This window comes from Ambystoma mexicanum, chromosome 1p (genome assembly GCF_040938575.1).
Source record: "Ambystoma mexicanum isolate Mex_15411 chromosome 1p, UKY_AmexF1_1, whole genome shotgun sequence".
NCBI classification, from domain to species: domain Eukaryota; kingdom Metazoa; phylum Chordata; class Amphibia; order Caudata; family Ambystomatidae; genus Ambystoma; species Ambystoma mexicanum.
Window position 1 is genome coordinate 765,971,403 of NC_090921.1, and position 72,089 is coordinate 766,043,491.

General features: G+C 45.1%; 1 protein-coding gene across 1 annotated transcript; it reads right to left on the reverse strand.

Moving 5' to 3' along the window:
• Nucleotides 1-36,726: 36,726 nt before the first annotated feature.
• On the reverse strand, nucleotides 36,727-42,808 carry LOC138580439 (protein S100-G-like). Its single transcript, XM_069650987.1, has 3 exons — nucleotides 42,647-42,808; nucleotides 38,741-38,889; nucleotides 36,727-36,932 (listed from the first exon to the last, which is right to left on the reverse strand). Exons 2-3 carry the CDS (start codon nucleotides 38,870-38,872, stop codon nucleotides 36,780-36,782), a joined length of 285 nt encoding a protein of 94 aa, XP_069507088.1. The 5' UTR covers nucleotides 38,873-38,889; nucleotides 42,647-42,808; the 3' UTR covers nucleotides 36,727-36,779.
• Nucleotides 42,809-72,089: the final 29,281 nt, after the last annotated feature.

Below are 72,089 nucleotides of genomic sequence, written 5' to 3' on the forward strand. Positions count from 1 at the left end.
CTGGGGTTTGTTTCTCATACATGCTGCTAACGAGCCGAAAAGTCCAAGGTTGGGTGAGAATGCCAACCAATCAGAGGGTCTATGGGGCAACTTGCTATACAATGTTGCATAGACCAGTCTGCTGCCATTTTCTCTGCTATAATCAGTATTATACGAATTTAGAGGTAGTTTGAGGCAGGCCATACAGATAAGAGGCAGCCAATGATGAACTGACCCTTACCGATAATATATGTACACATGTTCGCCTAACCAATCCATCCCCGCAATAGGTTTTTAAAATTTTCCACGTATAATGACATCATAGATGATGAATATTGGGGTATAAAACCCTTGTATAATCAACTTTGTGTGTGAGTGTGCAAGCATCAGTCCGATGTCTATCAGTTTTCCCCTACTTTTTAAAACTAAGAATAAAGTAGTATTTGCCATATTCTTTGAGTCTGTCTGGTTATTTGGTATGAGAACTTTGTTGGTAATTCCATCTAGAACAAGAGATGCTTGAAGGTGCTAGAGCACAAGCATGTTAAAAATGCAGTCTCTAATCTCAGTTTTAGATCACATTACACATATTATGTCTTGAACAGCAGCCTTCAAGTATTCACTTTTCTTTTTGATTGCACATCTATATGTGTTTATGGTTTTACAGACCTTTGCAATAGTCAGGATTGTTAGATAATGACTTAAGAATGGGTAATTATCCCATGCCCCCTCCATCAATGTAGAAGGCTTAATTAATGGCCCGGCCCGTAGAGACAGTGAAAACCTGGAGCATTTTTGAGATGAGAACAAATTCTCACAGTGCCCACCAGCAAAAGCATACTTTTCACTTCTTCCAAATGCAATCCACTATCCTCAATGTGAAACAAAGGCAAGCATTGGGCTTTGGTGATACTGCCAGATGCATATTTGAGCCAGAAGCCTTTGAGTTATAATCGTGATGAGATTTCTTGTCTAGCAATCTGGGGCAGAGGTGAATCTTGTTTTGTTAAGTGACACAATAGCAGTATGAATGCAAAAGAACATTTTGAAGGCCAATACAACTTGTAAAGATGGCAGTCTGCTGCCACAATTACCTACCATCATGCCTTTTTTTTCTCATAACTATGCAGAAATGGAGCTGATGTTTGTCTAATCTAGGTTTGAGATGGTCTACTGGTCGTGTTCATTTGGGTTACATCACGTTTAAGCACTATTGAATATCTTTTTTCCTTTATAAATGCATAACTAAAGGTAGCAGATTTGTAGGGTGGTATGGGCCCAGTGCCCATTGCTGGTGTAGTATTTCACACGTATGCAAAACTGAAGGATGATGGGTAGGTTTCCAATTAATAATAACCATTGGCATTCCTCTGGGCAACTCTCCACTCCATCACCTTTCAGCTCTCCAGGCCATTACAAAAGGGGAATGACCATATCCAAATCAGACTTAGTCCCACACCAAAAGAGGCTGTCCATTCCAAACTACTATTTTGAAGAAAATGTTGGATTGCCAAAACCACCTTCCAAGACTTAGCAGTAGATTTCAAGATAGGTTTGGAATAATTCTTGATATTCTGGATTTGTGTGTGCATTCCACATTATTGATTCCTTCTCAGGTATCATTTCCTTCCTCATTTAGTGTCAAAATGTCTTATAAGTTCAAAAAGAAATGTCAATTTATTATATAAACCTCTACATGTGTTTCGCCACTTGTTTCAAGTAGCTCGTCAGGAGGATTCACTTAAAGTATCAATTGTGCAGATTGTTCTGTGTCAAATAGAGACATACATCTCTTGTTTAGGAGAGCAAAACTAGATATGACAGTCCAGATTTTATTGAAAACGCCATGTCGATCTGCAAGGGTTTGGCGTCTCAAAATGGCTGCCAGTTATATTTGTTCATGGCGTCATCACGTGCAGGTGATAGTATGTTCCCCAGGCTTAGTTCAGCCATATTGACATATGTGTAGAGATGACACTTAACCCTTTGCCACTATCATCACTAGATCTTGCCTGAACAGTTAGGGAGTGTGGTGTTAATTTCACTCCCCTCCGATCTGGCTGGCCTTCAGATGTCTGTTTTAATGACCTGGGAACCCAGTCTATTGGCCAATAATGTTATGAGTTCTGCCATAGATAAATATCTGGGGACCCCCATTTTTATTGAGTATGAGATATGGGCTTGAGGTGTGATTGTGGTGATCTAATGTGGTGTCAAAGGTGCTAATTTACTTTTATTCATCCCACATATATCGTGATTTAAGACATCTTACCCACTAATAGATAAGTGGCACACCAGCGTCCACTAGGGATATTTTGGTTTGAGGCAGGGACAAATAGAATCTTCTTTGTCCCCTCTTTTGTGCTATGATGCTGACTGGTCTGAATGTGGGATGAACACCACCTGTGGGTGATTGAATTGTATCAGTCTGTTTGTTGCCCGAATTTAAGGTGTCTTTGCCCAATTTATGTTTTGAGATAATTAGAGCTGGGGCAGACCCTAGTTACCTCTTGTTTAAGGGCCCTCCTTTGATGTTTTTTTGCTTTTGATTCTTTCAATAGCCTGCGTGGGACATAAAACCACATGACAAGCCACCTCAAATGCCTGCATTGATGTGATCACATTTTGTCTGCTGTCTTTAATCACCATTAACGTTACTTTTCTGCAGTCACAGCTGTATGTGCATTTAATGGGTGTGAGGGGATGGATATAGTCCTTGGACATCCCTTAGGATTTACGAATGCTCTGTGAAGGGTAGTATGCATATATATGCATGTTGTGGGGGACAATGACTGAAAGTAATGGTGGTGGTTTATGATGCATTGTGTTTCCCTGTGTTTCTTTCAATCTTGATGGTACACTGTGTTGGGGGTGGAGTGGAGGAAAGGCAGGACTCAGGTATGGGCTTTGCATTGGGGGGAGGGAGAGTGAGGGTGGGTATGTGGGGTCATTTGGAAGTGTGGATGAGGGGACACAGAGGGGTACATAGTCCCATTACATTCTTTGTACACTTCAACACCTGTTCCTCCACATCCTCTTTAAATGTGTCCATGCCTATCATTGGGTGAATCCAGATTGGCAAGTTACCGACCTATTTCCTGCCACCAAAGATCCATGAATATGCCCCCTCCCCCCATCCCCTGCCCTGAGGTTTTGGACCGGGTCAGGTTTTGCAGGCTTTCTTTTCCTTTTTGCCATACACGAAGCCCATGCTCACCTCTTTGCCATCCGTAGGGCCATCCGCCAGCCTTCATCAACACCCCTGTGCCTCTCTCCCTGATCCAGCGCTGTTTCTTGTGCCCTCATTTCTGCCTCTTCTCCTGGAGCCCTTCCGCACCCCTGCACCGAGCCTAGAGATGTCTAGCATCTGGGACTGACCCAGGGTCTCTGGGTTTTTAAGCTTGTCTCTGTGTCTCCAGCGAAGAGAGGGAGAGCTCTGGGATATCAAGTGTACTGCTGCTGTGGTGAAAAAAGGATAAGGCTGGTAGTCACATACAATCCGGGGTTAGAAGCCCTACTCAAGACTGCTAAGGATCTCCAACCTTCCTGTAACCAGATGAACGTCTGGGAGACGTTTTCCCTGAGATGCCCCTCCTTGTTTTCAGACAACCAGCCAATCTGAAGTGAAAAATGGTCATACGTAATCTACACACAAATAGCACAGATTATGGAACTGTGCGTTGCAGAAACAAAAGATGCCTAACCTGCCCACATATCAATATTTTGGACACAATGAAGATACCGCACATGGGGCAGGACTACAATATCATGGGGAGTTTAACGTGCGCATCCAGCAATATTGTTCACTTGATTATATGCATGAAATGTCTCGGGCGTGGCTACTATGTTGGGGAAACTAGCCAACCTCTACATAAACGCATGAACCTCCATCTTCAGAGTGTCAAGCTATGTACAAAAGAGAGTGTAGTTGGTGAACATTTTTCAGAAGCTAATCATACCCTTGATGATCTCAAAATGTCTGTATTCCTTGTGGGGTAATTTCAGGAGTGAATAAGCCAGAAATACCTCTGAATTCAAATGCATGCACATGTCCAATACACTGGCAGGGGGCTTGAAAATACATTGTGGTTACATGAGTCACTATTCCAAATAACAGGCTTTCACGTTTCCCACCCACACAGATACAGGAATCACAACATTCAGACAACATTCCAATCAATTTTTCCAGAGCCATTCCGATGAATTGAGCTGACACTGTACCAGCCTCACTAAGGCAATGATACTTTGACAGACTCCCTCCAAGTCCCTCAAAATGCCCTAGCTGAAGCTTCCCAGAGACTTTTCAGGGCCCCTGTCTCTAGTCAAGCCTCACGTTTTCTTCATAATTTCCATGCAACACAATCCCAAGAATGTATTTGACAGAAAGTTACCACAGTGGGCTTCACGAGTCACAGGCCTAACCCATTATTATAACTTGTGTGCCCCATCTTTCAACCTTCTAGAGGCACAAGCCTGATATGTTGATGAGTGTGCTACCACGGATCCTATAAAGGGACTGGCCTGACATACCAAGTCTCAACTGGACTGCACCTACTATGAATGACACTAACCCATTCCATCCTGCCTTCATGTGAGTACTAACAGGGTGGACTGTTTCCTGCTCTTCAGTTACACTGACCCTTGCCCATCTTAACACAGTGTACCATTTAGACCATGAAGATTTCAATGTGAGGGGGAGTGCAACATCTAATACATGCCTCTCTGATCAAACCTACAAGGTACACAGACAGGCCTAGATAATGGGGTATTTCCACCAGGAGGGGCCATGTAAGCTGTAATGCTGTAATGCTTTTCAAAAGCTTCATCCCATCTCTGCTTGAGGAAGTGGAGGAATTCCATGAAAGCTTGCAAATAGTCAAAATAAATGATTTTGTTAGCCTAACTAAGGCAAACTGAAATATATATATGTGTGTGTGTGTATTACACGGCCCACGTTAGCGGCCGTGTAGTTATGGTTAAGTTGCTAAACCCATAGGAGGAGCACTTTTTGGGCAGCTTATAACTTCCCTCCCCCTGGAAGAATCCTCACTTTGCAAAGGAAGTGTATGGCCCACTCCGAATTCTTTTGCAAAGTTTGGTGAAGTTTGGTGAAGGGGGGACAAAGTTATAGGGGGGTCCCAACATTTCTTTTCTTCCCATAGGCATAATGGGAAAACATTTCTGTCATGCCTACAGCCCAAACCGCTGGATGGATTTTAACCAAATCTACGGCAGGAGCGGCGGCTTGGTCCCAAAAGTTTGCTTTTGTCAATTTGGTGTAAATCCGTCCAGTAGTTTTTTTTTAAATGACCAAAATGTAAGGCAAAACAATTAGTGATATCAATGTCTGCTCCACGCACACACTTCCCTGTTTGCTCCGCGGACAGGACACCGATTGGATGATCGGCTTGCGTCATGTACGCGGACACTCAACGTTTTCTCTGATTGGCTTGGATGAGGCGTGAGGTGCGTCAAATTGTTTCGATGCGCCCGCCATATTGGATGCGCGGACATGCGCTGGAAGTGAGCATAAATACAATTCTGGGGAGTGTGTTGGTGTGTATAGAGTGCTTGGAGAGGATGGGGGAGTAAGAGATGGGACAAATGCTGTATTTGTTTAGGTGGGAGAAGGGCGTGATGTGTTCGCAGTGTCCACGGTCACCGCGGTTGTCAGCGGACATACTAAACACTGGGCGCACTACTTAGAATGTTAATTGAAGTGCATAGTTTTGAGGTGGATGCATTATGTGTTTGGGTTGTGGCCATTTGGTAGGTGTTTGTTTCTATGGGTGTGTTATTCTGCGGAAGTTGTGGCCAGGGCCTAGAGTCTCGGGTGCATGGCCAAAGGCTGTAGGCCGTAGGCCATGCAGCCAAGACTCTAGGCCCTGGCCACGACCACTGCAGCACAACTCTACAATGCTACCAAACATTTTGATTGTGGTATGTGGGCTGCTTAGGGGAAATAAATGTTAAGGATTTGATGGGGTCGCCAGCTTATTACTCAGTAGGTGATTACTAAGTACTGGGTGATTCTGTGGTGCTTGGAGATGGGAGTGTCTGAAATAAAGTAAGGGTTGCAAGGAAGGATCTGGTGCTTGTGTTGCAGACTGAAGGGAAGGGGGAGGTGTTGTATGTCTATCTTTACAACACTGTACATAGTTGTAGATGATGCGATAGATATGAATGCACCTGTGCATAGTTGAATGATGTTGTGAAATCTGCAATGGAATGGGCAACCAGCTGGAATGAGAGAGCTGTGTAGATTGGAAGAACAGTTGTAGAGGCAGATGTGTTGTTTTAGCTGGGAGCCTTTCAAATGATATTGGCTATCTGTGTGCATAAATAAAGATGCATGTACTCATCTTGGCTGCGTGTCATTTTATAACACAGTAGAAAGATTTTTCCATAATTCTACTGTTATTTCTCACATCTTTTAACATGAAATGACACTCTGTTAGATAGCTGTGTGTGCTGTGTCTGATGACTATTATAATCATTCCTAAGGGATGTTCAAATTATAGATTGTATGTAAAATATCCAGAATGTATAGAAAGGAAATTGTGTGTACATCCAATGCACTATAATGCATTAAATGCTATCATGGCTCAAATGTGGATAAGTAGGTGGCAGTGGTTACACACATGACAGAATGAATGAAGAGAATCACAATTTCCACATTACAGTTAGTAATATGGGTAAACAAAAAGTTGGAGAGCAGACAGTTTTGCAAGTGACACTTGATCATAGCAGATGGGAGAAATGTCAGTAAGCTTTTTTATAGGTTATACAGGGTAAGTGGAAGTTACCCTGTTTATATGTATTTATACAAGAGCTGTACATGTACTGTGCAGAAAATATTCATAACTGTAGTTTGTGTTCATGCATGTGGATGTGAATGAATCTGCAAGCAGAAGTATTGGAGAGTTGTGTAGTAGTTGTTGCTGTAGGTGCTTTGCAATCACAACACAATTGTACTCAGATTGATCAACAGTACATCTAAAGCGCTGAACTGTGAAGATGGAGTTAGATGTAGAGTTGTTGGATGTGATTGGTGGATGGTTGTGTGACTGCTTAACAGTAGCCAATGAGGGAATGGTGCAGAGAGTGAAGTGGAAAGGGTAGAAGGGCTGCCCCAGCGTTAAGCACTCAGTGGACAGCGCGGCTGTTCGCAGACAGGACATGCCACATTCGGGGCTTCTCTGCATATATGGCATGGAAATAGGACTAGGGGAATTAGCCAATCAGGTGCTAAGGGTGTCATTCATAGGGAGAGAGGGTATTAATTTCATTGCTGTATGCTGTGAAGATTGCTGAGATAGACAGAGTTAGAGGGTCAATAGTGGGAGATCATTATATTACTAATCTGCAGTGTTATGCAAACATGTGTGGCATTTCAGACAATGTTGGAATGCAGGGAGTGGAGGCTACCTGGTGTGATGTGCCAGGGAATAATTTGCAAAGTGTTTATACACTTTATAGAAATATGGCTTATTTTAAAACTCCTGATATTCTGGTGGTAAATTGTGGAGCAATGTATTTGGGCTATTTGAGTTCAACAAGTTTGCTGGGTGCACTGAAGCAGTTGCTAAAGGAACTGATGCACCTGTTTCCATCTGCTAAGATACATTTTTCAGAAATACCACCTAGGACTGCATGGATGCCTTGCCATGTATTTAATCCTCAACAAGACATAGCAAGATGTCTTGTTAATGAAGGAATATCTTATTTTATGTATTCTGTGGGCATGTCATCATTCCAAAATGAGAACCTTTTGGAAGATGGTGCAATTTTTTCTTGTAATGGAATGACTTTCACAGATTTTGGTCATGCAATATTTCTTGGTAATATGGAGACCTCAATCGGGAAGTTATTGTGAAGTCATGTAACAGATAAAATCTGAAAATAGCCTAAAAGGAAACCTGAAAATAATCTAGAAAAAAGGCTCTTTTCAGAGCCAACCTCAAAGGGGAAGTGGAGCAAACTATTTAAATTCTCATTCCCCACCCTCAGATTTATCGATGTGTCCGTGGACAGCGCGGTTGTACATGGCCAGCACGTATTACATACGGGTTTTCTGAGGTTGAGAGGTTGTAAATAACATATAGCACAGGCAGGGATTGGTCAATAGGGTTTACTGGGTGTGGTGTGTGAGCAGAGAGTTTGTCAGAAAGTTTTTTTCCTGCAAAGAGAGGAGATAGCTATGGCTATGTGTTTCAGAAAGCAGATTGTCTGGATTTTGGTAGATTCATGGATAAATTGGTTGGAGGTGCATGCAGATCGCTGCAGAGTGGCTGTACATTCTGGATTCCCTCATGTGAAAGTGCACTGGCATGAAGTGCGTGGAATGAAGTTGCTCGATTTGGTACCTCTCTGTGCTACTTTGGTTACACAGTGTCATCTAGACATTATTATTATTCATTGTGGAGGGAACAGTTTAGGACATGTGTCTGGAATCTCTTTACAATTTGCAATGAAAGAAGGACTTGGGAAAGTCATGGACATGTATCCAAACTCCATAGTAATTTTTTCCTGTATTGCAGAGAGACAAATGTGGCTGCGTTCTTCTTCATTTGGTCCACAAATGGAGAAAGCAAGGCGCAATGTTAACAAGGTTGCCTTTTTGCAAAATGTTGGTATGTCCCCTTGTCACAATGAAAACATTATGTTTTGTAGTACACACATTTTTGGCAGAGATGGAGTACATCTTACTTATGCCAGCAATCAGATTTTTCTGTGAATATTTAAAATGCATTGCGACCTTTTTGGGAATTAGAGCAATCCATTTTGCAGTTGGTGTTTACCATTTGAAATTTTCGAAACACAAAAAAACACCACAAAAAGGCTCTTTTCAGAACCACTTCCTCCCAGAGAAAAGTGCAATGGTTGTGACAGGGCAGCACCGCACAGATTTTAGATGTCCGCGGGCCCTGCACATTTCATTGACACTTCTCTTTTTGTACTGTGAAAGGCGGCTCTGAAAAGAGCTTTTTTTGTTTTTTTGTTGTTTTATATATTTTTTGGTTTATTAAACACGACACACAAGGAAAGGAAGGGAAAGGAGGGTAAGGAAGGGACACCAACCACAGGGATAAGAAAGGGCAGGTGGAGAGAGGAAGATGTAGGGTGGGCCTTATTTAGGTAGGTAGCAGTCTTCTCATGCTCCTTGACCACAGTCTTGAAAGCACTTCGAAGGTTCTCCCCCTGCAGAGTACTGCATCGCAGTGCATGCATAATACTGTGACCTTCGAAAGGTAAGGATCAACAACATCATGTATGGCCTGCGAGGCAGCTGGAGGGATGCGCTGCCCCACAGGAGTGTCTCTTGTGGTGGCAGGAGGGGAAACAGAGGATGCTGCAGAGGAAGTCAACCTACTAAGTTTATTGCATGGTACAACCTTACGAATAGCCCCACATGGAACGATATTAGGTGTCGCTTCATTGAGGTAGTACCATAGCTGTACGAACCTGGTTTCTCATGCCTCAGCACCATCTTGCACTGATTGCAGGTCACTGTCACGACCCATGACCCAAAACCCCACTGACATGGTCACATGCCAGGTAGGGTTAAGACTCAAGGTTCACTTGGGGCCCCAAGGGCCTTGCACTATTCTCATGGACTCTCCTGGAGTCAGTCCTGGCGCCTTTGGTGCCAGGCTCATGTTCAGATTGGAACACAGTCTTGGAGGGACTACTTTTTCATTGGAGGCCTGCAGCCAACATCGAGGCATCCACACAGCCTAGTTCCTAGAACCAAACTGTGCGGTGCAGTGTTTTGGGTGTGGTAGCCCGGACTACTTTACCTGGACTACTTTACTAGAGGGCTATATAAACCACAACCAAGTTACAGAACATGCTTCGCGTTATTCTGCAGCCAGCAGTGTGATGCTCATCGTGTCCAGAGACCAGCACCTGGCGATCCTTGAAAAGCAGACCTGCAGAGGAGACAAAAGAGTATCATTAGCAGTCTCTGATTACCTGCAACTTTCCATCCGTCGATGATCCATCTTCCTGCTGCTCGCGGTCTTCCATCCAGTCGGCTGCATCATCGGGACACCACGCATGCACCGGAACAAAGCACCTGGAGTGAGAGAGAAAGAAGGACAACGTTAAAACAGGTTACTCACGGCATTTACGGCAGTAATCACGAGAACCTCACCTGGCTGGGCATTTCTTGGCCAGTTCCGCTCCGGAAATCTTCACATGCCCAGAAAGATCATCACGACCTGAAAAGGAATAAAGGATACAGGTTAGCAAGAAAAGACATTACCGCGCCGCACTTAGCGCTTAAACTACCATCCATCAAACGCTCCTGCGTCCATCATCCTGGTAGGAGCCCGATCCAAGCAGTGCACCCACCGAACCTCCGTACACCTAAGGCGAAACAAATAAAGAAACAACATTAATCGCAAGAAAGGAAAGCAAGGACATTTTAAGACTGCTATAACCAGACTTACCTCCTTAAAGACACTTGAATGGGTTAGCACCAGTGAAGTTAACTCGGTCGCTCTAACCCACAGAAAACTACACGCCCCTGCACAGAAGGCAGGACTGAGAGCACGCCAGACATCACAACAAGGTGAGGAGTGGGCAATCAGATCGTGTCCAGGGGGCAAGTGGGAGGAAACTAAATCTGTTCCTAAATCAGTCCTCCTGTGTTTTCAGGCCCGACCTCCATAGAAGGCACCATCTGGAATCGGGAAGGGTCCAGGGTGAATCCGGCAACCAGGGCATAAGGGCGTCCCCGTGGATACCAGGTGAGCATAACAGTCACCTTGTGTGCACGTGCTTTTGGTACTCCATCAACAGTGGTAAATAACCTCCACACCCAAGGTTCACAGTGATAACTAGTATTAAAGACTTCCACTACCTCATCCTCTTCATCCTCTTCATCACTCTCCTCTGTAACCTGATGCCTGTTCCCCTCTGCAGGCCCTCGGGGAGGGGTTGGTGGTGGAGGGGATGGGGGTGCTACTGAGACAGCAGTAGCACCAGCAACAGCCATGGATGCCATCAGGATAGCTGTTTCAAAGAGCAAGAGCAATCCAATGCAACAAGGAGCAGTCTCTGTCCTGGAAGGCCAAAAACAGAATAAGCAGCAGGTCTGGGGTGTGGCATTTTATAGGGGTACTGGGGCATACTTCGCGGACACCCCCGCTGTCCCAGGATACTGGGAACACCAAGAAAGGGCTAAAGAAATTCCAAAAGGTATGCAGATCGCCAGGGACATAGTGTGGGACATGTGCAAGGGTGAAACTTTCCCAGGAAAATATCTTGGATTGCTGAAAAAGACACTTTTTAGGTGTCTAGGGGCCCGGACAGTGTTTGTTACGCTTAGCGTGGGTGCAGTCACATGATGACATCGAGGGCATGTTGGCGAATGGGACGGCTGTCCATAGGACACCAAATGCGCGGGATCGGGTCTACGCATTCGAGCGGGTGTTCTACGGACAGTGTTCCAGTCCCCGAAGTAATTAAAAGTGCGACACACGTGCGGAGGACAGTTGCAGACAGGCACGATGTTCGTAGGGGCAAGGGTGTGTTACGCATGTGCACGGGTGTTCTACGGACATTGTTCAGGTCTCCGAACAAAATAAATGTGCGTCACAACTTTGCGGACAGACGGACGGGCTATGTGTTCTACGGACATATTCATTCTGGTTACAGGCAATGCAAACAGGGGAATGTTCTTAGGACACTTTATTTTGCATAGCTACGATCATACGGACGTCTTTAGTGTTCTGCGGACACCCCCCATTTTGACTACGGCCTATTCAAACAGGTATTGTGTCCTTAGGACACCACCATTTTGGTTAATTACGGACAGGCGGACATCTTGTGTGTCCTAAGGACACTTCCATTTTGATTGCCAACAATACAAACAGGTATAGTGTACTTAGGACAACTCCATTTTGGTGAATTGAGTACATCCCGGACAGCCGTGCTGTCCGTCGACCCCTTAACTGCCTTTTTAAAAAAAATAAGACACAGAGGAATATACTAACAACACACTTAATATTTTATTATTGTACAAAAGTATAAAAACTACGAAAGAGAGGGGGAACCAGGAACTGAAACAAATACAGGGGAATTAGGGGTTTGGACATCATGGATGGTTGGGGAGGAAGGGACTGAAGTCTCATCGTAACGTTTTTCTTGCTGGGGAGATCTTGGGATAGTTGGCTGGGAAATGGAGAGGGAGAACATGTACATGTTGGACAGTGATATTTAATGTTTTCTTTTATATGGTGCTCCACAAAGTGTTTTAAAAGAATTACATATTTCATTAACAGATCCATGTTTAGCTCCATTCACTGCAGAGGATGCTCTAACGTCTCTCTTGGTATATTATTTTTAATGTCTGTACGGTCTGTTAAAAAAAAAGTGTTAAGTACACATAAAGTAATGGTTATTAATTGGCTTATATAGAGAAGTGTAGTTACTACCATTTGTATCACTGTCTTCACTCATTTCATCCTGAGGAAAAAAAGATTTCAGCCATTCCAAAGTACTGGACATTTCTGTGTAAAAAAAAAGATTAGTTTTAGTGTACCTAATACATAAAGTTTATAAATATATACAATAAATATAGTGTACTCACTAGTTTCTTGATATGTTTTGCTGTTACTGCTGCGTAGGTGTCCTGTTGATTTTTGCTGTGCAGTTTCTGTGAGATAATTCTGTTGGAGGCATATTGTGCTTTGGTATTTTCCACTATGTTGCTTATGTTATGTAATTGGACTCTTAGTGTCTTACATACACAGTTTCAGTTCTTATTTATTATTGAATGTAATTTATTTATGTGCTGCTTTTTCAAGATTTTTAGTGTTTTTTTTGGATGATATAACAATGTAAGATACCCCCTGAGTTTTTGGATAGTGTTGATGTTGTCTGAGTCCGATCGCGAACAGGCGCATGGTCCCCGGACATCAGACCCACTAGCGTAGGTAAGGGGTTCAGTATGTTGTATGTTATATGTATATAAACTAAGGGCATCCTAGAAAACATTTATCAAATTTACATTATCTATATATCTATTTTCAGTGAAAAAACTTTGTTACAGGAACATTATGGTTAAGTTGTGCTACTAAAAACCTATGAAATTCAGTGGAAAAACTTTGTTAAATAGAAGTTATGGTTAAGTTGCGCTACTAAAAACCTATGAAATTCACTGAAAAAAACGTTGTTAAAGGGACGTTAGGGTTCCAAGTAAAACCGAAAACCCCCTGGAATTTGCCACTTATGGTAAGCTAAGCAACCATAACTCACGGCACCACCGTGCACTGCTAAGACTAACACCCAGGACATCAAAGATGCCATCACAAATCTCATTGATGACATCACTGATGACAACACAAGTGCTTTTAGTTTTCATTAAAAGTCTTCACAAGAGATTGATATTGTAATGGTGGCAGAACACTATCAAAGATCATTGGAAGAACTATCATGAGATAAGTAATTCATTGTGCAATGCATTGCTATACACACCATTGTATTACAGACTTCCTTGCAGTATACGAACCAACTCATGTGGACACATAGCCATTGTCTGCATCATGCCCCATAGAAGTGTAATCTTGAAAATCTTCCCATGTTACATAGTCCCTCAGCTGGAGACACTGGATCGTGACTCCTAGACAGAATCTCAGTGGGGCACCTATGCCAGGTAGGGTCAGTCTTAGCTGATTAAGCTAACTATATAATACTGCATATGTATCTAATCCAGAAATGAAGTCTAAGAGAATTTTATTTGTTTTACAATTTGCAGATATCAGAAATCTGGACCAAAGCATGTTGTGAATATAGATACAAATAACCACATCTGATGAAGGAAATCATATTTCCGAAATGCGTTGGGTTTTTATTAATTACAACCACTGATCATATGATACCAATTTGAAATTAATATTGTAACCTTATATCATCAGTTGGATTGTTCACTTTGCTCTTTTCTATTGAATTGTATTAAAGATATCTTGTCAAAATCTGAAAATTAATTGCTTATCTTAGTTGACTCTTTAAGAGATATTGTTCAATATCTTTGCCCTATAAAGAATTGTGCTTACCTATACTGATCATTTAAAAACAACATTCTGGTACAATCTACTTACAAAGTATCATTTAACCGTATGTAGAGAATTATGCGTTTATAATTACAATTGACCAATTGTTTGCCACCATACAATCCTTTGAGTGTGCATGGGACGCGAGTGTTCCACAGACCGTGGACACTTTTCTTTCTTTTGTACATAGTGAAATCATGAATACTTTCGTTTTAGAGTATCAGGTACAGTGAAATATGTAAGAAGTAGCTACCGTTGCCTTAATAACTACCTAATTGCACTTCTGCACAGAAAACATAAAGACATCACAATGCATACAGATGTTAGTATATACCGGGAAATTACAGTAAGCAAACAAGGAGCAGTATTACCAGAAAGTGTTCATAACATAACTGATTACCTTCGTGCACAGAAATGATTGCTGTGTTTTACGCTTTCTTCTTCCCCTATATTTATATGTATCATATGATGTGAGTGAAACCTGAGGAAAGTGGTTCAAGAACATATGAGAAGAGTGCTGTACACAAAGATAGAACCCTTTGAATTGTTACTTCCTGACTGTTAGTGAAGAAAGGTACCTGGCTTACTTATGTCAGTGAACAAAAAAGGGGCAGCCACACATGTGATGTTATCAGTGATGTCATCAATGAGATTTATGATGGCATCTTTGATGTCCTGTGTGTTAGTCTTAGCAGTGCACGGTGGTGGCGCGAGTTATGGTTGCTTACCTTACCATAACTGGTGAATTTAAGGGGGGGTTTCACTTTTACTTGGAACCATAACGTCCCTTTAACAAAGTTTTTTTCAGTGAATATATATATATATATATATATATATATATATATATATATATCATTCTTATATGTATATATATATATATATATACATATAAGAATGAGCCAACTTGATTGAATATAATCTATCGAATGGTACATTTGACCGAATTTGACCAGTGCCATTTGATTGATTATAAGAAATACCGAAGATGGGGAGCAGGGGTGTCCCCCGCTCTCCAGGTTCGGTAGTTGTGGTCTTGGGGGGGTTGCAGGGGTGTCCCTGCTTCCTGAACATTGGAGTCTGGGGACAAAAGAAAAAAAGAAAAAGAGTACCCTATGGCGTCGAATCCGACCCACGTTAGAGGGACGGAACTGATGCTGCAGGGTGAGGAGAGGCGGCGGACGGAGAAACGGTAAGTAGGGGATGTACTGGGGATTGGAGGGACATGGGTTTGGTGTGTTTGGCTGTGATGAAATAGTATTTGTGGCAAAATTGACTACAGTCAATTCCGGCACAAACAATTCTGTCACGCTCAAACAACCCAAATCGCATATATATATATTACAGTGCAGCGACCACCGCACTATAGTTCAATTGAGTTGCCAAAAATACCCCCAGATCGATTTAAACTAGCTCTGTGCTTTTAAAGAGAAGCCAATGTTATTTCAAAGTTTCAAAAGAGCTGCCACAACCTGACTTACCACTGACAGGAACCCCATTCTTCTCTTGTGCAGCATTAAATCTGCCATTGGACCTGGTGCTTGCTGAGCTTAGTGAACACAGCTTTTCTTTTTAGTTGTGGCTGCTCAGTGATGCCGTAAGTGCTGACCATTAGCTCAATCGATTGGCATGATAATTAAACCTAGGAGAGAGAAGTACTGAGGATAGGATGGACACACAGCCTGTAGGTTTTGCACTATTTAGCCAGGCATGAACAGCTCATGGACATGCATTCCCACTCTCTAACATCATCTCCTTGCCAGAAAATACCCCCAGATCTCTTTAAACTAGCTCTGTGCTTTTAAAGAGAAGCCGATGTTATTTCTAAGTAGTCTTTTGAAAGGTAATGGCTTTATTGCAGATATAAGAAAATATCTTAACCAAGTGTGCATTCAGCTACTTCAATTTGAAGCAATATAGGTCTGTGCATCTGTTCCTTGTATTGAAGTTTTAAAAAAAACGTATGCTGTGTTTTTAACGAGGTCACTTTCCTTATTTGCACATTACTCGTGCATTTTCCCCTTGGTCATTTCAACGATGTATACATTATGATGATATACATAGGAAACACAAAATATTAATTGCTGATAGCTTTTGACTCGCATGACGGATTTGGCTGAAGGTTTGCAAACGAAATGTTTGTCATGCACCCCTCCCCCCACCCATATCCTCTTCATGGTTCATAGTGTGTATACAGTGGGCACGGTCGAAGGCCATGGCTAGTGGGCCCCAAGGAAACCTTTAGGTGTAACATGTACAGTGGCCTAGGCCAAAGGCCATGACTAGTGGGCCCTAAAGAAACCCTCTTGGTGGAACATAAACAGTGGCGATTGCCGAAGGCCATGACTAGTGGGCTTGAAAGAAACCTAGTTTTTTCAATTAAACAGTGGCTTTGGCCATGCCCACTGGCCAGGGCCAAAGGCCATGGCTAGTGTGACCCAAGGAAACCTATAGGTGGAACATGTACAGTGGGCACTACTTAAGGCCATGGCTTGTGGGACCTATTGGTCCAATGTGTACGGCCAAGGCCAATGGCCGTGGCTAGTGGGTCGCAAAGATACCTATTGGTGCAACATATACAGTGGCCACGTCCGAAGGCCATGTCTGGTGGTCCCCAAGGAAACCTATTGGTGCAATATGTACGGCTGTGACCACTGGCCATGGCCGAAAGCCATGGCCGAAAGCCATGGCTTGTGGACCCCAAAGAAACCTATTGGTGGAACATGTAGAGTGGCGATGGTCAAAGGCCATGACTAGTGGTTCCTTAAGAAAACTCTTGGTTTAACATGTACAGGGCCACGCCTGAAGGCCATGTCTAGTGGGCCCCAAGGAAACCTATTGGTGCAATATATTGGGCCATGGCTAGTGTATCCCAAATAAAGCAATTGGTGGAACATGTACAGTGGCGATGGCCGAAGGTCATGACTAGTGGAGTTTGAATGAAAGCTAGTGTTTTTAAATATACAGTGGGCACGGCCTAATGCCACGCTCACTGGCGACAGCCGAAGTGGGTCCTAAAGGAACCTATTGATGCAACATGTAAGGTGACCACGGCCAAAGGCCATGACTAGTGGCTCTTGAATAAACTATGGTATAACAAAACCCTTGAAATTCACTGAAAAAAACATTCGTTTAGTTAGTCATCACTTCCCACATCCTCTGAATTTCAGGGTTTTGTTGCATTACATCTGATCACCTTAGCTGTTCCTTCACTAATGTCTTTTCAGTGAATATATATAATTCTGAGGCTTGTGGAATCTGCTTAGATCACATGCTATGCATAGGCCGACATGTAGTGGAAGCTGCAGAGTATTACAGTTGTTGGTTTCGAAATTTAAAAAGGGACGTCGACAGGGCGTGCCAGTAATACGATCCCTAGTGTGACATCCACTGTACCCATGTTCCTTCACGGTCGAGAACCCTCAGATTGTTTTTTTCCACCATTGTGACGGACGCATGTATGCAGAGTTAATTTTGTCTAACACCATTGATTTATGAAAAATTAAGAATAGTTAATCTCTCTGTCCTTTTCCGACGCGGTGGTAAGGACGACCGTCGGACTAAATTCCAGACTCAATTGACCCTTTCAGCCTTGGAAGCCTGCACCGGGCTTAGGCCCTAACAGTAGGGAGAGTGGGGGGGGTGGCTCATTGTAGAATGCATTTTACCCTCCATTCCCTTTCTTGCCTGGCTGCCATTCCCAATAAACATGGAGAACACTCCATTTAAATTTTGCCCCACATGCAATAAAATATTCCTGTGTATAGGCAAGCTGCAGGTGCGCAACTTGTGTCTAGCGCGTGATAACAAGGGCTATTGTCAAGCCTGCAAGCTCATCGAGCCAAAGACTCTTTGAGACCGAAGAACTAAACGCTGGGCCCATCACACCATGCATGCCGAGGCCGCCATGGATGACTAGGGAGCCTCCAGTGATGGCAGCGTCACGGTCTTTACAGACAGAGAACGCAACGGGTAACTGCTAGGTTCCCAAGTGCAGGCCCTCGACCCCAAAAGACAGGCCGGTGGCTCTGTTACAGGGACCACACCCGGTGGCGAAAGCACTACCACGACCCCCGGCACTAAGCACATGGCCCGTGGCAAAGAATCGACATTGTCGACCAAATTCCCACACTCGGCGTCAAGGGGAGGTCTACAGAATCCCTGTCCTCTGGGCACTCGAGGTCCTGATTGCTTCATAGCAGGCCCCCAAAATCTCAATACAGACCAGACGATGTGCCTAAAACAGTGACCGAACGCTGAACGACGAGGGTGCGGGCCCCCCACAGCCAAAAGCCGATATTCCAAGTCGAAAACGGCTCTAAGCTCTAAAACCACTGCTTTGTCGCACTTAGTAAAAAAGCCCCAGAGAGCCTACTGAAGTCCAAGCACTCTAAGAAACACTCCTCCAAGAGCACCAATCATAAGGAAATGGCAAATAAGGACAAAAGTTACCTCTTCCCACAAGGAGAAACACTCTGTCCCTCAGGAGTTAAGATCCTTGGCAGAAGCCTTGCAAAATAAAGTCAAGCCTCAGACCCCGACCCAGTCCACACCCCAGGTCCATCCTGCACCTTTAGGACAGGAGTCTACTCCTCAATTCCCTGGTGTCATTCTCAGTTTAGCCACATGGACTGCCGAAGACATACACACGGTCATGACTTGGAGGACCTAGATGGCCAATTTCTTCGAGAAAAACCCACAGGCATACCAAAACTTCCAGACCACACCTCCTACAGCTGAGGCTTCCACCTCCCAGCCCCCAGCTAAGAGAGCTCAACCTGACACTCTTCCCATTTCAACTCCAGTCCAACCAGACCAGAGTGATCTATATGATGTTCACACAGAAACTGACGACTATGAAACATACCAGGAAACAGATCATTGTTATGACGATGAAGAGGTGTATACCCTAACCTCTCCAATTCGGCAAGACTCGCCAGTGGCCGATTCACCTGTTGACAATCAGCCACTCCATAATTATATTTAGTTAAAGCAGCTGAACATTTTGGGATACAAACCCAAGAGACACTGCTAGATTAGGACTTTGTAGAAGATATATTAGGGGACAAAAGGGCCGCCACCCAATTCATCCCTTCTGAAATCGGTCCAAAGAAGGATTCAGCCTTCCCTTGAAACATCGAACCAGACACGGGCAGTCAACCCACGGGTTGAAAAGCTTTTCCGCCCGCACCATCTGACCCACTCTACATCAGGGGCTAGCTTAAGCCTGATTCGCTCGTGGTTACCACAACCTGTATAAGGGAAGAGACACTGTTAGCCTCATCAGAAGCACCCCCAGATAAGGAGGGAAAGAAACTCTATACCATGGGGAGAAGGGTAGCCACTTCGGCAGCATTCCAAACAAGGATTGACAACAATTCCATGCTGTTGGCAAGCTATAATTGCCACAAATGGGATGCAATAACTACTCTAATAGCTTCCGCTCTCGAACCTCTAAAGTCTCAACTAGCCCTGGTAGCATCCGATGGCAAGGCAACATCCAGCTGCATTCTGAACAATAACCTAGATGCTGCAGACTTTGCGGGCAGGATTATTGCAGAAGGGACCATAATCAAGCGCCATGCATGGCTACGTCAATCTGGCTTTAAACTGGATACCCAAGCTACACTCCTTAATATGCCGGTGGAGCTAAACGTCTTATTCGGGAAAGCCGTAGAAGACGCGTTAAAGTCCTCCAAGGAGGAATACGACACCCTAAAGTCTCTAGGCCAGCTGACAAACGAACTACCAGGCCAAAGAGGCGGAAGTAATTTTTGTTGTTTTCGTGGCCAAAACTCTCAAAGAGGCTCTGGTTACGGACATAATCAAGGCTCTTCCTGGGGCAACAACCAGGGCCAAGCTTTGCAGGCATATCAGAGGGGCCACCGCCGATCTCGTGGCCGGGGGAGGTCCTCCACATCTAGAGGTGGAGGGACACCTTCAAAACAATGGAAGCCCGCTACAGGTCCCCTCCCATGCCTATCCATGGGAGAGAATCACCACAGACAAGCGGGTGTTAACAACCGTGGCGGGAGGATATTGTGTGGCGCTCATCCAAAAACCATCCAGCCCTCCCCTGCGTCAAAGAAAATCAACGAAAGAGGAAACGCTTATCCTTCTCGAGGAGGTCTCTGCGCTGCTACTCAAGGACGCCATAGAGATTGTACCAGCGAACGAGGTAAACAAGGGTATTTATTCAACTTACTTCCTTGTGTCAAAAAAAGATCTATGCGCCCATTGTTAGACTTACGCCCTGCAAACACCTATATATAGCCCCAAAAATTCTGCATGACAATGCTACAAAAAGTAATCTGTCTGCTAAAGCGGGGAGACTGCATGGCAATACTTGATATGAAAGATGCCTATTTTCATATTTTAATGTTTCCAGCGCACAGAAATTTCTTGTGTTTCAAAATAGCAAGCCAGCACTACCAATTCAAAGTGCTACCCTTGGGAATAGCGTCTGCTCCAAGGGTATTCACCAAGTTACTGGCGGTAGTGGCAGCGCACCGGTGCAGGGAGGCATTCCAGTGTACCCTTACCTGGACGACTGGCTGATCACAGGGAAATCACCCCATCTTTGCAGACAAAACACGTAAAGCACAATAAACCTTCTCTTCCAATTGGGCTTCTCAATAAATGAGAAAAAATCAAGCCTTATGCCAGGCATAACAACAACACAGTTCCTAGGATCTGTCTTAAACACAGAATCAGGATTAGTCTTCCCATCCATGGAAAGAGTTCAAAACATGCTATGTCAGATACCTCGGTATCAAGCCGGTCGCGAGATAAGTGTATGTAAAGAAATGCGTTTACTAGGCATGATGGTGTCGTTCATATACCTGGTCAAACACGCACGTCTGCAAATGCGCCCTATGCAGGAGTGGTTGGCGAAACAATGGTCTCAGGCAAGCGGTCAGTGGGACGATCAAAGGAAAACCTGTTAAAGGGAAAACCCTTCCACGACCCGGTAGCACAAGCGATCGTTACAACAGACGCATCACTCTCCGGGTGGGTAGCACATTAACTTCACCGCACAGCACATGGTCTGTGGACTCACATAGCAGCACAGAACCACATCAACCTGCAAGATCTCCTAGCAGTATTCAAAGCGCTTCAGTCGCATCGGAAATACGGTTACGGTGAGTAATGTATCCCATATATGTGCATATATATATATATTTGTGACCATGCGCTCAGGGAAGCGCAAAACGCGTTGTGTTACAGGATTCCCCTATGGCGTCCTGCCACTGTCTGTTTTGCGTCTGCTGATATGTCATAATTGAATAAATTTGTTTCTATTTTTGGACACAACTTTTTGATTTTTGTTTTTGAAGCATGTTTTTGTTTATGTTTATTTATTTATACCACGCACCTGGTACCCTAAGGCTTAGAGGCGCCAACAAAACAAAACAGAATTACATAATACATACAGCATAACAGACAATACTGAGAGCCATAAACATATAAATTGCAAAAGGGCATATATCCAACTACACTAGCCAGGCACATAAAGGTGAATAAACAAGCATCATAACAAGGAGATAAAAAGATTATTTTAACACAATCCTCAATTTTGTAAGAGAAGACGTGTCCTGTACATTGGTAAGACTGTTTATGAATGCGGGCAAACTGCTAGACCCACATCCAATGATGTATGGGAGATGTCGTATGCCTCATTTAGATTGTGGTTTCTGTTCCTCTGTTTTCTTGGACATATATGTATATATACACTTTTATTTGCTTTGGGGTAGGCAATGCCAGCGATTTCTGCACTTGTGGGTGTTCACAGGCACGCACACTACGTACACCAACATTCTCAGGGTTTTTGGTTTTCAAATGTAGGCAGGTGCCCAAGTCATTCTCTATTCATGGTATTTTGCTGTGCAGCCCCCCTCCCTTTGTTTTGTGTGGCCCCCACAGATTATCTGTGGAATCAAAGCTGCTAAATAATGTCCTAATACCAGGTTTTAGCCATGGCTCTGCTGGAATGTGGAGCTAGTGGCTTAGTGCAAAATGAATGGGGCATCCCCAACTGGTATCACCCCGCCACCCGTGTACATATCCAGGCTTTGGGCCAAGCTGGGGATGCGTTTATAGTTGGGGGTGGCAAGCACGGCAGTAGTCAATGTGTCAAACTTTCCTTGGATCTGAGCTATCTAGGGTGGGCAACCGTCCTGTATTTTGTGGGACTGTCTCATTTTAATGGGCTTTGTCCCGCATTACACAGAGAACCTGCCCTGGACGGAAGCAGTATTGGCTATCAAATGCCTTTCCACCTTATCAGGGAAGACATTTGACAGGGAAGCCAAGTGGCTGCCTCTGGGGTGCTTTGTGTCAAGGCATTACAATACGAGGGATTGGGGGTTAATAGGCCAGCATTGGGGTGCCTGTTGAAGACCTATTGTCGCCTAACTGGTGCGAATGGTGGGTGATAAATGGGAGGGGAGCACAACACTACATGCTGTATGGAATAATGACTGAAACAGGTTCCCTCAAATTGCTCTGCATTTCTTTTCACTGCAAACATTTTAAAATCCCAAATGAGATTTGTTTAGGCTTGTATACCTTTGGAGGCTGCTAATGTAATCTTGCATTCAGGATAGGAAAAATAGAACTGCGCCCCTGCATTTTGCTCAACATGTTTGTATAACAATATATTTAGCCAGTTTAGTTTCTTCTGTTATTTTATTATATTTCAAGGCATTGCTCTAAAACGAATTATTATTTCATCTCTTCAATTCCAACAAATTGCATTTGATTGTACTGAATTGCTTGTATTAAGAAATTGCCGAACATTCTTAACTGCATTTTTAGTGCTGCAAATATACTCCTGATTTAAGAAACGGAACCTCGAAAATATCAGTAGATCACTTTACCGACCGCACACACACGCTTCGAGTCATTCAACAGTGTGTTTACAATCGGGGCACATTAAGTCTCATTTGTGTTTCTCGTACGCCATACTGGGCTGTGTCTATTTGCGTGAGCTCACAGGAGCGTAGCAACTAGATTCACCAGAAGCCCTGGCTGGCTATTTAGAGAAACATCAGGCGCTTCGAAGCCAGCTCTTCTAAAGCCAAGCCGGTCTTCGCCGGTCCGCGCCGTCCACGGCGCCTGGTGCAGGAAACGCTGCCCGAGAGATTCCAATCCACCTGCAACATCTCTACCGGTAACTATGGGGCTACTCCCCATAAATAAGCTAGCCTTAGATCTACACAATCATCATTATATGAATATGGTCAAAATAGCTGTTGAAACAGCTAAGGGTCGTACGAGCCATGACCCACCCTCCACTAAGCAAAGCCTTGCAATGAAAAGACTTCCAAAAAAAAGACAAATTGACTACAACTCCTCCGACGGCACCAAAAGTCAATCCACCCTTAAATTGAACTTAAAATTGTGCCTAGTTAATACCCGCTCCCTTAAAAAACACACCCAATGCATACATGACAGGATTACCAACAAGGAAATAGACATTATATATATCACCGAAACTTGGCTTAAAGGATAGTTCCGGGACTTTTTTTTTATTGTCCCTACGGGTCGGCCATGTGTTTGTAAGCATAAATCGGTAGATCGTAGGAAACTTTCCTATGGACCTTACCCGACTTTTCGCCCATTATCGCACTCGAAATCAGCCTCCATTTTGTGATAATCCTATCATTCCGCCGCATCGCCCTGGCTCACCTGCCTTTGCGGCACTAAATCAAATCCCCCGCCCCTGAGCCTGACATCAGCAGACGCGTACTGCCCATTTCAAGCACGTCTCGTGTCAACAATCGCTGCGCCTCAGCTATTGACGTGTTGCCATGGAAATGGCAGGACGCCTCTTTCCCCAATAAGTATAAACAGACCGTTTCACAACATACAGCAGCAGATTTTCGATTCCATTCCTCTCTGTGTGTTACTTTGAGTATTCTGTGACTCGTTTCTGTGCTCTGGTCAGCTACCTTCGTTGATTGTAGCCCGTGTGAACAGATACCAGTACCACCGCTATAAATTATCTTACTTTCTTTACCACACAATGGCTACAATAATGCCGTATATGTACGAGCCCGAGTACACCGAGGAAGAACTACTGGAAAGGCAAGCACGCGAAAACGATGGGGATTCGGACGGCAGTTGGGAGGACCAGTCAACGGATGAAGAGCCTGGACCATGTCGCATGGACGGCGTCTCCACCTGGTGCACGTGCAATCGGTGCGAGCTAATGCCAACTGAGGAGGAGAACTGCTGCTGCCGTGAAAATTCCGGGTGCTTGGCCTACATTTCGGAAAGCGAGCAAAGTCTGCAGGAAGGCGAGCAAAGTCCGCAATGCATCACCGAGCTGCCAGAGTTCAGGGAAGCCTGCCTCTCACGGACAGTGTTGAGGATGATGATGGTGCTTATGCACGAACTTCGTGGCACTGTTCGTCCGCGTAATCCGAGTAACGAGTAAGTATACTCTGTTTGTGATGTCAGTGATGCCACCACTATTTCATGGTCGTCTCCCACATATAAAATTACATTTACATATCATTCGAACGCATGTAAATTGGTTCCATATAGTGCATTTTCTAGATATAATTTTTTTCTAAGAAAAATGACATGTGTTACCTGAATCGACATTGATAAGAAAGTTTGGTCAGTTTAATACAGTTTGCATCTTTTTTTTTCACAGGTGGTACAGGCTGGTGGCCTATCGTTGCTTCACTTGGTGGCTTCACGGGAGGCTCGGACACCGCGTTCGGAGAGTAATACCTGCCTGTGCGGTACTTGCCATTAGACAACATTTCCCCAGTGACAGTGGACAATACCGCGGATTTTCCCTGGATGTGCTGCAACCGCAAATTTACAATGTGTAATGTTTATTATTTATGTTTAACTAAAATCTAAAATAAAGCCCAACATATATTTTAACAATGGTTGTTTTGATTTTTTAAATGAATCTAGTGTATATTCTCCTGGGAGGGTGAGGTATTTATAAACTCACCCCCCTGCCTTCCATGTAGTAGATCCTGCAGCCATCCTCTTACATTCAGTTAGATGGCCTCTCCTTGGTGAGGCCCTGCGGCAAACGGGTCTTGTCTGCACGACCACCGCCCCGATCCACAACCCCCGCCCTATCAAAGGCAGTTCGCACCAGGGTACTTGCGCTGCTGGCAAGTGGAGCTGTCAGGGAGCGATAAAGGCCAAGAGGTGCCAAAGACCATGTACACTTCAAAGTGGTCTATAGAGCATGGGTTGTTGTTCCCATGTCTACCTCCAGACCCCGTGTCTCCTGCCAAGCATCCCCCCTCACGCTGGACGCCCCCCTGCAATCCACATAAGTGTGTCTCCATTCACGAGTCTTCCTGTGTCTTGTCTGCACGACCACCGCCCCGATCCACAACCCCCGCCCTATCAAAGGCAGTTCGCACCAGGGTACTTGCGCTGCTGGCAAGTGGAGCTGTCAGGGAGCGATAAAGGCCAAGAGGTGCCAAAGACCATGTACACTTCAAAGTGGTCTATAAAGCATGGGTTGTTGTTCCCATGTCTACCTCCAGACCCCGTGTCTCCTGCCAAGCATCCCCCCTCACGCTGGACGCCCCCCTGCAATCCACATAAGTGTGTCTCCATTCACGAGTCTTCCTGTGTCTTGTCTGCACGACCACCGACCCGATCTACCCCCCCCCCCCAATCAAAGGCAGTTCGCACCGGGGTACTTGTGCTGCCAAGTGGAGCTGTCAGGGAGCGATAAAGGCCAAGAGGTGCCAAAGACCATGTACACTTCAAAGTGGTCTATAGAGCATGAGTTGTTGTTCCCATGTCTACCTCCAGACCCCGTGTCTCCTGCCAAGCATCCCCCCTCACGCTGGACGCCCCCCTGCAATCCGCATAATGCCACGACATATACACGTCATTCATTCACAAACACACCCCTGTTTCGAATTCTTTAAAACCCACTTCATATTTCTAATGAGAACTTCTTTGCGCTTTGCTAGTCAACCCGTGAAGGTGCTGGTTATCTGCTCTTCGTCTCTGTGAACTTCCGTGACCACTTTGAGCAAACTCGTCAGTTTGCAACCTGTGAACTGCTCCCTGTTCTACGACAAGAAACTACTCTGATCCCTGCATCTAACTGTTTGTTCGTCAAGGTAAGTCCATGTACCATAATCATTTTGCGTCCAATTTTTTAATTTATATCTATTTGCTAGTAGTCATCAAATTGCATCCATGTTTTCTTTTCGTTCACGACAGTACATGCAAGGAAAAGTACATGCAAGGAACTAGTCACATGTTCTGAGTTTAGTCAAATTACTTTTTCTATTTTTTGAAAGTTATTGAAATACTTATCCGCATGTGAATAACGTGTATAGTTCCAAGAACCAAAACGGACCTTGCATTGAACCTTTTATGTGTCATTTAATGTTTTAACACATTGGTATTCATAGAGAATTGTTGATCTTTACTTTTCAGAACTTTCCATAATGCCTGCCTGTTCCATTGGCGGTTGCCCTTCGAAGACTCATAACAAATCTGAAGGTACTATAATGCATGTTTTCCCTAAGACAATAGATCAGATAAGAGAATGGGTCCGATATTGCGGATATCCAGCCTCTGAGCTAGAAAGTAGAGTCCTAGAAGTCTTTGCGGACAAGAGGGGTGATCGATACCGCATCTGCAGCAGGCACTTTAGCCCAGACATGTACTCCACATCATTGCTAATAAAGAAGAAAACACCGCGAGCGAGGCGAAAATTGCTCTCAACCGCTATTCCCACTCTATTCGTCCACATCCCTCCACTGGTGAGTCAAGTTTACGGATTTATCTCTCGGCCTTGCGGTAGTGTGTAGCATTAGCTAACAATAATTTCCCCATTTATGTATCCACTCAATATGAAGGCGGAAGATTCTCCATCCGTGTCGTTATTGCAGTCATCAGCCACTTCAAGCGCCTATCGGGTAATCTTACTTAGCTATTCTGACACTGACTTGTTTTAGGCATGTAAATCAATAGTTTTAATTGATCGTGTAATTATTTTACCTAATGGTACACCACAGTACTCGTCCTCTAGTCTTTGTTTTCAGTTATAATTATTGTTATCCAAAATAATGCAAGTACTGTCTTTCAGGGAGATGCTGAGGAGTCCAACGCATTGACGACAACCGTTGATGTCACTCAGATGCTCGAGGTACGTTTCCGGACAGTTCCATCGATGGAGATCATCAGATCTTCCATTCTTGTAGCGTGATTGTTACACACAATGTTTCTTTCGTTTTTAGCCATTGGTATGTCCTTCTGTCGTCGCCCTCCTATGTGTCTTCTTTTTTCAATATTGTGTTCATTACTAATGAAAGTCCTATGTTTCAGGGAGTCGATGGAGCATTAGTCCAAGGAGAAGGGGGAGCATGCAGTTACGGGTCGGCGCAACAGCTTGCAGAAGTGTGCACCGCAGTTACATCGTCCCTTGATGTTCTTATGCATTTCGAGGTATGGATACTGACAGTTCGATCAAGCGAAATCATATGACGTGATTACATCCGCTATACTTCCTTCTTTATTAACGCAAGTACTATGTTTCAGGGAGATGACGGAGCTTCTTCTACAAGAACATCACCCCTAGTAGTTGATGCAGATCTCTGGGTGGTGACACTTCCAACGATCGAGCAAATCGAATCATATTTACATATCCATTATTTATTTTAGACAACTGATCATTTGTGCAGGTCTATTTAGATGAGCCGTTGACGCCTGCAGAAAGTTTATGTTCTTTTAAACAAAATAGAAAACCATACTAATGCAATTACTGTGTTTCAGGGAGTTGCTGAAGCGTCATCTTCAATAATATCATCAATGGAAGTCTATGCGGAGCCCGAGGTATGGATCTTGACAGTTCAATCTAACTAGATCAACAATGCGTGAACTATTGTCGTTTGAATGTTCTACACAATGCGTTCATTCGTGTTTTGCTATTGAGATGTACGTGGGTATTGGTCCCCAAGTACATTTTGTGTTTTCAATATTATTATACATACTAATGAAAGTTCTATGTTTCAGGGAGTCGATGGAGCGTCAGTGAGTGATGGATGTGCTTATCATGAAAATGTAGTCGTTGCAGCGCGAGAGGAAGTGGAGACATGCACACACGAGTCGGAGCAACAGCGTCCAGATGTTGAAGTTCGAGGCAAGAAAGTTTCAAAGAAAAGAAAGCAAAAGAAGGTTAGTGTCCTGGTCACTATATTATGTTGTCTTTCACTGTCAATAGTTCAATACTGTAAGTTGTGTTTAAACTGAACATCCCTTTTCTAATCTGTCCTCTAGTTGCGAGTGGGTGTAAGAACTAGATCTACACAGACAGTGAAGCGAACGAGAGATGTTGCTTGTCAAACCTTTTGGCAGGGACTTGAGACTGGAGATGCATCGTGCCAATGGGAAGAATATGAAGTGATTGACAACGGAGCTATACCACCACCAGCCATTGATAGTGAATGTCCTCCTGGTAGTTCGGATGCAGTCGGAGATCAATTCACAGAATCCACACCCGCAAAAACTAAGACCGCGAGAAAGTTGAAGACATTGTTTTTTTCTCCCATCTCCGGACAAGGAACAGATGTTGCAATGGAAGAGAATGAAGTGGACGACAATGAAACACCATCAATATCACTGAACATAGCGGAAGACGATATCAGAGATTGTACCTTTCATGCGAGTGACATGTCCTCAACGTTACAGGCCGAACCAGCTGGGATGCAGAGTGACAGTATAAGGAAAGAGGCCAAATTCATTGTATTCGATAGTTGTTTGATGGATATTATTATTCGGATGAAATGTGGGCATTCGGTTGGTGGGGAAGTATGTGGGGAGCCATTGATTAATGTGACTCGTGCAATTCGAGGCACTAACCTTAAAATACATGCCACCTGTACAAAATATCATCCTTTCTCATGGTCTGCACAACCCATGCTGGGGCAACTGCCAGCAGGCAATCTACTTTGTGCAGCGGCTGCACTTTTTAGTGGTTCAAGTTTTAAAAAGTTAGAGTCTTTCTTTCAGTTTGTGGGAATCCATTTCATTGCGAAAACTCAGTTCTACAAATACCAAACCGATTATCTATTTCCAGCCATTAGCGAAGCTTGGAGAATGGAAAAAATGTCTATTGATAGTACATTCGCGGGCAAACGGTTCAGGCTAGCCGGTGATGGACAGTGCGACAGCCCAGGATTTTCAGCCAAGTACTGCACCTACCACTTTCAGGACATGGAAAGTAAGAAAATTGTGAGTTCGGTGGTCGTGCAGGTGTCACAAAGTACATCCTCAGTGGCCATGGAGAAAGTTGGCTTTGTAACATCAATGCAAGAACTACAATCGCGGGGAATGGTGATCGACCTGATAGCCACGGACAGACACGTTTCAATTGCCAAGACAATGAGAGAAGAGTACAAAAATATAAATCACCAATTTGACGTATGGCATCTTGCGAAAACAATCAATAAAAAATTGTCGGCTGCAGGAAAAAAAAAAAATATGCAAGGTATTTCACAGTGGTCCAAGTCAATCAGCAACCATCTTTGGTGGAGCTCAAAAACATGTGAAGGGTCGTTAGAAATTCTACTGGAAAAATGGCGGTCAGTAATGTTGCACTGTAGCAACGTACATCGATGGTCGACAAATGAGCATTTCCACAAATGTGAACATGGCCATTTGTCCACAGAGGAGGCACGGAAGAAGAAGTGGTTGATTCCTTCATCACCCACTCACAAGGCCATTGAAAAGATTGTATTTGATAAAACTATAACAAGAGATTTGAGGGGACTCACGGAATTCTGCCACACAGGAGATTTGGAGGTGTTCCACAATATGTGCCTAAAGTACAGGCCCAAAAGATTGCATTTTGGCATGGAAGGCATGATAAATCGGACTCTTCTAGCGGTCTTGGCACATAACCATAATGTTGGCCGTCAACAAAGTAGGACGACCGGAACTTTAGGGACGCTTCGCTACAATAAGGCCTTCACTAAAAGAAGTAAACAATGGGTGATCAAACCAGTGTTTGAGGATATGCAATATGAGTTTATTGAGAGACTTATCGTAGATGTCCTCGATAGGCACATACATGGAGTGGTGAACGAACCTATGCAGGGGACAACTGCATTGCCACCCAACATTGCCTCTGTTCCATGTCCACCTAAAGCAGAGCTCATTGAGAAATACACATCACGGTTTAAATGATTGTAATTTGATTGTCTGTTCTCTCGAGTCTCCTCATGTTGCAGGCCCATTGCAATTAAACCAAACAGTAATATAAATCATTTTTACAAAAATTATAGAATGTTTCCGTATTACAAACACATGGCCGACCCATAGGGACAATAAAAAAAAAGGCACGCAGACAAGATGCCCTTACACTAACTGTAGCGAACTAGAAATGTGTGCTCGCTCAAAGTGAAGGTCAGCTGCTTTGATGTTTTGCTCGGGTGGCGGAACGGCCCACGACCCAGTATAAGGTTCTATTGTGATTTGACCTTGACAGGCCGGGACCATCCTGAAAAAAAAGATAATGAATAAAATTTCAGAAACGAAACGATGAGCCACGTTCATTAGAAGAAGTAACGTCGGCAAAGAAGGAGTGGTGTTTCGGGTCTGCCCTACACAGAGGCACAATGGAATATGCAAATATAATGTAAGTAACTTTTGAAGAGTTTATACCGCAATTTCATTACTATACAGTGGCTTTAAAGACGGGTTCAGTTGTACTTGTTGGTTCTATGTGGCATATTGTTTTCTACCGCGCACTAACTTGAGGAGAAACATCTGCTTTTACTGAAGCACCTCAAAACCTTCCTCTTTGCTTCTGCTTTCTCTCTTCCTCTCCCCTGCTACAACTGGTCCACTGTCTGCGACCTCGGTCCTGGGCCGTTCCACTCTCCACCTGCACTGCCTCCCTGTCAACCCCTGCACTGGGGGACTGTCTCAGTATCCTACAGCCCCCCCTTCCCAGCACTTGTTCTGCACTTACCTTGCACTTGCCACCAGCTGGCCCTATTTATTTATTATTTTATGCTACTTACCTTGTACTCCACTCCACCCCCCTCCCTGCCTCGCCACGCCTTTAAACACTTGTGTACACCCAGTAGCGCTGTCCTCGCTATGATTTTAATAAGGATCTGATGGTGAGACTAATTTCATTTTTTATGTTTTTAGGTACATCGTTCACTACTGTCTGTGTCACGAGTACCGGACACCGGCGGACGGCTTCTACAGCCGCCAGTTGCTTCTCCGCGTGAACAACGTTACCACCCTGACCATTTTATGGGACGATCGCCAAGTACAAGTATGCCCTTACGCGGTACTAACGGTTAGATGCAACATACCTACCGTTGTGGTGGCCTAGTGCCTCGTTGTTGGAACAGCCATGCGATTATCAGTGCTACCGAAGAGCTTATTTTTATCGTAAAACAACACCCTGTGTACTGCACACGAACATCGCTTCCCTCAAGACGAACTAATTTGGATCGAGAGCAAAGAAAAATGCAAATCGCTGAATATTCTCTAAACATTTGATGTCTAATAAATGTACTTTACCACATTTACAATCTTGCGGTTTGATTTCAAAGTACAGTTTCATATTCCGAATTGTGGTGCGCTGTATTGTGAGCTGATCTGTGTTGATTTCCGGGGTCTGTGTGGAGTCGCGTAGAAGACGCCTGGGCGCGTTTGCCTACGCAGCACAGTCACGTCACGGAGAGAGGCGGGGAATATGAATGTTTTGATAATGTCAGGCTCAGGGGCGGGGGATTTGATTTAGTGCCGCAAAGGCAGGTGAGCCAGGGCGATGCGGCGGAATGATAGGATTATCACAAAATGGAGGCTGATTTCGAGTGCGATAATGGGCGAAAAGTCGGGTAAGGTCCATAGGAAAGTTTCCTACGATCTACCGATTTATGCTTATAAACACATGGCCGACCCGTAGGGACAATAAAAAAAAAGTCCCGGAACTATCCTTTAAGGAGCCTATTGGCCCGACTTGGGATATCGCGGTCCCGGATGGCAACTCCATTTTCTATTCCAACAGAGAAGAAGGGCGGGGGGGGGTGGCATTGCAGTAATTGCAAGAGACTCCATTCATCTGTTTCCCAGCAGTATAGCATGTACGGAAAGCAGAATTCAGCACCTTAAACATCTCCCCACGGCCAACAGCAGCTTAAATTTAATCTTAGTCTAAAGGCCTCCTACCACCATCCCAGAATAAATCAATGAGGAGATAACACACCAACTAAACATGGCCAAAGGACCCAATACGGTCACAATAATACTGGGGGACTTCAATCGATGGTACAGTGATACTAAAGAAAAAGAAGCCTCCAACTTACAAAGTCTCCTAAACATCATTGACTTTAAGGTAACCAACCATGAACCCACGATGGATAATGAACACATATTAGATTGGGTTATCACAAACAACCTTGAAACACGAGACTTTAAGACCGAACCTTGTATTTGGTCAGACCACCATAGTGTAACCTTCTACATCACCTTGCCACTCCCAATACCTAAAACCCCCAACTGTCCCATTAAAGTGACACACAGAAACGACAAAAGCATCGACAGGAACCAACTTGAGCAATGTCTAGTTAATGTCGAAAACAATCAAAGTGAGAAGGATTAATTTGAAACCCTACTGACAAATGTACTTACTTCGAGAAATTAGCCGACCAAGAAGCACCCCCACAAACCAGACCGACCTTTAAAAAACAACAATGGTTCTCGAAAGAACTCGTAGAACAAAAAAGGGAAAAACGAAATAGAGAAAATGTATGGCGAAAAAAACCCTCTCTTGCCAACAAAGCTTCATGGAAGGATAGTGAAAAAAACTATAAAAACATGATACTGGAGGCAAAGAAGAATTTCTACAACGAACAGATCACCTCAGCAGCCAATTCCACCAGCAAATTGTTTAACATCTTGAAATCAGTAGAAAAACCAAAGGCTATCACCCCCTCCCCCTTCTCACCCACACAAAAAGAATGTAACGCAACCCAGATGGCCTTCTTTAATAAAATCACCAAAGCTAGGGACTTAATAACAAACTCCCTGATTGGCAAAAAGACGACAGCCACAATGCCAGTTGAGGTAGCACCTCAACACACAGAAGCATTCACGTTTGTAGAAATTACCATCAGTGACATGACTAAGGTGCTCCCCATTATGAAACCCACCACTTGCACGGAAAACATACTTCCACCCAAAATAATACTGGGTAACTCTGATATTTCTGCCCCCATATTAACAAAAATCATTAATGCATCATTTAGAGACTAGAAAGTACCTGATTCCATACAAAGGGTCACAGTGACACCACTGGTCAAGAACCCTAACGTTGACCAAAGAGATCCCAACAATTTGAGGCCTATTACTAACTGCAACTTTATTCTAAAGATCATGGATAGGATTGCTACAATGCAACTTCAGGCCCATGTGGAAGCATCAAACTCCTTGCACCAGCAACAGTCGGGTTTCCGCCCTGCCCATAGCACGGAGACGGCTCTGCTGGATCTGCAGACCAAAATGCTTAGCATTATCGACAAGGGGAAGACAGGCCTTCTCATTCTTCTCGATCTAAGCGCAGCATTTGACTTACTAGATCATAATCTACTCAAGACTGCGTTAGAGAAAACTGCCAATTGTACAGAAGTAACAATCGGCTGGATAATGTCCTTTTTAAAAAACAGGATGTCCAGGGTACATTGGAGGGACAAGTTCTCTCTGGAAAAGGAAATCCTATGTGGAGTTCCACAGGGTGCCAGCATGTCGCCTTTGCTCTTTAACCTGAGATATCTCTGCCTAGTCCTCGATCATATCAACACCTTCTTTACAAACTATGCTGATGACACTCAGCTGGTGTTTGAATTGAGTGGGGACTATCAGAAAGACAGCGACCAGCTCACCATGATCTACAACAACGTGGAACAATGGATGGACACCAACTGGATGTGTCTTAACGGAGAAATAAAACGGAGCTCATGGTATTTGACACCACTTCAGCCAGAGCGAAACTACCTACTACATACAGCTCATTTTTGATCAAAGACACACACATACAAGTCCTGAGCAAGGTCAAAACCCTTGGTATGATGCTGTAAGCATCTCTGGTGACCAAAGCCCAAGCTCAATATATCAAAAAAATATCTGCATACCACCGTAGACTTCTAAGAGCGATCAAGCCTTACCTATCAGAAGACAACTGCGCCATCATTGCAAGAGCAAATATAATGCCTCACCTCGATTATGATAACACACTGGTCATATGCTCTAACAAACAATGTATGCATAGTTACCAGGTCGTTCAGAACAATGCTGTGAGGATCATTAAGTACAAAACCAGATCGCAGCATATCAGTGACTCCAGAAGGGAATTACATTGGCTTTAAATTTAAGACAGGGTCCAATTCAAGGCCTTAACACTGGTGCACAGATGCATCTTTGGAAAAGCTCCAGCTTACCTAAAATCCAAGATACAATCCTACGTACCCAGCAGAATGTTAAGATCCTCCAACCTTGGTAAGATCCTAGTGGCCTCACAGAAGCTTAAATGCGGTATGGACAGATCTTTTCCCATACTAGCAGCTGGCCTTTGGAACAAACTCCCCAACCACATAAGATTGGAAGCCAACTACATGCGATTTCGCAAACTAGTGAAAACCCACATCTTCAAATAAGAACCTCCCCACAGGTCCCCAACCTAGCCTCCGTGAGCTCGTTTTTCTTTTTTTTGTCCCGTGTCAAGCCTGTCATTGTCCACACTGTCTCTTGTGTCCATGTCTCTGTGCCCTGACGCTTGCGAGCTACCAGCGCATTACAAATTAAAAAAATAAAAAATAAATACAACTAATAACCCCAAGCAAATACTTCTAAGAACTATAGCTGTGAAGATATGTGGTCAAGTACTTAAATCACAGATGGGCCCTATTCCTGGTTTCACCACATTACGCGATACAATACAAACTTATATAATGAATTATTACCACCTAACTTGCCCTCACTTTCTTTCATGGCAGGCGAAATGTAAGACACTTACCTTGCAATGTGATGCCGTTCTTTTTAAAATTAAAATATCATAGCTGCCATGACATTTTAATAATATTGTTAGTCTTTTTTATAACTATTTATGCAGTGCTGCTTGCATTGGAAGAAACTTACATGTTATGTTCTCTGGATTAGTTCTCAGATCAGAATGCATATTTTAGGCGTGATTCTGTTTAAATGATTTTATAGTGCTGTGCCTTACTTTATAATTGTACATTATATAAATGTGTACAAAGAAGTAGAGCATGAGGTTTGGTATTTTCACCCTCCTGGTCCATCAAAATCTGTTTTTTGTGATATGGTCCAAGCTGGACTCGATGTACCTCAAGGTAGTAGTAGTGTGTCACTAGTATAGCGCCTTTCACCGTTAGTATGGAAAAACGCACTGTAGATTGAACACCCTCTGGGTATGCTTGTAATATGAACAGAGCGGCGCAAGGACATTATCCAAAATGCTCACGGTGTGGAAACCTGTGTGTTAAAAGGAGAAGATAAACCGATGCAGGTTTGTGTGACTATGAAGGTACATCTATAGAGCCGGATTAGGGTCGTGCTGGAAGCAGAAGCACAAGGTGCGAGGGGTCTGGCTGCCTGGAATGTGCAGCACGTGTTTGCTATCCACTTTGTATCTTTGCATATGAAAAAACCCAATAGAGGCAAGTTACCAACAGGACCACTTTTCAGAGCATTTTCATTATGCCTTTGCCCACATCATATGCCAGTATATAACACTTTCATGCTGGCTGTGTGTGTTTTTCTGCTGTAAAATGCACCTTTTCAACCCTATATTTGAGAAGAAAATCTAGGGTACGGGAGGGAACCCTCAAACCCTCGCTAGATCCACATCCAAACCCTCTATCGATCCTTATAGCTCCCTCGCTACGTTCGGTTGCTCCCACTATTTCAGGAGAATGTTAACACCTACACACACTGAAAGAAATCACAAGCCGCTGATCTTTGATCATTTATGATGGCGGGTCCCTCTTAGATACTCACTGCCCCTGACACCAAAAGCCATCTTTGGGACTGGATGGCACATCACTGCCTGTGATGCTGTTGTGTCAATGGTCAAAAAATATCGCTTTCTAATGTGATACTGCTTTCGGTGAGGTTGTTGAATTTTGGCTCGCTGGCCCACTGATTGACAAAAAGTTAATGCTTCGGCCCCACACTCAAAAGGTTGTACAAGCCTGCTGTGTATCGCAGCCTGACAATCTTTGTAATTTTATTTTCCATGAAGTCATTTCTGATGATATCTATACAGATCGAAATTAGTCTGTAAGTCTTTTCTTGAATAGGGCCTAGGAAATCCCAAGACACGCTTTGAAGAGAAATCTAACTGGTCGGTCCCATTATGCATAACAGTTCTATACTGGTTTCCTTTTGTTTGTGCTGTGCTTGTGCTAAAAGGCCTTTTGCAACTAAGGTTGCCATAAATGTGGATGGGAGGGAGGAAAAGGGTAGTGTGAATGATGCTGTCTACCACCGTATGCAGCACAAAGTGTTTTCGATGAACCACTGCATCTAAAGTGTTGCAAGAAACCATTCTGTAAAGTTGGCCACCCTTGAACTATCCCTCAGTGCTCTTTAAGTACATTCAAACAGAAAATGAGATCCGACTTAAGCAGCACTTGGACAAGGAACCAGTCAATACAGAGCTTTATTACACATGAACATTACAGCAGGTCTCTGTGTTTATTTCTTGCCGCCTGCCTTCTTTGGGTTGTGCAGGGCAGTTGTTAGGGCGCAATTGAACATGCAAAACTCGTCAAAAGTAATCATCTTGTCTCCATTGAGGTCCATCGAAGAGCAGATGAGTTTCAGAATATCGTCGCCTTTCTCCGATTTCTGCAAAGGGAGAGAGAAAGTCGAAGCATGTGGGCTCGGTTGAGTACAGAGAAAGCAATCGCGGTGTTTCACAGTTGTGTAATTCAAGATTACTAGCCTTGGCAAACAGGGATCAGCCACGAATTTGTTTTGGGCCTAATAGAGTCTGCTTTGTTAGAATAGGGTGTTATCCCAGTTGTAACCCTGTGGTTCCACAATTGAGCAGCCATTTTGCAATCTTCTACACTCAACTGCTGGCCTAGGGACCCTGTTTCCACAGCACCAGCTGTGTCTCTCTGCTGAGAGGCCATGCTTCATGCCCCTATACGGCCCTTCCTCCTGCTAAGAGTCTAATGTCCCACTACCTTCCACTCCATCTTTGTTTTCGGGTGTAAGCTCTACTGCCTCCCTCTTAAATTATTCTTGAAGTAGATTAATTTTGTCTGATGACCTATTTGCGGAAACCTTCTACAAAGTGAATCCACCAGAAACATATGACATATACTTGGTGTTTGCAAATGATTAATAAGGCACTGCAAAGACTCACACAGACCACCACTCATAACCTCATGACTAACCCATCCTTTCAAAACATGGCCCTGAAATTAAAAGACAAGCGAAAATCACAGTTGCAGGGGTTGTGGGACAAGGCTTCAATTGGTGGACATGGCAATTGGCTATGTTATGGGGATTGGCGAAGTTATATTTGTTGGCTGGTACAGGGGGCTGCCATAAGGCCCCACCTCTTCTGATTTTACAATGATTGCAGTGATTTACTAAGAATAATTAATTGTTTATGTGGGCAAAGGCGATTCATTTTCCAGCTTTGAGTGGTATTCTTTGAAATGGCCTTCGTAATTCAGTAATTATGGGTTCATGATTTTGGGTTAATGACTTTTACAGGATGATTTTGGGCAGAGTTCTGTACTTTTAATAGGTGTAATAGCAGAGATATAATGCAAGAGGGGTGTCCTGACTCCCTCAGTTACTGTCTAAACGTAGGCACACCAGGAGGATGAAATAGAGTGGACCATGAACCAGCCTGACAGTGTTCAACACTCATCTTCACAGGTTCTCCAAGGGTGGCAAAAGCAATTATGCTAGACCTGGGCCAAGACTCTGTGCCTAACATTGCGCTCCAAGATGGCACTTGTCCATAATACCCAATTTGACCGAATAAAACTATTAGAAAGGGAGATTTGATCGCAGATTTGATCGAATACGAACATTGCGATCAATTCTCCAATTCAAACAGCATTATAGTGAAGAAGGGGAGAAGGGGCTGCATGGGTGTCCCCCGCACCCTTGTTCACTATAATGCCAGTGGGGGTTGCAGGGATGTCCCCCGCACCCGACCGATAAAAATATGTTAAGAAAACAAACCAAAGGGACCCTGCAGCGTTAGATTCGACCCGCATTAGAGGGATGGATCTGATGTCGCAGGGGTGCAGGAGAAGCATCGGCGGGGAGAAAAAAGGTAAGTAGGGGAAGGGGCTTCGGGAGTTTGGTGTATAGCATGATTTGATTTGTTTTGCCAAAGTGAAAACAGATTTTTGTCAAAATTGACCACGTTCAATTACGCCGCAAACCTTACACTTCGGTCAAACAACCCAAATCCCTGCTGTCTGCATGAAGTGTTCGAGTTACAGGCGATAGCAGGTGTCTCCAGCATGAGGTTGCGTCACTTTAGCTGCCATACCCAAAGCGCTGGTGCGCCATGGCAGTCCCTCTCTTTAAATGGATGCTTTGAGCACTTCAGGGGCCCCTCAAAGGGGCCCCTGGACATCGACAGCCTGGCTTGATGCTAGTTGAGTGCAACGTTGACTTACGCAGAGGGTTGGGAATTCTGACTTGGCCAGTTTCATAAGTTCAGGCTGGCTCAGCGAGCTGCAGTCTCCATCACTGTCCGCGTACTTGTGGAAGATTGCGGCCATTTGCAGGCAGATCTGCTCGCAATTCATCGTGAATGTTTTGTGATCTGAAAGAAAACATAAAAACATGCCATCACAAGCCTTTTCCCCTTTATAACATACTCAGGGGCGCAACTAGACCTAATGTTCAGGGTGGGGCTACCACATCAACGACTTTCTTGGGGCAGGGCCAACTTACTTTTGGGTGGTGGGGAGGGCATTCTCCCCAAGGAATGTTTATAGGAACTAATGTCAAGTTACCAGCATATGGTGCAATTTAAAGCACATCAGGCCACTGGCATTGCCCGGAAGTGTGATAAGAATTATGGACAGAATGCACATTTCCTGCAAGCATGGCAGTGCTGTGGCTGATTGTATCAGCTGCTATATCCATAATCCCATTTAAGATGTCGTGCCGCTATGGTTGGAGTGTCTTTTGTTGTCGGTGGGCAGCCCCCGGACAACTGACTACAAATTATGGGCCTTGAATTTGTGCCATAGGATAACGTACCCTGACATCCCAGGACTAAACCTAACGTCACATACTATATCATAAAAGCTGGAGAAAGAATGTCTTGCTTGGAAATAAACAAACACATCCCACCCACTGTGATGTTTTCAAAGTGAAAAGCTTGTCCCCAGTTGTTAATGGGTGGTCTGCAGGGCAAGATATAGTTACAGCAACCACCTCAAGTTCAATCTACCTTCCCCTCTAACCAAAAAAACATCTGCACATGCGACGTGAGCACCTTAGCAACACAGGCTAATACAATGGAATATACACAACACAAAGACTCATGCGTCTGCAATACATTTCCCTAGAAACCTCATTAACCCATCACAGATGCATCAAAACAACTCCCAGCGTTCTCCTGTACCACTCTGCCAGACCCCACAGTCAACCACAAACTGATTACTAGCAAACTCTATCTCACAATAATTACCACTCAAGATAACTCACAAAACAGCTCAAAAGTGCACACCCAGGAGAGCCCTATTTTTTCAGGGCTGCACCCAACCCTGAAACAAAGCAAGCTTGCCCTGCTCCCTCCTCTGCTATGTTAGTTCTCTACCCTCTCCGTTTTAAGATCTGAAGAGTCAAAGAATAATGAAAATGGCAGAAGGTGTACTCTACAAGACTCAATAACATGGCATAGCATAGTAAAGCAGGGCATAACAGGGCATAGCATAACAGGGCATAGCAAAAGTTGCCACTCATTCTCCTGTCGGACAGCTCCGGCCTGCCAAAGGAACTCTGGTGACTGGCAGCAACAGTGCAGGAAATGAGTGTTGGGTCTGTCACAGTCAGTCCACCACACTAGAATCTGGAGGTCCATGAAAGCGTCGAATTCGAAATGTCCGTGGGAGAAAAATACGAAAGTTATTTACAAGAAATCAACTTTCTGTTTTTTCTCCTGCTGACATTTGTGGCAACCCGCTTCACCCCACCCCCTTACTTACCTGTTGGCGGCACCATCCCTCTGCAACGCCGGTTCCCTTCACTTACGTGCATGAGACCCGGCGCCGCAGGGTCCTTTTTTCTTTTTAAATTTCTTTAAAAAAATATATTTATATATATATATATCCAATCTCAAAAGGGGGACACTGCCGCAACCCCTGATGCCATTATAGTGAACAAGGTGTGGGGGACACCCCTACAACCCCGACTAGCCTTGTTCACTATAATGACACCGAATGGTAAATGTGTTTTAACTTTCGGCTTTATGCAATTTTCGTACGGCCGAAATTCGATCAAATTCACAATTTTATTTTATTCCTTTAGACCAATTATACGGATACCGTAGAATCTCTGGTACACTAACTGGCAGGGGGAGAATATATATCCCCTCTCACATCAATGGATATGGGAGTGAGGAGAGACCAGTGCTGCGATAACAGTTCAGGATGAGAGCTCTGGAGGCACCAACAGAGGAGCACATTCTGTCCCCAAAATCGTTCAATCTTCCTCACTGCTAGGCGGGCGTTTTTGAATTTGGTGAGCTTAACCACTTGAAAGGAATAGCATTTTTGCATGTAAGGCAACGTAACATTACATTATTTGCCCAGGAGCACAGAATTTGGTCAAGCAATGGAGCCTGGATTTGAACCCACTCAGAAATGTAGGCACCTAACCATATTCCTTTCAAGCACTAGTTAATACAAGTGTTTAAGTTTTGGCTTTCAAGAATTAAAATAATATGGTCTTATACTTGTGAATTACACAAATCACCTAAAGCAGACAACATGTAAATTCATCTGAAACATGGTAATGTTATGTTGCATTACTGGAATGTACACTGCAGACCATTGCCATTTCCCTGGCTTCCAGGCGCTCTTGTGGGTCTGGGTTATGTAAGCAGGGAGAGGGGGTACATGCAAGATAGCTTTGCTGCTGTGTTGATGTGTGTACTTGGGAGAACCCGGATACTGTGTGCAGATCTGTTTCGTGGTGGTCAGTGATGAGGTCACAGGGGCATGTGTGTCACATGAAAGCCTCATGGGCCTGGGGTGCATAGGCTGGGTTGCTGGTATGTAAGTTGGTTGGAGAGATGTAGAATTCTGTTTGATGCCTTTAGAGAGGGATTTTAAATGGCCGTGGGTGAGTGGCATAGTTGGTCAGTGTATATTGTGTGGGTATATTGTGTTTGGGTGTCAAGAAGAGAGTGTTAGTGTTGGGGCACACAATTCATACCACAGGGAAACGTCTAGACAAAAGAGCATTGTGGTAGCTGTATTCTTCATAATCGAAATGGAAGATTGCACGACCCAGAACCCAAATCACATTTTTATGTCATAATGGTAGACAGCGTTGGTCTAAACCAAGTTTTTAAAAAGTAATTGAATTTTAAGACTCACGTTCGTTCCCTAGGTATTCTTGATCACATGTGGTGTTACAGCATCTAATGAGTTTACACACATTCTGGTGGACTCAAGCCCAAGCTTTTATGTTAAAAGATGGCCCAATTCCCCCCTTCCTGTCTGGAGCCATACATTTCATGATTGCTGTGAAGATGGGTTCACCCCTGTGCCCTCCTATTACCCCAATCTCTCTCATGCTATGTCAGTGCTGACATTCGGATTACTTAATTAAGAGTTGACCTGTCAGCAGTCATGTATTGTATGGGTTTATCCGTTTTACAAGGGGCTGTATTGACGTGAATGCAAACACAGGAAAGTGTTCTTCCATAAAGAATTAACACTTTCCTTAAAAGTGCAATATTCCGTCAAAGTGAGAATGTGGTGCCTGGCATCAAAGCCTTGACTTTTGCATGTGCCTAATGTATGGCTTGGGAACAGCCCTATCAACTATCAGCAATGCATGGCAGGCACTGTGAGGGGATGCTCCTCCCAAAAGCCCTGGTTTAGCATGTCAAAAAGGAGTTTAAGTGCAGCACCCGCGAGGTGCCGTTAAACTCTACTGCACAATGTTCCCCCTTATAAAAATCGCACTGCCTAGACTACAGCACCACATTTCTAGTTTACTGAAAGCTTTCTTAAATTAGATAAGTGGCAGGCCTTTACGAAATTCCCGCTGGTGCTGCTGGTGCACATCTGTCTAGCAAAACGATAGACTTTAGCAGTTTTTGCTGCTGGAAAGCACCACGCCGCCCCTCCCATTCTGCTTACCACTTCAGAAGGGTGGTGCCGGAAACTGGAGGGGAGAACGTCTGATCTCTTCACTATCAGGAGCTCAGAATGGGGCCTGGGGACGTGGCAGCGGGCACCAGAAGTGCCATGCAAATAACATAAAACATCACACAACACACTGGCATGATCCACAGCGCAGGCCGCTGAAGGGTTTCTTTCGCCAGCAGGGCATCTTACCTGTCGGAGCAGCGGTAGAGGCAGCAGCAGGTCAGGCAGCTCTGGTGACTGGGTCGGGACGGTCCGCCTTTATATAGAACCGCCTGTCTCTTTTAATCCAACCTGAAAAACCGGTGGAGTGCAGTTTTGTTTCCACACAAAAGCATATTTGTAAGCATCTATTTCTTACCCCATACCCTCCTTTTTCGAAACCTAGTTTACCTCACACACCCTGTTGCCGGGTAAAGTGGGCGTTAAACTGCTGTAACTCAGCGGTTTTCTGAAGGGCGAGGTTCACGTGTTTCAGGTGTGTTCTATGTTGCACTTATCTGCCTCAATGCTTCTTAGCAGGGCTTCAGGTTGCTTTGGCTGCAACGCACAACATGTAAACACAATGGGTTCTGTCCCTCACTTTTTGTGTTAATGGGGGCCTTAATTGAAGAACACGGCCTCTGAAGTCAAACAAACAACAAAGCAAGTATTAGGCTATCCTCCAAGGGGTAGTCTAATACTTGCTTTGTTGCTTGTGCAACGCACAACATAGCAACAACGGGCCACAAATGGCAAAAATAAAAAGCAAGAACAATTAACACATTTGGAACAAAAATCAAACCTATTGGGTGTTGAAGGAGATGGTAAGGAGGGTTTCAACTTCAGCTGGAAGAGTTTGTAACCTTGAAAGATCTGAAGGTTACAGAGCTAAGAGGTGCAGTTTCCGGACTCCCCCGCACATTCCTGGTCCAACAAAGTGACGGTGCCAGTATGGGGGTCCGGGGGCAGCGTAGGGGGGGGGGTTGTTTGGGGGTAAAGTGCCTGCAAGCAATGTTCACAAAGCTATTGGGTGGCCCAGCCGCCCAGATAAAAGGGTCCGTTTCGGAAATGGCGTTAAAATGCGCAGACAGTTGTTTGTAATGTGGTTAATGTCGTGACAACAAGTTTTAACATAGCACTGAAAATGGAGTGTCAATGTCTTAAGAGTCCAAAGCACTAAGCTTTTAGGCACTGCAGGGAGCAGGGCGCTGGAACTTCAACCCTCCCTCCCCCTTAGAAGTCCCCCCCCTTGCCTAGGTTCATTGATCTGCATGCGGTATGGCCACTGAAGGAGGGTGAACACACGGTTGTCAGTGTCCTCCCGCACACATGGGTCCATATGTTAATATCTCCGCAAAAATATCGCCAGATTTTTGAGGCGATATTAAGGCATGCAACCTGCGGGGGCACCCCTGCAAGTCCCGCATTATTTTTAAAGGAGCGGGGAACATCCCCAAAACCCCTTCTCCCAAAAAGCCCAAAAATGATCCCCCCCAAAAATATCACCTATGGCCGTTCCAGAGGACCATATATACGGCAATATTTTTGGTAGAGATAATATGTAGTGATACCGCACACACCACTTGAGGGACATTTTTGCCAATGACCTTCTCCGGCCCGTTGACTGACTCATGATACTGAGGACAAATGGGCGAGCGGAGGGCTGGGGCAGAGTCCTGCGGCACCTCTGACACCTCCTTGGCTAACACAGGCCGGCTGATGGAATTACAACAACAAGTTAAACAACGACCCAGGGAACATTTCTGCGTGTCTGAGAGCTGACATGCCTCCCCAATTACACACAGGAATAAACACACCAAAAACAGACAGAGGACACAAAAAAACACACTGCAAGCACAATGACCGCACAGGAAAGAGATGTTACAATTCTCTACCATATCACACAATTGTATTTTTGGTTAATAGGTGGCACTGTAAGCGTTGAATATAAGAGGGCATTATTGGCTTGGCAAGTGGAGATAATAGAGAGAGGGGGCGTGAGATTGGACACTCACCGGTTGGGTGTTCTTTTATTTTATATCCATTCATTGACCGCCGAGGGCAATGCTAGCTCATACGTTCATTCCCGCCCACTAATTGCCCCTCTACTACCAAAAAACAGACACGTCTGCACTCTTTGAGTTTAGTTCCCTGCTTTTAAGGGGTGGCCAATGTTATCTCCCAATGAGAAAAAAAATACAAACATTTCATTTCATTTACATTCCCACAATGCATTGCTATATGGCTCTGGACTGGAGGTCAACTTGCACTTATGATTACTAGGAAACAGCCTGACTTGTGGGTTACTACATTAAATAGCCTATTTTAATCCATTGTTATTTCTAAGCAGTCTTCTGAAGGTAATGGCTTAATTGTATCTGTGAAACAACTCCTGGTGGAATAAAATGTCTTATCCAAGTGTGCCTTCAGCCACTTGATTTATAAACAATATGTGTGTCCTTGTATCTGTTCATTGCACCGAATTCCCATAAAAAAAGAAGCATTCGCAAAGACAACAGTATTGGCTCTTGAATAGGCATACATAAGCATTTGCCTGGGACTGTATTAACATGCCCAGGTACTAAGCGCATTTGCAAGCTGTTGCCATCTTATGCAAGGTGGTATATTATGCCAGTGCCTGGAAAATGTCTATCCCATACCTGCACAATAGCCAACATGGTTGTCTTTGCCAGTACTTGTTGCAATATGCCAGGGGCTTGGCATGGCTGAAAAGCATCATGTCCAGTCGCAAGAGCCGCTCACCATTTCATACCACCTAAAACAAAGACATCTAGGGCAGGCGGGAGAGATATGCCCTGGCCGATGTGACCCGCCGTCGGTTTACATATGTCTAGTGACCTCTCGCTGCCTTGGGCACGCAATTGTTGTAAATGGAGTGGACCGTTCTAGAAATCTGCTGCTAGACACAAATCCCAGGCACAAATGGGATCCCGTCAACAGGGAAATGCGTGTCTGCGCTCAGGGGATATCAAAATATTCAAAAAAGGACTGTAGGTTCAATTGAAAACAAAAATCTCCTGCGAAGCTAGGCTAGGGCAGATGCATTCCCATGTTGTTCCCCCTTTTTTATTTTATTTATTTGCATTTTTAAAGCGCTCACACAGGGCATTGAGGCGCTATTACATGAATTGTTTGTGTTATTTGTGTAGTTGTTTGTTTTAGTTGCGTATTTATAAAACGTTTAAATACCCAGCGGTTTCTAAGCGCAGACCCGGTGATCGAACCTGTTGCTGCTGAGCTATCCTCCCGGTACGAGTTTTTGTCAAGTCAGCTAAAAGTATGCGTCATCTTCCTTTCCTTTTAGGTTATGCTATTGGGTTTCATGCAGCAATCGATTGCCCTTTGCATGGTTTCGTGGCACTTTGGGAAATGCAGGAAAACGTTCGGGTTTGGTTAGCGGGGACAGAGGGATCAGCGCAAGACTGCTTTGTGTTGAGCTGATGCATGCAGATCCGAGGAATCCAGGCTCTGTGTGTTGGTATTTCTTTGGCTGAATGGATGTGATGGTACTAGTGTTGCGGAGCAGTGGTGGCTGGTGATTTTTTAATAGGAGGGGAGTAAATGTTTGCTTCGAATATTTTGGAATAACCATACGTAGCAAGGGAGTCTGAACCAACAAAGTTGGTTTAGAGGGTTCCCTCCTGCCCACCCCCACACCCACGAGAACTTGTTTAAAAGGATAGGTTAACATTGTGACTTTTCTAGCACAAATGTTGTGAAAATTGGGTTAAAAGCCACTAGGTTTGCAATCAGTTTTGTATGGTGAACATGAACAAATCCATGCCAGTCATTAACAGTGCAGATTAGCTTTTTCCAAAACATTTTCACGATGCCTTTGTCCACAATGCAAGTATAAAAAACATCTTCAGGCTGGTTGTGCCCATACATATCTGTGCAGACTGCACCAATAGATGCCATTATTGCCATATAAGAACTTAATCCTGTTGGCTTTTTCTAGTAAAAGTGCCACACCACCGTAAGAAAGTACATCCAAACTAGATGCACCAATAAAAGCCAGCCTAAGAACATAATAACATTCATGTTTGCATTATCCTTGATGGGCAGTAAAAAATACCATGCCACAGAAGAAAGTGTAGCAAGACTGGTGGAACCCAATTATGCCAGTCTAGCTATGTAGTAGCAGTCATCATGTTTGCTTTTTTTAAAAATCTATAATGCGCCGGAGCCCGCAGGCATCAGGGCGCAGACATAAACACGAGAGACAAGGAATTCAGAAATAAAAAATAACACAAGACAGAAGTAAGGGGGGCAGAAAGAGTGAAGATCATCCTAAAATCATCCAAACAGCTAAGTCTTCAGTTGTTTCCAAAAAGCCACATGGCCTTTTTTCAATCGTAACTTCAGAAGCAAAGCATTCCAGGACATGGCTGTAACGAAGTCAAAAGCGCATCCACTGGACCACTGGTTGTCCATGGGCACCCAATTGCAGATGTCTAGTGGGTATATAAAGTATTATACGCTTCTTGATGTACAATGGAGCCTTCCTGTGTATGCAACCATGGACCACCAAGAGAGCCTTATACCTTGGCCTCACTGATACCGGCAGCCAGTGAAGTTTCTTTCTGGCTCCGGAAATGTGCTCCCTCCTAGGGATATCGGAAATAATTCGAACAGCCTCATTCTGAATCACCTGCCGTCTGGAGATACTTTGTTATTTAGCCTCTATTAAGAGGGCATTGCAGTAGTCCAGCCAGGGCATAACAATTGCCCGGGCTAGAACTTCACGATTTCTTGGGGTCAGGAAGGGTTTAGCCTGTCTCAATACTCTCAAATGATACTGTGACCTGCTGACCACATCATTTATTTGCCCCTTAGAACTGAGGGAAGCTTCTATGTAGACTCCTAGTGTCATGACCGTCTCAAGAGTGCTAATGGCATTTCCCTCTAGATGCATGGTTTTATATTCCAGACCTGATATGATATGATATGATTGGTTATTTATAACGCACTTAATACCCAGAGATTTCTAAGTGCGGACCCGGGGATCGATGCTCCGTGTCGTTTTGCTTGCAAGGCGAGCACGTTGCCCCTGAGCTGTCCTCCCGAGACTATTTTAGCTCTTCATTTTGTGGAACCAAAGATCAAACGCTCCCTCTTGGCGGGGTTTAAGCACAACCAGTTACTGGAAATCCACTCTTTTATTAAGTCGTATATCGATGCTAACCTGGATGAGTCGTTCTAGTAGTCACCGCTCAGCTCCATCACGAGCTGGGTGTCATCGGCATAGGTGACGAAGTAGATGCCTATGGTGGTAAGTAGATTACAAAAATGCTTCAAGGACACGTTGAACCATGTCGGTGAAAGGCAGTCCCCCTGCGGAACTCCGTGAAGAATGTTTTCCCCATCAAATGCTGCCTCACCCCAACATACACAAGATTCCCTGCTGCTTAGAAATGAGTTTATCCAGTTTACTGCTTCCTCATATCACTCCCCTACGGTGCGTAGGGTATCTAGAAGGCGACTATGATCCAGTAAATCAAAGACGGCTGACAAGTCTAGGAGTACAAGCATGCCAGCCACACCTTTTTCCAAAAACTAAGTATATGTCACTGTAAATCTATCAAGGCGATTTCCGTGCCATGTTGTGCACGGAATCCTGATTGCATAGCATGCAATATGTCCCGCGTATCCAGATACTGTTGGAATTGGATTGATGCCACTTTATCAACGATTTTCAGCAGGAAAAGCGAGTTGGTTATGGGGTGAAGATTACTTGGATCACTTGGGTCAAGATTTGTTTTTTTCAGTAAAGGTGTAACCGCTACCTGTTTAACCTTGTCTGGAACTATGCCATGTTGAAAGCTAAAATTCACAAAACATGTCATGAAAGGGACAATGATGTCAGGATTTCTAAAGATACATTTAGATGGGAGAATTTCTCCCTGGCAGTGTGTAGGGTGCATAGCTCGAAGAATAGTGTCCATTTCGATATTAGTGATTGGCTGAAAGTGAAAGAGGTTTGTGTGAACTTTGTCACTCACAGGTAGGGATTTACTTTGCACCTCTTTTTCCAGCGACTGGGAGATTTTGGCTTTGGCATCCTCAATTCTTTTTGCAAAAGCCAGATGAACCCCAGTGCAATCTTCGCTAGTAGGGGCATGGGTTTTAGGGTGGAATAAGTGCTTTTCCAGATTACAGTGGATTTCAAATAGTTTTTTGGAATCTTTCCCTGCCTCCTCAATCTCAATATTATAGAAGGTTTGCTTTGCCTCTAAGATCTTCTCTTAATACTGTGTTTGAAGAGCTTTCCAATTCAATTTATTTTCATTAGACTGGGTTTCCTCCGAAGCACGTTCTGCTTGTCTTTTTTCTCTTTTTAGTATATTCAACTTCTGAGTGAACCAGTTGTTTTTATAACTCTTTTCTCTAACTCGTCTATGCTTCAAAGTAGCCAACCTATCTAAGGCCCGAGTGAGGTAACTGTTATATATATTAACTAAAACTTCTGGAAGGGTCTACCTCAGACGTATTCTCCATCATCGATGTAAAGCAATGACTAAGGTCTTCTGGGGTAATCCGTTTCATGTTCCTATTTGTGACAAGCTTAGGGACACTGTGAATCTTTCTAGGGGTATTAGGGAGGGACATCAAGCATTCCACAAAGGGGTGGTCCGACCAGATGTAGGGACTTGTCTTAGTGAGGTTCATTGAGATATTCCGGACAGCAACCCAGTCCAAGATGTTGCCACCAACATGTGTGGGCTCAATATTAAGGATCTCAAAATGTGTGTTTCCCAAGTGACTTGCCAATTCTATGGCGTCATTATCATCCTTGTTACCTGGCCTAAAGAATGGTAGTGCTTTACCCTTGATGCCCAAAAAAAGAAAAAACATGTCACTGTAACAAAGTTAGCTAGACTGGCTGCACCCAAATATGCCAGTCTACCTATGTCTTAGCACTCATGCTCGTGTTACCGATGATACCCAGTGTTAATGCCAATGGCGCCAGTAGCAACCACCCCCTCACACCTAAATAAGAGACCTGCTTCCCTTCACACACTATGTGCAGGTCAGGCACACACATGCTCTCATTCACACAACATACACTCTCTCAATCACCCAGGCATTCATACATTCACACAGCATATACTCTCTCCATCACCCAGCCAATCACACCACATACACTCTATAATTCACTGGGGCATTCATACTTTCACACAACACATACTCAGTCATTCATCAAGGCATTTATACATTCACACAACATACACACTCGCCGTCACTAAGGCATTTCTAAATTCATACAACACACACTCTCTCGTTCACCCAGGCATTCACAAAATATATACTCTCTCATTCATCTGGCATTGACACAACATATACTCTCTCATTCACCCAGGCATTCAATCACTCACACAACATATACTCTCTCATTCACTCAGGCATTCAATCACTCACACAACATATACTCTCTCATTCACCCAGGCATTCAATCACTCACACAACATATACTCCCTCATTCACCCAGACATTCATACATTCACACAACATATACTCTCTCATTCAGCCAGGCATTCATGCATTCGTACAAAATATATTCTCACTCACCCAGACATTCAATCATTCACACAACATATACTCTCATTCACCCAGACATTTAATCATTCACACAACATATACTCTCTCATTGATCTGCGCATCTTTACATTCACACAACATATCCTCTCCTTCACCCGCTCACTCATGCATCAGTCATGCACGCATATTTAAAAACAAACATTGTGCACTCTGACAACCCCACTTGCACGCATGCATAAACAAACAAATTACACAACAACGTCATGCATAACTCGTTTTCACTTACCTCGTACCTCCAACATGCCGACACTGTCCACGACACAGGCGAGAAGACTCACCCGTTACAGACCGTGCTGGCTGATAGAAAGGGAGAGGACTCCTCTCCTGTCAATCAGCACACTTCTATGCTAGTAGCACAATGATGAGAGGCGGCGGGGCTGACCTTCCTACATCCTGCTGACCTCTCATAATTGCACTCTGCTCATTTAGTGGAGCCCTTTGGGCTACGCATCGAAGATATAAATGAAAATAAAACATAGTGGGGGACACACCTATGCTTAGTGACAGGCAGCACAGTCCCCCCGCAAATAATAGGAATGTGCGGCCTGCACTCAAGAGAGGGCGAGGCGCCCCACCTGCCCATACCTACCGGCCACCACTGGTGTAGCAACGTTTTTATGGGAGAGCAAAAGGGCCACAAGCACCGGACCTCCACCTTGAGGGGGGCCCATCTGATTGCCTTATTTAAAAAGGGCAGTGCACTTATTTTACAAAATATAACAAACACAAGGAAGAGAGGGGAGGAAATGGAAACAGACAGGCGACTACCGTGCTAGGCCTGACGACATTTCTGGTAGAGCCAGAGATTAACAAAAGGTGAGGGAGAGGGATGCAGAAAGGGAGGGGAGGAACAAAACAAGTGACTAATATACTAGGCCTGATGACATTTCAGATAGTGCTGCGGGGGGGAGAAAACAAGTAGGGGAGTGGGAGGAGAGAAACAAGGTTGCTATCATACTAGGTCAAGGACAATTCTGATAGAGTAAATGCATAGAAGAAAGTAAGGGGGGAGGGAGGATCTAGGAAAAGGGAGAAAGGAAGAGAACAGAGAGTGAGCAGTGAAAAAGTGGAGAAGCAAGAGGGGAGAGCGAATACAATTGCAGAAGTCGGTAGTAACACATAATGTTACAAGAGAACAGCAAATACAAGCCAGGATTGAAGATGAAAATGGGAACAGCATGATTCAGGGCCACCATAAGTACAAGATGCAGGGGAAATCCAGCATGGGAGTTGAGAGAGGGTGGCACACCGTGAGTCAACAAAGTCAATAAAAGTCAAATCCAAGCATTGATGGGGAAACCATAATGTATCAGGACAGACTCCTGCAAAGGTAGGATGTGGGGGGGAGGCTAGGAGAGGATTGGAGGGGGGGCAGGGTAGAAGAATCAAGCAAAACGGGCAACTCCTATATGCGAGAAGGGGGGCACAACGGAACATCACGGATGACCAGAGGATTGTGATTAGGACAAAGGGGTGTCGGTTTGTGAACAGAGAATATTTGTCCCCTTCATTTTTTTGGTTGGAGGGGGGCCTCAAAGCTGTCTCTGCCCTGCGCCCCAAAATCGCTAAAGATGGCTCTGTAGAGGTGTATGTGACCAGAAAGGAACTTGGTGTATCCTCAAAGGAATGATTGGTGGGCTGGTGGCGGTGTAATAAAAGCTGGTGAGGGAGAAGAAGATTTATGATTGTGTTAGTTTCTCTGGAGGAAGAGGGATGCTGTGTGTGAATGGCGTAGTCGGTGTATGTGATATAAGACAGAAAGTAAAAGGTTTAGCGAGCGGTACATACAGTTGAGATGCCAAAATACACCAAGGCATGAAAGGCACGGCAAGGTAAAAAAAGCATAACAATACATCAAAATGGGCAGCAAAACAAGAAGGTTCAAAAAAGTCCTCCCCCACACCCATGGCTATCGCTGTCAGGCGGTTCACATCATCTCCCCAGCCACTGTATATCAAATGGGTACTCCCCACCCCTAGTGTGCAAGGCTCTCATTAAAGAATGTTAACCAATGTTAACCAAACCTGTTTATTATCAACAGCAAGGGTCACATGATTAATGGGGTGAAAGCAGCCATGTTGGAACAGTATTTTCTTAATGTAATGAATGCAAAGGCAATCCTATTCCTTCTAATTCTAGGCCTGAAAACTGTCCTGGGACTTTGTTCGGCAACCTGTTAACCTAACTAGGCAACTGCAGCTCAGGGAAAGAGGTTAAGAAGGGGTGGATCTCAGCAACCCCTAAGAGGGGCTCAGTCTTCAGAACGAGTCAAGGTTCCTTAACGGTCTGCTGGCATAGCACAATGACTGCTCGAGAAACAACCTCAGGGCTGTGTCCTCACGAGGGAACCTGCCTAATTCGAACTGTCTCCAGGGTCACCCTCTTATCCCTACCATAGTACTGCTCATTTGTGGCCGCTGAGGGCATAAGGCACCTTCGTTGCTGTTCTTTCGGTACTTATATTGCAGCCCCAAAGATTCCAGCGCCAGACATGAACATACTTATTTTATTGAGTCTGTCATGGCACTCCCTTACCGTTTGTTCCCAACAACCTTCACCTTCCACAGGTCATACTCTTGGATTAGACCACATTCTGAGTTTGCTTTGCAGCAACATATGTATTATTCCGTGGTACCATAAACAGACAGGGCAGGTATTATAAGGCAAGATATGAACCAGGATTGTCAAAGCATGGTCTTGAGCCCCCTCACACACCCAAAACTATTGGAAATCTTATAATACTGTAAAACTGACAGTGCATGCTCCATTACATCTTCGCCCTCATCAGACTCGATCTTTACTCCCAACAAGTCTCTTGTACCCTCAAAAATAACAAGCCCTTAGAGTGTTCACAATAGTTTTCATGAAGTTACTTCTTGCAGGGGCCGTGCGAATGACTCCCTTCCCACTAGTTCAGGGTCTCTAGTGTTCCTTCCTTTCTGGTGCTGACCAATGGCAGTTGAATAAAGAACCGGAGGTCAGCACAATTATGTTATTACTAATTGCAAACTGTTTGTGGGATACAGCAGAAAGCAATGTGGTGCCACACAGGTAAGAGATGGGCTGAAAAGGGGTAGATCTGTTTGCTCCAATCATGTTTAACTAATGTGTGCCTTGCTATAAGGGTATGGCATAGTACACCCAGTTAGCTTCTTGGGAACCGAGAATATGTGAAGCTTGAACTGCAACTGTATCTAACTGAACAAGCATTGTATTAATGGTATAAAACTGCTGTTCACTGTGAGACAGTTTATCAGCTCTCATCAATCAGTTCTGTTTCACTGTGCTGTTTGATTTGTGCTCACCCGGCTGTAATAAACAGCATTTCCTCTTGCCCGGTGTGTGCTCCTTTTTGGGCTACTGGTAACTTATTTATTACAGGCCCTAGAAGACCCGTGATACACTTCTGTGCACTCATCACACCCCATTGCTGTTCCCATACCTCCTCTAGAGTCCTCACCTTACACCTTTGCTCCCATTCACCCTCCTCTGCCCACACCACACACCATCTGTAATCCCATTCTTTCTTATGTTCCCTCACTGCCACCCATCTTTACTCCCATGACTCCTCTTTTGCTCTCAGAGTAATACTTCTTCACTCACATTCCTCATCCTGTGCCCACAGCACACCTCATCTTCAACCCAATCCATTCCACTTTGCATTCACTGCATCCCTGTTTTTTCTCCCATTTCTAGTTTTCTCCCCTCGTCAAATTCAATCTTTACTACCATACATTCTCTTGTGCCCCCACCACACTCATCTTAAATCCCATTCATTATTCTGTGCTCTCACCACACCCAATATTTACAACTATGCCCCCTCTTGTGCCTTTGCCACATCCTAGCTTTACTCCCATCTACCATTCTGTACCCTCACTACACCCCATTCATTCTTGTGTGCCCTCACCACCACCCATCTTTACTCCCATACCGCCTCTTGGGCTCTCACAGTGATATTTCCTTACCCACATTCATCCTTCTGTGCCTGCACCACACCCCATATGTACTCCCATTCATCATACTGTGCCCATTTCTCATCTTTAACCCCATCCATTTCTCTGTGCCCTCACTGCACCTCATATTTCCTCCCATTTCTAGTTCTGTTCCCTCATTGAATCCAATCTTTACTCCCATACATCCACTTCTGCCCCACCCCACTCATCTTTAATCCCATTCATCTTTCTGTGCCCTCACCACACCCAATATTTACTCCTATTCCCCCTCTTGTGCCTTCACCACACCCTATATTCAATTACATTCATCCTACTGTGCCCTCAACACTCCGCTTTTGTCCTCACCATAGACCTTTTCTCCCATTCACCCTCCTCTGTACACACCACACACAATCATTACTCCCATTCTTCCTTCCGGGCTTGTACCACACCCCATCTTTACTCCATTCATCCTCAGGTGCCCACACCACACCTCATCTTTAACCCCATCCATTCCTGTGTGCCTTCACCGTACCCAATATTTTCTCCCATTTCTTGTCTTTTCCCTGATCGAATTCAATCTTTACTCCCATTCATTCTCATGTGCCCCCACCATACCCATCTTTAATCCCATTAATCTTTCTGTGCCTTCCCCAAACACCATATTTACTCCCATACATCCTCTTGTGTCCTCGCCATACACCATGGCTCCCAGTCACCCTCCTCTGCCCACACCACACGCCATCTTTAATCACATTAATTCTTCTGTTCCCTCACTGCCACCCATCTTTACTCCCATACCTCCTCTTCTGCTCTTACAGTAATAATTTTGTACTTCCATTCATTGTTCTGTGCTCGCACCACACCCCATCTTTACTCCCATTCATCATACTGTGCCCAAACAACACCTCATCTTTAACCCCATCCACTCCTCTGTGCCTTCACTACACCCCAAATTTCCTCCCATTTCTAGTTATTTTCCCTTGTTGAATTTAATCTTTACTCCCATACATTCTTTTGTGCCCCCACCAGACAGATCTGTAATCCCATTCATCTTTGTGTACCCTCACCACATCCAGCCTTTGCCCCTATGCCCCCTCTTGTGCTTTCACCACACCCTATCTTTAATCACATTCATCCTTCAGTGACCTCACCACACCCCAGCTTTACTCCCATACCTCCTCTTGTGGCCCCACCATACACCTTTTCTACCATTCACCCTCCTGTGCCCACACCACACACTATCTTTAATCCCATTCATTCTTCTGTTCCCTCACCACACCCCATATTTACTCCCATTCCCACTTCCTTGCCCTCACAGGTTTACCATTGTTCTCCCATACCTCGTCTTGTTCCTCAGCACACCCCATCTTTAGTCGTATTCATCTCTCTATGCCCTCACTGCACCCCATTTACGCCCATACTGTCTCCTGTGCCCTCACCACACCGAATCTTAAATCCAATTCACCTCTCTATGCCCTCGCTGCACCTCATCTGTACTTCCAATATACATCCTCTGTCCTCACAGCACCCCCTCTTTACCCTCATTCCGCCCCTGTGCCCTCTCTAAACTATATATTTTATCCTATTCATCCTTCTGTACCCTCACCACACCTCAAGTGTACTCCCATATCTCCTCCTGTGCCTCTCCACACGCAAGCTTTTTTCACATTCATCCTTCTTTTCCCTGGCCGCACCTCATATTTACTTGCATTAATCCTATATGTCCTCCGTCTTTACCCCATTCAACTTTCCGTTCCCTCACCACACCCCATCTTTAATCCCATCTAGCCGCCTGTGCCCGCACTGTACCGCATCTTTACTTCCAGTATACATCCTGTGTCCTCAGAGCACTCCCTCCTTACCCTCATACCCTTTGTGCTCTCACTAAACTATATATTTTATCCTATTTATCCTTCTGTGACCTCACCACACCTCAAGTGTACTCCCATTCCTCCTCCTGTGCCTCTCCACACTCAAGCTTTTCTGCCATTCCTCCTTCTGAGCTCTCACTGCACCCCATCTTTACTCCCATTCATCCTTCTCTCACTGCACCCCATCTTTGATCCCATTCATCCTACTTTGCCCTCACTGTGGCCCATCTTTATTTCCATTCCACGCACGGTGCCCTCATCTTTGCTCTCATCCTCCTGCTGTGCTCTCACTGCACCTCTCTTCATTCCCATTGATCCTCTTGTGCCTTCCCTGCACTCCACCTTTAGTCTCTTTCCACATCCTCTGCCCGCTCCTCTACCATGCATTGTCTTCATTGCTCCCCTGCTAACGCCCTGCACCATTACCACCCGACCTCCCTCTCCCCACAGTTGTGAGTGGCAAATTGGCACCATAGCAAAAAGAAAATAATGACTAACATGCAATGTTTTTATTTTCTTGGAAGGTTTGGGTGATTTACTAACCAAGTGAGTTTTTGCAGTGTTCTGTTCCGTGGGACGATTGTCTGTCAAGTGGTACACACCCAGGTAGCCACAAAAAGAGAAAAGGTTAGATTTCATCAATAAGCAGCCTAGCTCCAACAACGACCGTCCCGTTCGGGTCTGAGGTCGTGGTTGCAGGAAGAGGCAGAGCCACAAAATTGCATTTCATTTACTGTGGAAAAATCCCTGCACTTGCCATGTGGATGTTCACTTTTGATTTTCACTTCGGGGGCAAGAATTCCCATCCCCGTGAACATGAGCAAGCAACCTAGCTTGACCCCTTCCCAGGTGGACATGGTGCATTTTAGAGCACATTTTGCAGAAGGAATTCCTAAAAAATAAAGAATATGTAGGCTGATAGAAATAATAACTCAGCAGCTGTCACCTAACCCTATGTGCAGTGCTTTAAGTGGGCTGGGGCCAGCTGGGGGCCAGGCCCTGGCAGTCTCCAAAAAGTGGGGCTGGGCATGGGCCTCGAGCATAATATCCTGCCATAGCCCCGACAGGAGGAGCGCCCTCCATTTTAAAGTCAGGCAGCTGTGTGACTGACAGAAGTGCCAGCCAGCCACAGCATCGCTGAAACTGAAAGTTGCAGTTTCAGCAAAGCTGTCGCTGGCTGGCACTTCTGTCAGTCACACCAACTTCCTTTTGAGATCGCTCGCGTGAGGGTTCACAAGAGGAAGTTATGGTTCCTTTGTTTCTCTCCCCAGGTCACTGACCTTCGGCAGTCCCGGGGGCTGTGTGATCTAATCTGCGGATTACATCACGGAGCCCCCGGGTTCGCTGAGGGTCAAAGACGCCTCAGGCTCATTGATCTATCTGCTCATAGATCACCGAGCCCCTGGCTGTCGAATGGGAAATCATATTGTGCCTTCTTTATTGTATATATTGGCCTAAGCCCAGTCGCTCTGTGACAAAATCCGCCCTTCAAGGTTCTGACCTAAGATCGAATAATCACCATTTTAGGTTCATCTGCCATTTTGATTCTCGCTCCAAAAGTCATCCTGTGTTCTAAAATGGTGGACAGTGTTCTTCTGTCAGTAACATGGCCGTCTTGACTTCTGTATGCATGTTAATGCCTAAACTGCCCATGGGCCATATGTTAGGGTCATGTAATGAGACCTTGTCCTTCGTTGACCTGTGGATAGAGGATTACCTGTGCCAACAATACTAATCCATGAACATATAATAAGCACAATGTTGTGTAAATGCTAAACGTGAACACCTGTTGAACTGTATTGTATTAAAATATGTACTCATGCTTATGTTAGATCTGAGAATATACTGTTGCCACTGTGATTTGTTGAACATGTAAACTGAAGGTGATCCATATGCATGTAGCTGGGTGAGTCGGTGGTGAACTCTGCACAAACCCTAGATTGGGAATTATTGACGTATAGAGGGGCTGAACATCATGTTACAAAACTGTATAAAAGGCATGAATATTCTGATGTACAGTCCCACTCACTTCACACACCGAACAGGGCTGGTATTCCCTGTGTTGCACTGAGGGCCTGATTTACTTTGTCTTTTGAAAACTGTTCAGTTACTTTGAATAAAGATCTGTGTATCTTTATAGCCCGCGTTTGGTGTATTTCCTTTTGAGGGTACTCAGCCTCGATATTTTCTTTTCCTTTCACAAGGCTTCTTTGTCCATTAGCAAAGCCTTCGAAAAGATTGCTTGAATTGTGTACTTTTCAAGCCATCTTTTATAAACATAGAGAAGATGGCTTGAAAAGTACACAATTCAAGCCATCTTTTATAAAGCTTTGTTGCCGGACAAAGACGGCTCGGGTTTAGTCCGTCCTCAAAGCTTTACAAAAGATGGCTTGAATTGTGTACATTTCAAGACAACTTTTATAAACATAGAAATATGTTGCATATTTCTATGTTTATAACAGATGGCTTGAAAAGTACACACACCATAGTAAGGTACGCACACAAATATAGGTGCCTGAGGTGGCCACTGCCCTCCGAGAACCGTTTGTTTTTGTTTAACTAGGTTGCCTAGCAACCAGATTACACAACACCCATATATCCCATCAGGATCCACCGGAAGGTGGAAGCCGGCCCCCACGCTTAAGGCCCCTAGTTCAAGGCCCCCCCTGTCTGTGCCCTGCCATGATCCACTTCCTAAAACCCCCACCAGCAGGCAGTAGGTCCATGGGCCAGGAGGGGTCTCGGCTCAGGCCCCCAACAAGCTTAGGCATCCTTTGCCTAGGCCCTCTTGGGGCCAGTCCTGGCGCCTTTGGCGCCAGGCTCATACTTAATGAAGACTTGTGCTTGGGGACTACTTTATTTCAGTGCCAGTCAACATAGAGGCATCCACATAGCTTGGCTCCTTGGAAGCAAGCTATGAGGTATAGTGTTTTGGGTGTGGTAGCCTAGGGACTATTTTACCTGGACTACTTACTTGATGCTATTTAAACCACACCCGACTTGGATAACACGCTTCGCGTTACTTTACTGGAGCCCATGCAAATCGGAGGGGTACGACCCCCGCTAATAAATAAGAGTGAGATAAAAGGAGACAACAACAACTATGTCTGTACTGCGGGAAGTCAGGACATTTCCTGAAGGACTGCCCAGTGAAACCTCCGAGGAAGATCGTTGGAGCCACAGAAAAAGATGAAGAGAAGGAGTGTCAGTCGGGAAACTACCCAGCCCGGCAAACTCAGAGGTCAGTTTGTCGAGTGAGGGAAAAGAGCCACCGACCTCACACTTTCCAATTCCAGTGATCTTAATTAATAACCAACGGTCGTCAAGAATGCATGCCATTGAAGCATACATCGACAGCGGAGCAGTTGGGAATTATATAGATCAGGACCTGGCTGCAGAGATGGGGCTTCCCCTGTGTTCCAAGCCAACTACAGACAAGGTAACCACAGTGGATGGGACAGAAATCTCTTCCAGAACCCGTAACCCAGCGCACAGCCGAGATAACCTTGCTGTGTCAGGACGGACATCGGGAACTTATTTCGTTCGATCTCATCAAGGCACCTCAATTCCGGCTCATACTAGGGATGCCATGGTTAGTCACTTACAACCCTTTGATTGACTGGCGGGCAAGAAAATTAACCTTTCCCAGTGACTGCTCTCCAGCCTGTTATTACCAAGAACAGAAACCTGCTTTCAGTATCTCTACGACTCCTGAAGTGGCAACTTTGGGAGTGACTAGTACCTTGCCTGAGTAATACCACAATTTCCAAGATGTATTACAGAAGGACCAAGCAAACACGCTGCCACTGCACAGGCCCTATGACTGCCAGATCGACCTTGTTCCCGGTGCTCAAGTTCCTTGCGGCAGAATCTATGCTCTCACGGAACCCGAAAACCTTCATCTGAAGGCTTATTTAGACCAGTACCTCTCAAATGGATTAATTCGCCCATCCAAGTCCCCTGCAGCTAGTCCTTTGTTCTTCGTACCGAAAAAAGAAGGGGACTTAAGAACCTGTATTGACTACCGCGCATTAAACCAGATCACTGTAAAGAACCGTAACCCCTTGCCGCTCATCCCAGAAATGCTGGACCAGGTCAAAGATGCCCAAATTTACACCAAACTGGACCTTCGAGGAGCATACCACCTGGTGCGGGTCAGAAGCGGAGACGAATGGAAAACTGCTTTCCGCACCAAGTATGGTTTGTTCGAATATCAAGTCATGCCCTTTGGGTTATGCAACGCTCCTGCAGCGTTTCAGTATTTCATGAATGACGTTTTGAGAGAGTTAATTGATGTCAGCGCCCTAGTGTACATAGATGATATTTTAGTCTACTCAACTCCAAAACAGGATCATATCAAGCACGTCCCTTCAGTCCTCTTCCAAGCTCCGGGAACATCATTTATATGCAAAGCTGGAGAAGTGCTTTTTTTACGGAAGTTAAGTTTCTGGGTTTTGTTCTTACTCCAGGAGGCATCAGAATGGACCTGCATAAAGTGGACGCCGTTTTGAAATGGCCATCACCAACATCAGTAAAAGGGGTACAGAGCATGTTGGGCTTTGCGAACTTCTATTGCCGGTTCATACCAGACTTCTCACAGGTCGTACACCCGATCACCATATTGCTAAGAAAAAATAACAAAAAATGTGCCTGGACCGAAGAAGCCGAGAAAGCTTTTCAGGAACTCAAGAAAAGGTTCACCTCCGTGCCAATCTTGCGACATCCTCGCCCAGATCTTCCTTATATCGTGGAAACAGACGCTTCCAGCACAGCGATGGGAGCTGTCCTCTCACAAAGAGACCCAGTAACAGGCCAGCTACATCCAGTGGCCTTTTGGTCGAAGAAATTCTCCCCCCCGGAGATGAATTATGCCATCACGGACAAAGAACTCTTGGCGATCAAATCCGCCTTTAAGGCCTGGCGGCACTACCTTCTGGGGGCTAGACACACCATTACAGTTATCACGGACCACCGAAACCTGCAATAGCTTAAGACAGCTAAGGCCCAGTCTTCACGCCAATTGCGGTGGGCCCTTTTCTTCGCCGAATACACCTATGTCATCACTTTTCGACCAGGGGTCAAGAATGGAAAAGCTGACGCACTCTCGGACAGGCACTGATGACTGGGTATATACACCAAACTGGACCTTCAAAACAGGCCCCCAGATCCAGTCCCCATCATACCGGAAGACAAGCTCTTGGGCCTCACTACGGCCTTAACCCAAGTTGAATTGAGAGATAAGATTGAACGAACCATGAACCCAGATACCTTCCTCGCATGGCAAGCGCAAGGAGAACAATATTCCATCAAAGATCACTTACCCTTTTTTAAGGATCGGGTTGTATGTACCCACCAAAGACTTACAACAACAAATTGTTTCAGGTTATCATGATTCCCTGATCGAAGGGCTCCCTGGAATCACCAAGACCCTAGCCAAGTTAAACAGAATTTCTGGTGGCGTGCCTGGCGTAAAGATGTCATCCAATAAGTTCAGTCCTGCGGAGTCTGTGCGCAAAACAAGTCGCAAAAACAAAAACCATCCGGTCTTATGCAAACTTTGGACATTCCTACCGCTCCTTGGCACACTCTTTCCCTCGACTTCATCACTGACCTACCTCCCAGTCAAGGGTTTAACACCATCCTGGTAGTCGTGGACTTGTTCTCAAAGATGGCGCACTTTATTCCACTCAAAGGCCTCCCTGACGCACCCAGTCTAGCCAAAGTGTTCCTGGATGGTATTGCAAAACTACATGGCTTCCCATCAGTCCTAATCTCCGATCGTGGTAGCCAGTTCGGTTGGTAACGGACGGTCAGACCGAGAGGACCAACCAGACCCTCGAACAATACCTATGGTGCATGTTACACCATGAACTAAGAGACTGGAAAGATTTGTTATGGATAGCTGAGTACGCATATAACAACTCCTTGCACTCCAGTACCGGACAAACACCCTTTTATACCCTTTATGGTAGACACCCATGTACCTAAGAACTAGATGTCCCAACAAGTTTGGAAATGCCAGCAGTAAAAACTCTTCACACCAACATCACTCAGGCTTTCAAAAAGGCCAAAGAACATATTTCGCCAAAGAAAAACAAAAGCAATTTGCCGACCAACACCGGAAAAAGGCCCCAGACTATTAGGTAGGAGACAAGGTTTGGCTGGCTGGCAAGTTTGTACCCATCAAGGGAACCCAGACTTTTCAACCCAGGTACTTAGGACCTTACACCATCAAGGCAATTATCAATCCAGCAGCCGTCAAACTAGACTTACCACCTAACCTACAGATTCACCCAGTATTTCATGTGTCCCTATTAAAACCAATGTAGCCCGGTACACGGATTGGGACACCACCAAAACCCATACTTATTGACGGAGAACCAGAATTCGAAGTCAGAAGCATCTTATATTCCAAGTATTCAAGGGGAAGGCTATACTACCTATTTGATCAGAAAGGATTTGGACCCCAAGACAGATCCCGGGAGCCCTGTGAAAACATTCATGCACCACGTCTGATCAGAAAATATCATTGCAACTTTCCAACTAAACCCGGGCCGGACAGAAGGAACACCTTGAGATGGGGCCTTGGGGGGGGAGTGCTGTCACGATCCACTTCCTAAAACCCCCCCAGCAGGTCAATGGGCCAGGAGGGGTCTTGGCTCGGGCCCCCAACAAACTTAGGCATCCTTTGCCTAGGCCCTCTTGGGGCCAGTCCTGGCGCCTATGGCGCCAGGCTCATTCTTAATGAAGACTTGTGCTTGGGGACTACTTTATTTCAGTGTCAGTCAACGTGGAGGCATCCACATAGCTTGGCTCCTTGGAACCAAGCTATGCGGTATAGTGTTTTGGGTGTGGTAGCCTAGGGACTATTTTACCTGGACTACTTTCTTGATGCCATTTAAACCACACCCGACTTGGATAACACGCTTCGCGTTACTTTGCAATCCTGCAACGTGACACTCATCGTGTTCAGCTGCATCTGTGAACCTCTGATGAACAGCATCTGAAAAACAAAAGGACATCGTTAATAGAAGCAGCTTACCTGTGATTCCACCGTAAGCTGCCCTCCGCTCCTGCAACCAGCATCCAAGGAACGCCGACGCCGAGCCTCCCGGACTGTCAGATCTGCAAAAAGGAGAGAAAAAGGACATTAGACATTTTACAATTGTGCCGGCAGCTTACCTCACGAGTCGCCCATCGACCAGCATCGCCTTGGGACTTCTTGTTCCGGGTGAGCACCGCAACCTACGGGAACAAAAGACAACAGGTTAGTAAAGGCAAGGCATCATAGCGCTGTGCACAGCACCTACTTACCGCATCAAGGCACTCTCGAAGCAACAGCACCTGCCGGTGAGTCCCAATTCAGCCAACGTTCCACAGCGAACCTCTGTGGACCTAAGGAGAGAGAAATGACATTATTTAGATCCAAGAAAGGCATACAGTTTAACAGTAATAAGACCTACCTGAAAGACTCTAAAGGGACTGCATCAGTGAAGTAACTAGATCACACTCGCCCACAAAGGACAACGCGCCCCTGCCAAGAAGGCAGACCGGAGAGCACTCCAAAACCCATAACAAGGTGAGGAAAAGTCTGGGGAGGGGCTGCGGGCATACGGGGTATTGGGAGGCTCTTACCCCAGTTGCCCAGTCTTGAACATTGCCCACCTGTTTTCCAGGCAGAACTTCTCCGCTGATTATACCTGGGAGCGGCTGAGAAGGGCACCAGAGTCCCCACAGCTGGGTGGCATTCCCGTGGATACCAGGTGAGCGTAACATCCCAGTCGCACCTCTTCACTGCAACGGAAGGAGCCCCGACATCGTGGAAGCTGCAGGAGCAGCTATACTCTAATATCAGCATCCAGAAGCCGCAAGCAACGATCCACAAGCAGACGAGGCAAGTGTCCTGACTGCCCGTTCCTGAAGCAGACTACTCCCAAAAAGCCAGCTGTTCACATTGTCCTGCTGCCCAATGCCATAAGGGGCATCCACTCCGTGGTTGATTTGGATGATCCTCGCCTGGCCTAAGATGGCTGCTGCCCTCCAAGAGCCGTGTGTTTTGTTTAACTAGGTTGCCTAGCAACCAGATTACACGACACCCATATATCCCATCAGGGTCTGCCGGAAGGCGGGAGCCGGCCCCCACGCATAAGGCCCCTGGCTCAAGGCCCCCCTCTCTGTGCCTGTTTGTGTGGACCAGGAGACCGTGTAGCTGCCTACCATGACCGGAAACATAATTAAGGTAATCTCAGTGCCGTGTGCTCTTGCACTGTGATACCTTGGCGCACTATAGCTAACCTGCTTGCTAACTGCCTTCCAGGCCTACAATAAAGCCACTGTCTTCATTAACTCTCCCATACGTGACATTGTGCCGTGAGTGCTCTGCTTTGCTAACATCTTCCAATGCCCGCACAGGCCTGATACTTGTACCTAGATATTGTGCCCTAGCCCGATACTTGTACCTAGATACTGTGCCGTAGCCTGATACTTGTACCTAGATATTGTGCCGTAGCCTGATACTTGTACCTTGAATTGTGCCATAGCCTGATACTTGTACCTAGATATTGTGCCATAGCCTGATATTTGTATCTAGATATTGTGCCCTAGCCCGATACTTGTACCTAGATACTGTGCCCTAGCCTGATACTTGTACCTAGATATTGTGCCGTAGCCTGATACTTGAACCTAGAATTGTGCCCTAGCCTGATACGTGTACCTAAATATTGTGAGCTATCCCTATACTTGTACCTAGATACTGTGCCCTAGCATTATACTTGTACCTAGACATTGTTCCCTAGCCCAAAACCTGTACCTAGATATTGTGCCCTAGCATACCATAGCTAACATAGATGGCAAAATGGCCACTGTACTCTTTGATCCACACAATATCCCTCAAACACACTTCCTACCAAAGACACCACCCTTCATTCCTTCACAATCCCCTGAAGGGGCTACCCTTGACCTACCAGAACTTCACTGCAAACTTCCCTCGCTCTGCTCTATCCCATTCACCACTTCTCTAAGGAACAAATGACTTGCCTCTAGAACCCACCTGTTCTCAAAAATGGCTCCCCCACATACCATACCTACCAAGGATAGGTATGGTATGTGGTATGTATCTGACATAGACACCATGCACCTCTCACCTTAAACTGCCAAGAAGCTAATATCAGCAACGCTAAACCTCCACAGTCCAACCTCTTCACCTACTACCTACTGAGAAGCACTGGGTACCGCCTGAAGTACATGCGCCCATGTTCAACCACGACAATGATAACGAACTGTCCTTTGAAATGCATGAGCACCGCCTGTTGTACCGCACGCTGACCTGCCTGCAAAAGTACTTACAGCCTTAGGCCCCACACTATCACTTGCCCTCTCTCCTTGCTACACCATCTTTAGACAAAATCGTCCTCACTCCAAAGGCGGCGGAGTCGCCCTCATAGCAAAAGACTCTATCCCTATCAAGAAAGTAGATAGGGCAACCAAAAACAATAGTGACCACCTACTCCTCAAGCTCACCCCCTCCCCCAACTGCACCATCACTCTACACATCATCTACCGCCCCCCAGGGCCTGTAACAGACTTCCAAGCCACCCTCACTCACCTTCTCACAGACAACCTAAAGAAATCGTCCAAGGCCATCCTCCTAGTCTCTAATATCGTCCATTTGGTTCTTGAGGTCAAGTAAGGCAGTTTCGGTTCTGTGACCTGGGCGAAAGCCCGACTGGCGGAGACCGGGCAGGTTGTTGGCTTCAAGGAATTGTTGGACTTGCAGGTAGGCTGCTCTGTCTACAATCTTTAAGAGGAAAGGAACCGTTGTGATAGGCCTGTAGTTGCCTGGTGTGGTTGGGACTAGAGTGGGTTTCTTTAAAAGAGGGCGGACCCATGCATCCTTCAAGGAGGCTGGGACAAGCCCAGTTGAAAAGGAGGCGTTAATAAAGGCCGCTAGGAAGGGTGCAAGGGTAGAGGCGCATTCTTTAATGAGAGTTGCTGGGCAAATGTAATCTTTGCAGTTTAATGGTTTGATGGACTTCATGAGTAGTAGCACTTCCTGTTTGGTGATTTCTTTAAAGGAAAATTCAGGGCAATTTTCAGAGATGTCACTTAGGGGGTGAGGCGCTTGGTGGTTGAGTGATTGTAGGTTAGCTTGGATTTTGCTGTGTAGCGTGTCAAGTTTGCTGAGCGAGACATCTTGGATGCTGTTGCACCAGGCTTCATCGTTTATGATGGGTTCGGGGGTGGGGTGTAGGTGTTTCTAGCTCCCTGAAAATGGAGATCTCCTTAGTGTTGGAGTTAGCTGAGTCAATCGTAGTATTAAATGAGGTGGGCCTAAATGAACAGAAAGACCCCTCAGCAAACTCTTTAGACAAAACATTAGGAACCTTAGGGTTCAAACAAGCTATCTCAGAGCCCACCCACATTAATGGTCGCACCCTGGAATGAATAGCCCACCACAACTACCCTGTCATCATCAAGTCAAACAAACACTTGCCCTGGACTGACCACCATGTCACCCTCTTCGATATTGCCACAGCCAAGACAGGCCACCATCCTACGACCCCCTCCCGCCAGCTCTTACCAGGAGCGCCCGTCAACTCACCAAAGATAGACTCTTACCTCACCTCACAGTTCCTGCCCTCAGGCCAACCTTCTCAAAAGACCCTGAATTTCTAGTTCAGACATTCAACTGCATCATCGCACAAGCCATAGACACCATCGCCCCACTCAACCTAAGGAAAGTGAAATGCACCAAGCATTCCAATGCATGGTTCACTGCTGATCTCCTCGAACTTCGTACCAAAAAAGGGAGGCACTCTCTACCTGGAAAGCTAACCCTTGCGACTCCACTAAAAGCGAGTTTAACAAAATTCACCAGAGAATACAAACTAGCCATCATCAAAGCCAAAGCCACCTCATTTAATACTACGATTGACTCAGCTAACTCCAACACTAAGGAGATCTCCATTTTCAGTGAGCTAGAAACATCTACACCCCACCCCCCAATCCATCATAAACGATGAAGCCTGGAGCAACCTTGACACGCTACACAGCATAATCCAAGCTAACCTACAATCACTCAACCACCAAGTGCCTCACCCCCTAAGTGACAACTCTGAAAATTGCCCTGAATTTTCCTTTGAAGAAATCACCAAACAGGAAGTCCTACTACTCAAGAATTCCATCAAACCATCAAACTGCAAAGATTACATTTGCCCAGCAACTCTCATTAAAGAATGTGCCTCTACCCTTGCACCCTTCCTCCTGGCCTTTATTAACGCCTCCTTTTCAACTGGGCTTGTCCCAGCCTTCTTGAAGGAAGCATAGGTCTGCCCTATTTTAAAGAAACCCACTCTAGTCCCAACCACACCAGGCAACTACAGGCCTATCACAACAGTTCCTTTCCTCTTAAAGATTGTAGACAGAGCAGCCTACCTGCAAGTCCAACAATTCCTTGAAGCCAACAACCTGCCCGGTCTCTGCCAGTCGGGCTTTCGCCTAGGTCACAGAACCGAAACTGCCTTACTTGACCTCAAGAACCAAATGGACGATATTAGAGACTCTGGCAAACCTCATCAGTGGCCTACCACTCCAAACTCCTTACTGCAGCCAGACCTTTCCTTACAAAGCAAAATTGCCTGACAATAGCCAGAGCTATAATTGTGACCCGACTTGACTATTGCAATGCGATCCTAGTAAGCACCTCCACAAAGAATATTGAATAACTACAAATTATCCAAAACAATGCACTCCACACTGCCATTGGTATTCCAAGAAGGGAACACATCTCAGCTGTCAGGAAACAAGCCCACTGGTTACCTGTCAAAGAACGCGTCATATTCAAAACACTGTCCATCACCCATAAATGCATCCACCATGCAGCACCTCAATACCTGTCCCAGAGAGTCTCCAAACCACTCACAGAAAGACCTATTAGAACCCCATACACCAACCTACTCTCAGTACCTAAGGTTTCTAAAGCACAGGCAGGCGGCTCCAGCTTCCCCTTCATCGCTGCAACCCAGTGGAACTCCCTTCCACCCAACCTAAGAGGGAGCTCATCCCACCTAGCCTTCCGTAAAGAAATCAAAACACGACTGTTCATCTGAAATCTCCCAGTGGCGACCCAGAGGGCTCTAAATGTGTTACATTGTCTCCATGTATCACTGCTTCCTACTCGCATAAGCCTGTCTTGTATATACTCCAAACATTTAACATACCCTAAACTTGCTACGCCGGTTGGAAACAAGTGGCAAGGACGTAACTTGTAACTAAGTAATTCTCTTTTAACAGCGCCTTGATGCCTCTGGGCTGGCAGTGCACTTTATAAATGCAAATAAATAAATAAATACATGCTTTCATAACTTATATATCTGTTTGCGCAGCTTACTATGGTTTGTGCATTTTTCAGGCCACGCCCACCATGCAACCCCTTCCCCCAAACGAATCACCCCCTCAATTTCTTAACCCACTTAAAGCACTGCTTATGTGCTACCTTTACACTCTCTGCTTTGGGGACTGCTCAGCATTGCAGGTGGATCGCTGATACGGCTCAAAGTCACTGTGCCAGTAACAGTGCACTTCATGTACAAGGCTTGAATTCCTCTGGTTTCTATCTCCTGCAGCACTGCCAATGCCTGCAGTCTCATTTGGGATGTGCAGTCAACAGCTGAACAACGTAATCCTCTATGCAGGGGCAAATTGTGGTTCCCTCCCTGTACTCGGCGCCTATGCGTGTCTTGATGCTCGCCGTTCCACCAGGCTTTACAGCTTGAGCTGCCCCTAGCAGGCGAGGTACGGATACTGCAGACCCCAGCAGCTTGTTGAGTTTAGAGGCCGCATGCAGCCTGCAGGTTGCCTCAAGGTGCAATACGCGATGTGGCCACTTGAGTCACTGTTGCATCATTTGTGCCCTGCGCACTTGCCACCTGTCTCCTTCTTCATCTGCCTGCCCATAGCCACATTCACAGCCTCCAGCAGGCACCCTGGCAAGCTTTAATACCATCACCGCCGCTCTTAGTCACAGTAAATTGCTCAGATTGCGAGTGGTAGTAACGCAACATTAGTCCCTCTGTTCCACTGTGAATTTCTTGCAGTTGCCACAGGGGGTAATTTCATCCTCAGTAAATGCTGAATTTTTCGAGATAGGGTGTCAGAAAACTCCCCAGCTTTACCTCAAAAGTCGCAATATGGCCGTAGAGTAAAGATGGCTGTAATTTTATGACTGCCACTGTTTACGTATAGACCAATCTCGTAATCTCGTAATGAGGCCCGATCATGTATTTGTATTTAATTTGTCATTTATATAGCGCTTTATTTGAGTTTAGCCAGTGGAGTAAGTTTGCTGAAAATGTTGGGGGGGGACATGCCATCTGAAGAAAAGGTGTCCCAGCCAAACGAATGGAGACAAAATGGTGTGCCATGAAAGTTGGGCTGACAGACACGCCTGTTCCCCCCTAAAATTACACCCATGAGCAGCTATCCTTGAGATACAATGGCAGAAAGAATATTTGCCAGCAACGGGACTCGCGGGTTGCAAACACTGGCCCTATGTTGCTGCTAACTTGAGGACATCTTTGAAGTGTCTGCGAGGTAACCAAAACTTAGCGGCTAGTGTTTGCAACCCACAAGCCCCGCTACCGCAAAATAGTCTTCCTGCCCCTGTGTCTCAGATATAGCTGAATTCCAATAACACCACTGGCCTCATTACCAGAGTACGAGATTGGTGGTTGTGTTACTTGCCTAAAAAAGCATGAATTAATGAAATTACTGCCGCCTTTACTGTACGGCCATATTCCGAGTTTTGAGGTACAGCTGGGGTTGTTCTGCCATCTGACTACTGATCAAGGAAAGTAAGGATGCCTTCAGCTTTTGGATGTTTCAATGGATGTTTTGTGTGTGCTTGTTCTTTAGTAGCAGGCTAGTCCTGCCTCAAGATTTCAATGAAAAATGCTGAATTAACAGAATTGCTCGGAAACGGGTACAAAGAGCATGTGATGTCACTTTCTGTGATGCTGTCGGAGGCCTGTGTTGATATTCTGTTATATGACTGCCGATAATCTCAAGGATTTTGCATACATTTTGCCATTGCACATTGGCCATTTTGTTTTACTGCAGGGCAGTTTTTAAATTTGCTTTGATTTTTGAAGGTCACAATGTTTTAAATTTGACGAATGTGAGTAATACTCAAATGGTATGAAAAATGGGGTTAGGACTACTGAGAATCTTAGCCAGCAGTAACTTCCCAAGTGCGGGCCTCTGTTGTGCGGGCCTCAGTGCTGCGGTCCTCTGCAGTGTGGGCCTCTGTGGTGCAGGCCTCTGTGGTGCAGCCCTCTGTGGTGCGGCCCTCTGTGGTGTGGACTGCTGTGGTGCGGGCCTCTGTGGTGCGGCCCTCTGTGGTGCGGCCCTCTGTGGTGCAGGCCTCTGTGGTGCGACTCTCTGTGGTGCGGGCCTCCATGGTGCGGCCCTCTGTGGTGCGGCCCTCTGTAGTGCGGGCATCTGTGGTGCAGCCCTCTGTGGTGCTGCCCTCTGTGGTGCTGCCCTCTGTGATGCCCAAAGCTATCAATATTACACACACAGATTAGTAACTCACGCTCTCGTTGCAGCATTGAACTGTTCCTGTTACCGGACCTGAGAGTGCACAGGCAGGAGGCCAGCAATCACCCCAGAGATAAGTCTCTCTTGGGCTTGCATTTGACTCATTTAGTACAATGTGCATGATGAACAAGGTTTCTCTGATTGAGTATGTGTTTTTGTTAATAGTTGTATTTTGTATTTTGCCTACTTTCCCTTGCCAATCCAACTCCTAGCATATCACTGGTGTTGGTCCTATAAAAGTCTTCCCAATCCCACCCCTCTGAATTCCCAGCACAGCAATGAATGCTTTCTCCTTACTTTTTTTCTGCAGCAGACACGAAAAGCATGAGCTGGAGGGTAACAGCAGTTTGGCCGAAGCAGAATTCGTCCAAGTAGATTTCGTCAAATTATTTACAACATATTTTGCTGAAAATATATGTGGGGCTGGGTCTAGGATCATAATTAATGTAGGGGGATTGCGAGGGGGCTGCGGGGGTCCCTCCACGCATATATTTTAAGCAAAATCAATCATTCTAATTTTTTTGAAGTGAGGGCAATCTACTTCGATAAAAAAAAAATGCAATGAAATCACACAGAACCGAGCTGGAGGCCATAGGCAACTGGCAGATATTATGTTCTGTTATGCGGCTCTTACATTGCGCCAAATCACCAATGCAGTGGTCTCAGAGCGCTTGCCTGGAAGATGAAGTACTGTACAGTAGGCAATGGTACCCAGAGTCTAAGGAATACATGTGGTGGGGTGCGGAACATGGGGAAGATAAAACAAACATGAACTCATGCAGAGGAGAGGCCGGCTTTGAAGGGAGAGGCATGGGGATGTGAGTGATAGCTTGGGTGTTTGTGTCTCCAGCTAACTTGGGTCCACAGTGCAGAGGGTGAATTCAAAGCAATATCTATGAGCATGTATTTACCTGAAGGCAGTTGTAAGAAATCAATATCAGTGTGAAATAGCTCTAGTGTGCAGCTGTGTGGTGGACTTGAGTTGTGCTCAGGCAAACCCTTAGAAGAATGGATGGTCTTGGTTGTCAGGGAATGCATGTATTTCTCTGCCCAGTCAAACAGCACACAAACACTGTATTATGGAAATTCCCTGATGCTGAGGGCAAGTACTAAATGCATTAAACAATGCCAAGTCATCCAAAATAATGCAGTCAGGACCCTCGCAGGGAAATCTAGAAGAGAGCACATCACCGGAGACAGAAAATCTCTTCACTGGTTAGCCCTAGAAGATCGCATTAATTTCAAATCCATGTCCATTGTCCACCATTGCATATTTGGATCAGCCCCATCTTACCTTAAATGTTAAATCACTCCCTATGAAACAAGCCGCACATTAAGGTCTAAAACCCTAGGATTAGCAAAGGTCAGCCACTCCCAAAAAAACAATGGATTTGGCAGGGCATTTCCCATAAAAGCAGCCATTAAATGAAACGACCTCCCAAACCATCTGAGACTGGAACCTAAGTATTTACAGTTCAGGAAGAAACTGAAAACCTCACTGTTTAAACCTGCAGTGCCTAACCATTACTCAACACTACATCTGCAACTGGTTGTCCCGTTCTAATCGTTTTGTCTGTGTCTTCATGTAATGCGCCCTAATGCCCGCCGGCTGCGCAGTTACATAGATAAATA

Excerpts from the sequence above, each read along its gene's own strand:
- LOC138580439 (XM_069650987.1), bottom strand. The coding sequence starts at position 38,872 with ATGAATTGCGAGCAGATCTGCCTGCAAATGGCCGCAATCTTCCACAAG. Across the intron at positions 36,933-38,740 it reads CAGAATTCCCAACCCTCTGC|AAATCGGAGAAAGGCGACGA; the intron begins GTAAGTCAACGT and ends CTCCCTTTGCAG.